The 50,914-nt window shown below is 38.0% G+C and overlaps 2 protein-coding genes across 4 annotated transcripts; one reads left to right on the forward strand and one right to left on the reverse strand.

Moving 5' to 3' along the window:
* Positions 1 to 236: 236 nt before the first annotated feature.
* LOC129281657 (zinc finger protein 271-like) lies at positions 237 to 18,436 on the reverse strand. Of its 2 annotated transcripts, none has more exons than XM_064112882.1 (4): positions 18,257 to 18,419; positions 8,304 to 8,573; positions 5,410 to 5,631; positions 237 to 1,142 (listed from the first exon to the last, which is right to left on the reverse strand). In XM_064112882.1, exons 2-4 carry the CDS (start codon positions 8,392 to 8,394, stop codon positions 352 to 354), a joined length of 1,104 nt encoding a protein of 367 aa, XP_063968952.1. In that variant the 5' UTR covers positions 8,395 to 8,573; positions 18,257 to 18,419; the 3' UTR covers positions 237 to 351. The 2 variants fall into 2 exon arrangements, with proteins under 2 accessions (XP_063968952.1, XP_063968951.1); XM_064112881.1 differs by having other exon boundaries at positions 240 to 1,142; positions 5,371 to 5,631; positions 18,257 to 18,436.
* A 38-nt stretch (positions 18,437 to 18,474) lies between these two features.
* LOC129281654 (UBX domain-containing protein 8-like) lies at positions 18,475 to 32,291 on the forward strand. Of its 2 annotated transcripts, XM_064113348.1 has the most exons (8): positions 18,475 to 18,587; positions 20,175 to 20,324; positions 22,877 to 22,950; positions 24,644 to 24,763; positions 25,705 to 25,869; positions 26,924 to 26,965; positions 27,386 to 27,460; positions 28,662 to 32,291. In XM_064113348.1, the coding sequence occupies exons 1-8, from the start codon at positions 18,572 to 18,574 to the stop codon at positions 28,833 to 28,835; spliced, it is 816 nt and encodes a 271-aa protein (XP_063969418.1). In that variant the 5' UTR covers positions 18,475 to 18,571; the 3' UTR covers positions 28,836 to 32,291. The 2 variants fall into 2 exon arrangements, with proteins under 2 accessions (XP_063969418.1, XP_063969419.1); XM_064113349.1 differs by lacking the exon at positions 20,175 to 20,324 and having other exon boundaries at positions 18,501 to 18,587; positions 28,662 to 30,510.
* Positions 32,292 to 50,914: the final 18,623 nt, after the last annotated feature.

Raw genomic sequence — 50,914 nt, forward strand, 5'->3', positions numbered from 1 at the left:
ATTTACCGGTTCGAAGTTAACCATGGCATTAGTCGGCTATTACTATTAGTATTAGGCATTCGACAGGTCCAGATTTGAGGTAAAGTTAATGCGCTAGCCTAAGCCAGCCCTAGCCTAGCACATGTCTTGCCATTTATGGCAGCTAGTTTGATAAGTGTTTAAGAAATGGATATATATATATATATATATATATATATATATATATCTAAGCCTATAAGGCCTATGTAACTATATGTAAGGGTACCGGTAATTTGACGATGCTAATTCATTCTTAGCAATGTGAATGCTTACGACCGGCTCGCGTCGAGGCGAAGTCCACGCGCATGCGTACTCTTAATCCGAAGACGCAAGTCATGAATATTCATATGTTGGTCCAGAACTCGGTGGGAAAAATAATTTCGCGCCCGGGAACAATAGAAGTGCCAGAACGCGACTGCACGGGCTCGTTATGTCACTCCGCGATGATCGCAAGGGTGCTCTATTGATATGCAAATTCAACCTCATTAACTTCGTGGCGTGCAAGCCCGTGCATGAAAAGTAATGAGGGCGTGCAAACGCGTTTGCACACCCCTCCCGGATATTGACGTCCCGCCTTACAAGGTCAGAATTAGACAAAAATGACTCCTTACAAGACGAACATTGAAATGTGTCTGAATTCAATATACCAACATGATTTTGGAGATGTTTCGTAAGCTGCTTTTCTTCAGAAAAAGAGCAATCACAAAAGAAACATTGAAGCATTTTGGCATTTGTGTTGGTTATTTCATGCATTTTCTTACAGTGGGAGCACACAGTTCCTGTAGATTCTGTCATCTCACATTCACATGATCCGCTGTTTGCATCAAGGATACTATCTCCTCCATCTATTCTCTCCTCTTTAATGCTTGTCCCAACTATTTTCTTACAGTGTGAACACACAGTTAATGCAGATTCTGTCATCTCACATCCACATGATCCACTGTTTCCACCACGGGCAGTATCTCCTCCATCTATTTTCTCCTCTTTAATGCTTGTCCCATCTATTTTCTTACAGTGTGAACACACAGTTAATGCAGATTCTGTCATCTCACATCCATGTGATCCACTGTTTCCACCAAGGGCCCTATCTCCTCTTTCTTCCTTATTTTGCCAAGATCCACATGCTGTAAATTGAACAAAGAGAAAAGCAGACACAATCTTAAATGTCACCCAACTAACAGTTCAATATGAAGACTCTATATCTATATGTACCAACATTGAAGACTATAACTTTTGCCACATGGATAGGATGCAAATATGCTGTGAGGATTACTTGTTAAATCGTGTGCATTATTATAACCATACGGCTGGATTTCTTATTTTCATCAGATATAACAAAAACTATTTCATATTGAACAGTGCTGAGGGTCTCGAGGCCGCAAAATCATCCTCGGGCTCAGACATCAGCCTCGAATCAAGGCCGGGTCGAGGCCAGGAAAATTTTAGGGTGTGCATTCCAAGTGTTGCTCAACACAACGCACACGGTCTCTACTGGCATTGTACAGTCACACAGAGAAATACACACTACACAGAATTCATACGATGCATCTCCATACCACATGCACACAATATAATAGCACACTGCAGGCTCCAAGCAGAGAAACGTTCGTCCTTGGCTCGAAGTACATGATTCTGTCATTTATTCTATCTCAGTGCTTGGATTCGGCCCTGGGGCCAATACTCGTACATGAATGAGAGAGTATGGCAAAGACTCGAGCCCCTTTATCTCAGAATTGCCGCTGCTTGGTAGTCTAGTCTCCAGAGATAAGGGTCAACTCTCCGACTCTGGCATTGAGAATCGGGTAGACTCGATTACTCGGCACTGGATTCCAAGCCTAGTGAGCAAAGGCCGAATGTTATTAGTTTCTCTATCTAAAACACTATTGAAACTGACAAAGGTTGCCCCAATTCTTGCTGTGATATACCAATCATCAATTGACACTGTTAAACTACCATCTCACAGGAAAGACGCTTAATGTATTACTAGTCTTCAACAAGGGAGAATAGCAGGATCCTGCCAAAGTATCTCTGACCAGAATATGTTGCAACATGCTTGAAAATGTCCTAACTAACACCATTATGTGCCATCTGGAAACTCACATCTTGTGTCCACATGCAACATGGCATCAGAAGGGGAACAGATCTTGTGAGACCCAATTGTTAAGATTCTTGGATGAGCTGTGTTTTACAACCACATATCACAGGGAAAGCAGTCAGATTATCTCAGTATGGATTTCACCAAAGCTTTTGACCACGTTAAGTACTCACTCTTTGTCCAGAAGCTTAGCAACTATGGTGCCAAAGGGGTCCCCAATGGGAGATCTGTGATTTCTTAAAGGAGAATGAAACCCTTGAAACCAGCTGAATCCATATCAAAAAAAAAAATCAAAGAAACATATTGTTGAAAGTTTGAGGAAGATTGAATGAATAATAAGAAAGTTATGAGCATTCGAATATTGAGATCACTAGTGCCATGTAGATCCTCCCAACGGCAATGCGACCAAGATCTGTGATATCACACACGTACAACTCCCTCATTACTTTAGTACTTATTTCACTTATATTCTCACTTTTATAGAGTCTATCACAATGTGAGGTGTCCTCTTTATGAGATGACAAGTACAGAGGTTTCACAACATTATATCATTGATGAATCGTTTGTCATATGATTAGAATGAGCAAAAAGAGATGTTTTGGGGTATATTTTCAGTGTCCAAATGGGAGAGTTGTACGTGTGTGACATCACAGATCTTGGTCGCATTGCCAATTGGAGGATCTCCATAGCATTAGTGATCTCGACATTCAAATGCTCATAACTCTTTTATTGCTAGTCCTATTTTAATCAAAGTTTTGTTGATCTTATTCTTTGATTTTTCTGCTTTCACAAAAGCTAACTTGCTCCAAGAGTTTCATTCTCCTTTAAGTTATTGATGACAGCTGAAATAAGGATCAAATATAATTTTATTGATGGCCTGTCATGAGACCCACAGGGTAGTGTCCTGGGCCCTTGCTTGTTCTTCATCTAGCTCCAAAATTATCGAGCAGGTACCTCTTGCATTATGGATTAATCATGAAAATGCCAAAGGACTGAATAGCTTAGATCACAATTTTTTTATTGATTTCTTCCCACAGTATTAACATTGATATGATGTACCTTTACATGTATGGGAATTCTAATATACCGGTAATTTAGATGACTGTTTGTGCTGAATTTCTTGCCACAATGATAACATTCAAAATGCTTCTACTTTGTGTGAATTCTTATGTGTTTAATAGTTTATAGAAAAATAATTTTGACTGATTTTCTTGCCACAATACTTACATATATGAGGTTTCTCTTTTGTGTGAACTATTGTGGTGTGTTCATTTAGCTTAAAACTTTGGATAATTTTCATTTTGCTACAATGCTGGCACACATTGGTTTCTCTCGCATTTGAATTTTAACATATTCATTTAGATTAGGTTTTGGGTTGAATTCTTGTTATGACCTTTTTAAATATCTTTTCGTCTGAATTTTTTGCAACAATGTTGGCATTGGTGGGGTTTCTCACTTAAATGTGAATTCTTATGTGTTCTCTTTTAACAGATTACTTCTTTGACTGAATTTCCTCCTTTGATACTGACATTCAAGAGGCTTTGGGCCTCCATGCCCTCTTTCATGCCTCTCTCTTTTGTAGATGTAAGACATTTGCTACAGTAAGAACATTCATAAGATCTGTTTTTCATGTTTTCTGTTATGATTAGCTAGATCACATTCATAAGGCTTCTCTTCTGTGTGAAACCTAATATGTTCATTTAGATATCATTTTGTATTGAATTTCTTGCCACAATATTCTCATTTATAAGACTTCTCCTGTGTGTGAATTATTATGTGTGTATTTAGACCACTTTTTCTGTTGAACTTTTTGCCACAATATGTGCATTTAAAAGGCTTTTCTTTGGTGTGTATTCTAATGTGTTCATTTAGATGACCTCTTCGGTTGAATTTCTTCCCACAATGTTTGCATTCATAAGGCCTCTCCTGTGTGTGAATTATTATGTGGTTATATAGATTACTTCTTTTGTTGAATTTCTTGCCACAATACTCACACAAAAAAGGGTTCTCTTTTTTGTGAACTGTTGTGATGTGTTGACTCAGCACAGTACTTGTGATAAACTTCTGGTCACAATATTGGCATTGATAAGGCCTTTCATTCGTGTGAATTCTAATATGAATTTTTAGATAATCTTTTGTGCTGAAAGCGCTGCCACAATACTTGCATTGATAAGGTTTTTCTTTTGTGTGTTTTCTTATGTGTACATTGAGATGATTATTAAATAAGAATTTCTTTCCACAATACTGGCATTGATAGAGTTTCTCTTTTGTGTGATTTCTAATGTGCCAACTGAGATCACTTTTTTTGCTAAATTTCTTGCTACAGTATGCACATTCATAATTCTTTTCTCCTGTATGAATTACAATGTGTCTACTAAGATCATTATTGGTACTGAATTTCTCGGCACAGTGTTTGCATTCATAAGGCTTCGCTTTTGTGTGAATTTTTATGTGTCTACTTAGATAACTTTTTGTGTTGAATTTCTTACCACAATATGTACATTCATGATGCTTCTCCTGAGTGTGAATTCTGATGTGAACATTTAAATCACCTTTTTGGTTGAATTTTTTGCCACAAAGTTGGCATTCATGGGGCCTTTCATTTGTGTGAGTTTTTATGTGTTTTCTTAGATTACCTCTATTGGTGAAAGTTCTTCTGCAATACTGACATTCAAAAGGATTTGGGTTTCCATGCTCTTTTTCATGCCTTTTTCTCTCTTTTGTAGATATAAAAGATTTCCTACAGTGAGAACAATCATATGATCTACATTCATGTTTTCTTTTATGATTAGCAAGACCACATTCGGATAGAAATCGTCTATCACATTTAGAGCACTGGAATGATTTGTGTGAAAACTCTGCTGCACCATCTTGAAGTTTTTCTCCATCTAAATGCCTGTTTAAGTGCCGCTTGAAAAAAAATATCTCATTACAATAAGAACAGGGAAATCAAAGCTCTAAATCTCCTGCACGGTCACTAGGTATCTTATTACCATTCATTGAAACAAATGAAATTGTACTTTGAATGCAATTATCAGGCTTCCTCTCAGTACAAATTCTTTCATGTTTCACAAGGTCAGAATTAGACAAAAATGACTCCTTACAAGACAAACATTTAAATGTGTCTGAATTCAATATACCAACATGATTCAGGAAATGTTTCGTAAGCTGGTTTTGTTCAGAAAAAGAACAATCACAAAAGAAACATTGAAGAAGCATTTTGGCATTTGTGTTGGTTATTTCATGCATTTTCTTACATTGTGAACACACAGTTCCTGTAGATTCTGTCTTCTTACATTCACACGATCCACTGTTTTCATCAAGGGCACTATCTCCTTCATCTATTCTCTCCTCTTTAATGCTTGTCCCATCTATTTTCTTACAGTGTGAACGAACAGTTCCTGTAGATTCTGTCATCTCACATGATCCACTGTTTCCACCAAGGGCACTATCTCCTCCATCTATTGTCTCCTCTTTAATGCTTGTCCCATCTATTTTGCTCTGCTGAGATCCAGATGCTGTAGAAATTAGGGGGAAAAACCCGAAATGATCAAGGGTGCTCTTGTTTTGTCATACAAGTGAAATCATTGTCCAGGAGCCCGTCTTACAAAGAGTTATGATTGACGCAATCAATCATAACTATGGAAAGCCAGCAAAGTGAACATATAAAATGCATGTGTATTCAAAAAAATGTATAGATATACACGTATATCTATAAATTCATTGATTCCTTGACAATTTGGTGTGTTTTTCTTAGTTTATAAAAGAGATTTTGCAAATTTTCTGTAGAAAAAAAAATGATGATATCATGGATCGATTTTAATAGAGTTACGATGGATTGGATCAGTCATAAACCTTTGCAGGATGGAGCCCAGAACCTGTTATTACAGAACTGCAAACAGGCCTTCATTGCATGCACATGTATCTCAATCACATGAAAAAGTGATATCATAATTAGCAACTACATGTACATGCATATGCACAAGGGCTGGATCAACCTGTTAAAAACCCTTTTTAAACAACTGTTATTTTGTTTGCAATTTTGAAAATTTCACATTTGATGGATTTATGGATAGCATCACGACCTTATAAATCGCTCCAATACATTATTTGATGCATGTTTTGGATTCCTCTCTGAATTTCCTCATAAATGGTACTAGTTTCATGAAAATTGGTCAACACATTATGACGCAGTGGCCATTGAAAGTTGAAGGTCACGCCCATTTTTGTCAAAACAAGGAGAAAAGGGCGGGCCATAGCGCGAGAACCGACGGACCAATTGGACTTATTTTTTTTGTTTTGTACGTGAGCCATGGTGAATTTTATGTGTACTAAATTACAACGAATTCTGAGACGGTCGGGTGCAACCACTTGGTGAATCCAGATGGAATGACCCTATTACATACCCTCCTATAGAAACACATGATCTACTGATAGATGTGATAAAAGAGGCAATTTAAGTGAAATATAAAAGTAATGAGGAGAGTTGTTCACAACTGACAAGTGACATCACACATCTCTGTCACATTGCCAATTTGAGGATCTCCATAGCATCAGTGATTGCAATATTCAAATGCTCATAATTTTCTCATTATTTGTCTGATTTTTCTTAAACTTTCAGTGATCTATTTCTTTGATATTTCTGTTTTCACACAAGCTATCTTGTTCAAAGGTTTAATTCTCCTTTAATGATCTCTATGCAAATGCAAGGACTGTATGGCACAGGCCTAGTATGGCAATGACGTCACAGGGGTCATCAAGTCATCTGATTGCTCATACCCTTTATATGAGGGGTGGAGCCTAGCAGGAGTGAGAACTGAAAAAATTCTAATCTAATCTAAAAAAAAAAATCAAGGCTAGAATATTGATAAAAAGGTGTTTTGAGGTTTCTAAAGCCCATTCAAATTAAATTCAAATTTTAAACAAGTGTAATGCCTCTGGCGGTCTCACCTGCTTCACGCGATTCAATATAGCTGCAGTGCTGATTTGGAAAACTACTATAACTCGCACAAGATGTTCAGTGATACTTGGTTACTCTTATTTCCACGTTTTATGAACTAGACCCATACACTTTCAAAGTTATGATGGTAATTCAACAAATACCCCAATTTAGCCAAAGTTCATTTACCCTAAATGACCTTTGACCTTGACCATGTGACCTGAAACTTGCACAGAATGTTCAGTAATACTTGATTACTATTATGTCCAAGTTTCATGAATCAGAGCCATAAACTTTCAAAGTTATGATGGTAATTCAACAGATACCCCCCAATTTGGCCAAAGTTCATTGACCCTAAATGACCTTTGACATTTGTCATGTGATGTGAAACTTATGCAGGATGTTCAGTGATACTTGATTACCCTTATGTATAAGTTTCATGAACTAGGTCCATATATTTTCTAAGTTATGATGACATTTCAAAAACTTAACCTTAGGTTAAGATTTTGATGTTGATTCCCCAACATGATCTAAGTTCATTGACCCTAAATGACCTTTGACCTTGGTCATGTGACATGAAACTCAGGCAGGATGTTCAGTGATACTTGATTAACCTTATGGCCAAGTTTCATGAACTAGGTCCATATACTTTCTAAGTTATGCTGTCATTTCAAAAACTTAACCTCAGGTTAAGATTTGGTGTTGACGCCGCTGCCGCCGTCGGAAAAGTGGCGCCTATAGTCTCACTCTGCTATGCAGGTGAGACAAAAAACTGGTTTAATCAGTAAATAAACTGAAATACATGATATACAACCAAAATGCTGAAATAATTCATGTTCACAATGAAAAAAAAGTTCATCAATGAGCAACAAAGAAACAAACCCATCATACAGGTACATGGAAGAAGTTATGGTTTTAAAAAGCTTAACATTATAAGTAAATAAATACAATTATTACAAGTATTTATATTTATAAAGCTATTCAAAATAGAATAAGATTGAATGTACGGAATTACAATATATGTAAATAAATACAATTTTAAAAAGTGATAAATACTCAAATCAGATTTAAATAAGATGAAATGGAGTCTAAAAAATTGTAATTTTTACAAAATATTAAGACTGTGAATACTGATTTGAATTCGGTAAATCTATGAATATGGTAATGCACTTTTCCTGTAACGATCTGTTTTGCATCTGTAGGAAAATGGCAAGGGGCCAGTGTTTTATCGACTGTAGCAAAGTTGTTTACCTTCCAGAGTCTCATTCTCACGTTTGATCCCATTCTCTGAACATTGTGGGCCTTGCAGTACCGTCTGACAAGATAGCTCAAGACTTGACATTTCAACAGTCTCTTTGCCTTTAGTTGAATGTTTCCTCAGATCCTTGTTAAGAACTCTCCTATGACCAAGATGCGATGCATTAAAATGGGTTGGATGCAACCTACTGTTCCTCTTAGAATTGCCAATGTGACAGCAAATTACCTTCAAAAAGGCAAAAGATGCAAAACGACTCCAGAGATCTGTCAAAAAATGTGAAAGCAATGTCCAGTATAAAAACTAATGGGTAATGGCAATGGACCATGCAACTGATTTATGACCAATGCTTGCGATTGATGACATACACATTGATTTCTATACAAACACAAAAGTCATCATTTACGGTAGTGGATCGTACTATTAGTAAATTTATCAAGCACTTTTCATGAATAAATGCCCTCTGATATATCAAACACAATCTCATAAAATTCATCAAACTTTCACCATAATAAAACATGCAAATCTTTACAAAATGATTTTTTTGCAGAAATCACTTCCCTTTTTTATGATATCAGCTTCCAATTGCACCCCTATTCACATGTGGAATTTGGTAACTTATCATTTTTTTTCTCCATTTCTTTAATTTTTAATACAGTGGTTAAACTATTGATACCCCTTCCCATTGACTTTGCCTGATTCAATAATATGTTGCTACTGACAAAAAAATAATACAAACTAAAGGATATAACAAGTGGAATGCCTCTGGCCGTCTCACCTGCATCACGCGATTCAATATAGCAGCAGTGCTGATTTTGAAAACTACTATAACTCGCACAAGATGTTCAGTGATACTTGGTTACTCTTATTTCCACGTTTTATGAACTAGACCCATACACTTATAGAGATATGATGGTAATTCAACAAATACCCCCAATGTGGCCAAAGTTCATTGACCTTACATGACCTTTGACCTTGATCATGTGACCTGAAACTCGCACAGGATGTTCAGTGATACTTGATTACTCTTATGTCCAAGTTTCAAGAGAAAGATCCATCAACTTTCCAAGTTATGATGGTAATTCAACAGATACCCCCATTATGGCCAAAGTTCATTGACCTTTGACCTTGGTCATGTGACCTAAAATGCGCAAAGGATGTTCAGTGATACTTCATTACTCTTATGTCCAAGTTTTATGAACTAGACCAACACACTTTCAAAGTTATGGCGGTAATTCAACAAATACCCCAATTTGACCAAAGTTCATTGACCCTAAATGACCTTTGACCTTGATCATGTGACCTGAAACTTGCACAGGATGTTCAGTAATACTTGATTACTATTATGTCCAAGTTTCATGAATCAGATCCATAAACTTTTAAAGTTATGATGGTAAATCTACAGATACCCCCAATTCGGCCAAAGTTCATTGACCCTAAATGACCATTGACCTTGGTCATGTGACGTGAAACTCATGCAGGATGTTCAGTGATACTTGATTAACCTTTATGTATAAGTTTCATGAACTAGGTCCATATATTTTCTAAGTTATGATGACATTTCAAAAACTTAACCTCAGGTTAAGATTTGGTGTTGACGCCGCCGCCGTCGGAAAAGCGGCGCCTATAGTCTCACTCTGCTATGCAGGTGAGACAAAAATAGAAATGCCCACTCCCAAAAGGCAAGTGAAAATTATTTGCTGGGCATTTAATCATATTCCAGAATAGACTTTCGCCACAGCTGTTAGAAAAATATTTGATTTTAATCTTAATTTTCCCTCTTTTCCTCATTTATATTTTCATTTTGCTTCATTTTTCTTTTATGATCTTTTGTTTCTTTTCTTTACTCTGATTTTTTTCTTTAATTTTTTCCTTCAATTTTTTTTCCTTTTCTTCGTTTTTTTCTTTCATTTCTTTTTTTCTTTGTTTTATTTCTCTTCTTTCTCTATTTTTGTTTTCTTTTTGTATATTTTTTGAAAATTATTTTTGTTTGTTTCCCCCTTTCAAGCAATCTTCTAATTTTGCAGCATACATGTATTTTCTGTGATATTCTCCTGCTGTTATATGCTGCAACAGAGAAAACAAAAAATAAACTGGATTTTGGGCCTGCATACTCTAGGTTTTTGGGATGCAAAGAGGAAGAAAGGAAAAATTGTTTTGAGTTTGTTATGCATAATTTATTTACTTTACAATTATGAGTGTATAGATCAAAGAAAAAAGTCCACACAACCTGGGAACAATACAGTTCATTAATATTTCTCTTTCAATAATTTCATATTTACAATGATAGAACAATTTATATTTTACCATGAATCAATTTTCAAAATATAGTAACAGCAAACAAAATGTACAAAGTGAAAGTAACTTAGTGGTCATGGCTGTAGAATTAATATTTTAGAAGTTTGTGTTATTAATTTTGAATGTTTTTCTTTATAAAATATTGTAATTTATATGTAGGTTTTGGTTGCCTAAACAGGCCATCACCAAACAAAGTTCATGTGGAGCCTTGGGTTTAGTATTACCGAATCAGCGAATGTGTGTTGTCTGTGACTGTGTAGCCTGTGTGGGAAAAGTTGAGAAAACAACAAAATCACTGATGAGCTATTTTTATTAGGCTACTTTGAGCAGTGGCAAATTGTATAGAACGGATAGCGGAGCGTTCAACGCTAGCGGGTGTGTACATTTTGCTTATTACATGACGTCATCCAGCCACTGCCGAGAGCCAATTTATGAATGAAAATATAGCAAGCATGCGCAGTGCAAGCCTTCCATTGCCCCACACAGTATTCCACCAAAACCAGTGTGCAATTCTCTTAACCTCGTACCAAAATCGACCTAGAATTTCACTTTCCTATATTTTATATGAATTATGAAAGGTATTCTCGGAGGATTTATTTTCTCACCGATACCGCACAGGTAAGCGGATTTCGATTACTTCTTGCTTTTCCGTCAAAATCTTACGAATTAGCGTCGATATGGCATCGTGTTTGTTGGAGTTTGTAGAGATATCATAACGTGCACAAAGTCAAATTATTTCCAGTTTTCAGAGCGTCTCGTCACTCGAGTGAATATGCATGAAGTTGCCAAGTCTCAATGATGTTTAATCGATACTGGAGAGATCTGATCATGAACCAAGAGCATTTCCCGCGTATAAAATGTGACCAGATATTGTTATCCTTATCGATACTTCCGCACACAGTCCGAAGGAATTATTTTTGCGACCACGTAGTCATGATGTGATCGCTGTGCCGAGATGGTCTAACTGTTGTACACAGTCTATGGACAATTTAATATGAAGACTTTGAAAATGAATTTTTGACCATTAAAAAAAATCTTTCTACTTTCTAGATCTAGAGTCTTGTCATCATGGTCATCTTTCAACTTTAACAATAAACAGTTAACATTATCTGATCTAACGCTAACTGACTTGAATAAGACAAGGCTTGATCTTCTCGCCTTGGATGTTGCAAACAGCAAAGTTTTAACCTTTAAAGTTTGACGTGAGGTCTATTTATAGCCGCGTATACTATAATCCATATTGAAATCATTTTTTGACTTCTGATGTGTAAATCAATGCGTGCATTCAGTAATACAACAAGGCTGGTAATACAATCACTCACTAGCATGACTAGATTCTTTGTGTATAAGTAGAGGCGCACTGCCAATATGGGAGACTCTAGCTCTCTCCAATCAGTCAGTCGGCAAGCCCCCAAAAAGTGGCTTCTTTTATCCAAGTGATATTCATGACTAGAGTGGTTTTGCATTGTTAATGAGCTTAGTGCGGACCAAAACACCTCTTTTTATTCGGCCATTGCTGCTCTAAATATTAACCAAATTCCATGTTTCTGGTATCTTTATAAAGAAGAAAAATCATTCTTTCAGGTCATGTGTTTGGATTTTTAAAAAGATGTAATATACGGGAAACTTTTGATCTAAAACATGAAACAAAACATTTTCATGCAACAAAAGTTGTTGTTTTTACCCTTAATTTCTGTTTGAGCACAAATGATTTTTAGGTTATATGATAAAGCTGAAGATCTAAGCTTTAATATGATATAATTTTTATAAGAGGTATTTTAGATGGGTCAGCAGACAGCTTTTCATAGGCCAAGTACATTTAGCAGCTCAAAAACAAGAATACTGCTCTCTGATTGGTCATAGAGACCACACACCCACGCAAATTCCAATGTTCTCACACTGGGCCTCTGAAGGTCACACTCACCATGTGGTAATCTCTTCAAATTACCCGTGCCTGTTGTTTTGAAAACATTATTCAGCCAATCAGAACTCTAGATTATGCTACCCAGAAATTTCAGTAATCTCGTCTTGCATCTTGATGGAAAAGGCTGGCTGCTGACCCATCTAAAACTTCAAAGAGGTGTCACATATCAAGAGTGACATTGTATGAAAGTAGAGTTTGTGCCCAAACACAAAATTTTGCACAATTTGTAGGAGAAAACAGAGGAAAAAAACTCTGTTTGAGGCCTCTTTTCAGGCCTGAAATTCACCTATTTATCAAAATATTTTATTCAAAAGAAATAACCCACTCATTCAATGAACAAGGTTATGATATAGAACCTTGTTCTCAGTTACATCTCTATATGCGTGGCAAAATAAGGTTGACAATGTTTGGATTATTTTCTCTTTTTCTTTTGCACAAATGCTTGATTTTTTTACAGTCAGTTTCCATTACAGCTTTTCATTATATAACTTGGCTCTTAAAGGCCAAGTCCACCCCAGAAAATTGTTGATTTTAATCGATAGAGAAAAATAAAACGAACATAACGCTGCAAATTTCATCAAAATCGGATGTAAAATAAGAAAGTTATGACGTTTTTAAGTTTCGCTTATTTTTCACAAAACAGTTAAACGCACAACTCAGCGATATGCAAATGAGAGAGTCGATGATGTCCATCACTCACTATTTCTTTTGTTTTTTATTGTTTGAATTATACAATATTTCAATTTTTACAGATTTGACAATAAGGACAAACTTGACTTAACCATAAACTGTTCAAATAATGGTAATTCCACATGTTCAGGGAGTAATAAAATTTTGTTTCACATGACAATGGGGAGAAAATTAGAATTTTTCATATTTCATATAATAAAATACAAAAGAAATAGTGAGTGGGTGACGTCATCAGTCTGCCAATTTGCATACCGTTCAGGATGTGTATATAACTGTTTTTGTGAAATTAAGCAAAAGTTTAAAATGTCATAACTTTCTTATTTTACATCCGATTTTGATGAAATTTTCAGTGTTTTGCTTGTTGGATTTTTCTCCTTTTATTCAAATCAACTTTTTGGTGGGGTGGACTTGTCCTTTAAGTAAATTTGATTCTTTAAATTATTTTTTCTTTATTAAAAATACAGCTTGAAAAATGATTTTTTTTTTTTGGCCATATTACTTTCCACCAAAAATATATAAGTTTCTAATGAAAATTGAATTGCAACTGTATGGAAATTGATAATATTGGTCACAAAAAATGATATTTTAATGACTTTTTAAAGTGTGTGCTCAATACAGCATTGGCATACCATGCATAGTCCTACCTGTATTCTCCACAGGCAGGATGGTAGCAGTGAACCAGTGAAATAACCAATATAATTTTATAAAAGAGTAATGTTTACTCTTTCCTATGCCATTTGGTACAAAAATAATCAATTTTACTCAGTCAAGGAAAAAATGGTTAAATTCTTTGAGAAAAAGTCTCACAATTCACGAGATTTTGTAGGGATGAACAAAAGAAACAACACCAACAAAAGCGTAATTTTTTCCACCCAAAATTTTGTCTCACTGAGGTCAGCTCAGAAGCCCAGTGTGTGAGTGTATGGATGACAACAAAATCCTTATCAACATGATCAAAACAAAAGTACCCCAGTAGATGGTGAATTTTTTAAGTAGACGATGAATTTAGCTAACCTCGCCTCGCATGTACCGTATGTGTGATGCGAGTGGCTTGATCCAAGGTTCCATGACAATTGCTACGCAAATTACGACAATTGCTCCGCCGACAGTTGCTCCGTCGACACTTGCTCCGCCGATATTTGCTCCGTCGACATCTGCTCCGCCGATATTTGCTCCGCCCACAATTGCTCCGCCGTCAATTGCTCCGCCGTCATGTGCTCAGATAACAAAATTGCACGAACATCATACAAATTGTTGTTCTTATTATTCATTAATGTTTTATTTATTTATTTATTTCATTCTCCCCCCATCATCACAGCTTTCTGCTTAAAAAAAAAAATTGTTCTCCCTGCCACTGACACTTGACAAATTGTAACGCAGGTTGTGAATCTGGATTTTTGTTCGTATATTATTATCATTGGTTTCACTGGCGGTCTTGAGCGGGGAGAGAATGTGGGGGGGGGGTGCTGGACACAATATCTCTTCTGCTTTCCAGCAACTTATACACCATACATTCGCGCGGGCTCCCCTCTCCTCTCTCTTTCTCGTTTTGTTCTTTCACGCCATTTATTTTCATTATCAGCATTATAATTTTTATCAATATTTTGTATTACGTCTTGGGCCTTATCTACCCTTGCACCTTTTTTCTTTCAATTTGTTTCAATGATCATGACTGGCGTACAGATGGGGGAGGGGTGTTCTAGGGGTCACGGATCCCCCCATTCTCCCTATCAATGGAAAAAAAAAGACTAAAGGAAAGGAAAAAATAAATGTCATCCTTGTCTGGCCTCCTCCATTTTTGTTGTTGGCTCATTACGCTACTGGTGAGTCACTATAAAATCAGACTTCGGTTGTATTTTGTTCTATTCTGTGCAATAGCGACAATATAAATATATTTTGATAAATGAATATATGTATCTCATAACGTCTAAACAAATAAAGTTGTTTTTAAAAGACAATAATATATATAACAGTAATATATATAATTGTCTTTTAAAGACAACATTTGTTTAGACATTATGAGAGAGATACATACATATATTCATTTATTAAAATATATTCATATTGTCGCTATTGTCCCTTTTCTGGTAAATATATCCAAAATATTCAATTAGCGCATCACGCTCTTATTTCTTTTACGAGATATCTCCCCCCCCCCCCCAGGTATGCTTCATGTTTACAATTTAAAAAATGCATATATAGAAAGGGGACATTCATACGCATTTTTTTTTATTGTAAACATGAAGCATACCTCGGGGGGGGGGGGGGGGGGGGAGATAGATCGTAAAAGAAATGAGAGTGCGATGCGCTAATTGAATATTTTAATTATCCTTTTTCTATAAGTGAAGAATACAATCATGATCAACATAAAACACAAAAGCAACTCACTATTATATATACTATCATATTTATCTAAAAACATATGGTGTATATGACATGATGTGGATGTGGAGACCAGAGCACTGTGTATAAGAGAAGATATGGAAACCAGAGTGGAGGGGTGTGTCGAGAAGGTGACACGACATGTAGCCTTTGTACAAGTTGGTATTTTCGTGAATATTAATTTTTACTTACTGAATGTCTTGGTCATGTTTGTGAGGGACAAAATTTGCCGACAGTAAACATTTTGCATGACTACAGACTACAGTACAGGTTTTCGACAAATAAGTTGGGGAACCGTTGAACTTCACCTGGAGCAAATATCTCCATTTCGGAGCATATTTAGCCTGAGTGATTTTGATGCTAAGAATTGGGTATATCTAAGTTTTTTTGTACTGTCATAATTATTACATGAGCACGCGTATTATTTTTTTTCATTTTAATCACCAGTCACGTAATAACACTTATATACACAAAATGCCACCCCCATGAATAAGAATTAAGAATATCTATCCCTCTTCTTATTCTATTTCTTTCTATGTTATGTATCAGGGGCCGCTGAACCAGGGACTCGGGGGCTTCAGCCCCTAGTCTTGAGGACGCAATGATGATGTTTTTTTATATACTGTCATATACTTCTTCATCATTGATTCATTCGTCAATGATGAAGAAGTATATGACAGTATATAAAAAAACATCATCATTGCGTCCTCAAGACTATTCAGCCCCCCACTTTTTTTTCCAAAACCGTGTACAAAAACGTAAAAATGATCATATGATTGTGATTTTTAGCATGGCCTGGTCAGCCCCCCATTTTGAAAACCGTTCCGCGTCCCCTGTGTACAACATGGTGTATGTCATGCAAGCATAGTTTAAATTTACTTTGCAATATTAATATACAAATTTGTAAATTGACGTCTTCAGCCTGTGCTACAGTATGGCAAGTTCCCCCAAGTCTGCGCAGTCCCCCTTGTCTGCGCACACGCGTATCTGCGCAATTCTAGTAAAAGAAGATACGCAATGAGCACAAACTTTACACATGCAACACATAGACAGATATTCATTAAAAAATCCGACTCAAAATGGTGGAAAATTAATGAATTTTGGGCATTTCATGTGACGACCTGAAAATGCAGCCTTTCTCATCAAAATACCTGAATCGTGTGCAAAGTAAATGGGTGCGCAGACATGGGATACCATTTTTTTTTTCAATCTGAAAATGACTGCCCAAGGTTTTTTCCTACATTTTTTTCAAATTTTTATGAGATATTTGGTACACTTACTCATGATGATATGAGGAACATTTTTAACTGAAAGATTTTGTGAAATAAAAAGAAATTCATGTTAAATCTTAACTCAAATCGTTAGGTACGCAGACTTAGGGACCACCATCATACAATTGTCAGTAGAGGCGTACGGCCAATATAGGAGACCACCTCCAATGTGGGAGATTATCTCCAATATCAGAGACTTTTGTAAAGAATTTGGGTATCCAATTTCAGAGACATTTTTGGAGACCAATTTCCTTTGTTTACATTTGCTGCAAAAGGATTACCTTGGCGGCAGATAAAAATGTGATAAGCAGATTCCTCATGAAAAATTACCCCTTTTCACCGTCTACTTTAAAAATGTTGTCAATCACACACAAAACAAATGGGCTTCTGACCTCAGTGAGACAAAATTTTGGGTGTAAAAAATCATGCTTTTGTTGGTGTTGTTTCTTTTGTCCTTTTGCAAAGCAAGTCTCCAATGTGTCTCCCCTATTGGAGAGAGTCTCCCATATTGGCCGTGCGCCTCTACTGATTGTTATGCGCATGAAAGTACGAATAAATAAAATAGTCGCCGCATTATCGGAGCAATTTACGGCGGAGCAGATGTCGGCGGAGAAATATCGATGGAGCAGATTTTGGCGGAGCAGATATCAGCGGAGCAAATATCGACGGAGCAGATTTTGGCGGAGCAGATATCGGCGGAGCAATTTTGGCGGAGCAGATATCGGCGGAGCAGATGTCGGCGGAGCAAATATCGACGGAGCAGATTTTGGCGGAGCAGATGTCGGCGGAGCAATTGTGGCGGAGCAGATGTCAGCGGAGCAATTGTCGTATAATCGGAGCAGGTGTCGGCGAAGCAATTGTCGTATTTTGCGTAGTAATTGTCGGCGGAGCAATTGTCGGGTCACCAGATCCAATGGCAATGCTACATGTATACCCAGTTGTTGTGTGTCCAGACAGGTTGTGTGTCCAGACGATCAATTTTAGAAATTAAGTCATTTGAAAAAATTTGAAAGCGAAGTTTCATAAATTTTTAGTACAAAATGTTAGGAAATATTATAAAGAACAAAATAGAACTTAGATTAGAAGATGATTACAAGTATTGAATTCATATTTTTAGTGTAATCCAAAGACAAAAAAGAAGGCTTTAACAATATAAAGTGTCCGGACACCCGACCCCCCATCCTATATCCATTATCCGCGCACGCAATCGTTATGCACTCAAATGCTATGCGGCTATCAACATTCTGTGTTAGAGTGATAAATATAGCACACGAGTTAAATCCCAGCCCGGGATATCCCACGCGTTGGCTACCGAAAACCGGTAGATCTTGAGCCAGGGCCCCAGGCCTTGATGAGCAATTAATCGCATTTCATTTGTTCATACCGTATTTGCTGCGTGATTTGGGCCTTTCACAGTGTGCATATTCATCTGATCGACAGGTGGTTTTCCGTTTCTTTATGGCCGATATATTTCAACGTAAATTTTGATGTATCGAAACCTTTCCCTCAACTGAGGCACCGTCTGAGCTGTTCGTCCGCTTGCTTTGCATTTGGACTCGTACTTATACTATCTACTCCGGCGCGGCGCGCGCGGCAGCTTATGATTTGGCGTGCAATACACAGAAGCGGTAGGAGATCGAGAGTAAGGAAAAGTCCGATTTGATATTTGGAACTTGGAACCTAATGAAATTTGAAAATCATGCTTGAAAACCTTGGTATGTATGACTTTCTTGTAAAATACTTGTCGAAAATTCAACAATGATACGTGTATTTTTTATAATTGTTGACTTGAGATTGTTTGGGTCAAATATCTTGCTCTCAGTGCAAGTGCAACCATCCTGCCTAACACTAACAATGTAGGATGGGGGGTCGGGTGTCCGGACACTTTATATTTTTGAAGCCTTCTTTTTTGTCTTTGGATTACACTAAAAAATATGAATTCAATAGTTGTAATCATCTTCCATTTTGTTCTCCATAATATTTCCTTACATTTTGTACGAAAAATTGATGAAACTTCGCTTGTAAATTTTTCCAAATGACTTTCTAAAATTGATCGTTCGGACACACAACCTGTCCGGACACACAACAACTGGGTACAGTTAGCCAGCGTGGGGAATCGAAATCTAGTAAGTAGTATGCATGCATGCAGGTATGCCATATGGTATGCCAATGCTGCAGAGCACAAACTTAAGTTAAAAAAATCATTGAAATATCACTTTTGTGACCAAAATTACCAATTTACAATCACTAATCAGATCACTAATTTTTTTTATTGAATAAAGAGGGCGCAACTGGCCTTCCAAAATCCATAAAAGATTCTCTGTTGTGCATTTATTTTTTATGTGACACGACTTTGAAGTCACTAAATATCCCGTACGTCACAAGTCAAATAGCTTGGACCTGCCCACCTACAGCACACATACATGTAATCACAGGTGCACCCATGCGCACACACACACATTCACCCTGGCAATCATTATCCCATCCTTTTGACATGCACTTTATAGGTGACACTGACAAGTTTATTGTTCTTTCTTTTCTTTAAATAAAAATCTTTCCTTGCCTTTTTCCATCTTACTAAAAATTAGTTTTTTTTATGGTCACGAGAGACAATCTCAACAAAGTTCTAGGTACAGTTCTGTGTAAAAATCTGATACACAAAAGACTTTCGTGTACCGGTATTCTATTCTTGTATAGATCTCTCTCTTTCTGCCTATCTACGCATAGGCGCGTCGTGGTCTAGTGGTTCTGACTCTCGCCTTTCACACAGAGGGTCGCTGGTTCGAATCATAGCCATGGCGTGTTTTCCTTCAGCAAGAAATTTATCCACACTGCTGCACTCGACCCAGGTGAGGTGAATGAGTACCCAGTAGGAAGAAATTCCTCGAATGCTCGAGCGCCCGATCAAGGTAGACGTGCTAAGCCTAAAGCCGGGGTAATAATAACATTATCATGTTAAGCAGGGCCCGCTGCTAGAACAGTTTTCAGAACTGAAGTGGCTACCCTGGGTAAAATATGACATCCTCATCATCATTATCATTATTTATTATTATCTACATGTACATCAAGTACCAATCATACCTGTCTATAGAGGTAAAGTCAGTTCAGATTAATCACTTGAACAAACACATTTCTCAGTAAGACTTAGTTACAGATGTGTAGTAGTTTGGAAGATTTCTGTTGTGTAAAGTTTCCACAAAGATAATGAGAGTTTTGACTTTCCTCTGAAGCTCTACATTGTTTTTATACTTGCTTAATAATTTAAAATTGAACTCATTGTTATTTGTCATTTGTCTTTTCAGTGTTTCGTGAGGTAGTGAGAGCAGCAGCGATAGGATTCTTCTATCTGCTTCTCCTGATGCTTTTCCTCCTCTATTTTGGAGATGGCCTCCAAAAGATATTCTACAGTTGGTTCCCAAAATCTCATCCTTTCCATGATAAAGCCAAAGAAAGTGAGTGTCATTGAAATAATGTATAAAAGGTCATTGATGTTCAATAGTTGGGTTTGCATGTTGCTAAACTTATTTAAACTTCAATATAAGCTAATAATTAGCTTGTAGTTTAGCTTCTACTTTAAACCTAGTGTAGCCAGGCTCGAAAGTAAGTAATCTTAAAATTTAGACGAAGATTAAAGCTGGAAGATTTCTTATGCCTTATGCCCTGAATCCACAGGAAATTTTTGGTCAGTTTGTCAAAATCTTATTCACCCAAGTCAATTGTTAGTTTCCTATTATGTCCTACATACTTTTTGACAAAATGATAATCAAAGTCAGTAGTTTCCCATGGTGAGCACTGATTACTTTGTACTGCTGTGGTCACATTGATCCCTTGTGAATAAATGATCTTGAGGTTTAAGAATTATGAATTGTTTCACTGCGATATTTGATACATTGTGTGGAGCGTTGTGGCCCATTGGATTAGTCTTCTGACTTTGAAACAGAGGGTCGTGGGTTCGAATCCCAGCCATGGCGTAGTTTCCTTTGGCAAGAAATTTATCCACATTGTGCTGCACTCGACCCATGTGAGGTAAATGGGTACCTGGCAGGAATTTATTCCTTGAAATGCCACCGCGCTGTAAAAGGCTGCGAGGCTAAAGCCAGGGTAATAATAAAATAGGAGTGGGCTATACATGGGTCAAAAATACTTTTTTTGTAATTTCAATATGACAACAGTTTTTTTTTTTTCTTTGTCATGTATCTCAACATGAAATGACAATATTTTTTGTCTCGGGTCCGAGAAAAAAGTGTGCCGGGCCAAAATCCAAAATGGTCACCAAAACCCCCCAAAATCACAGTTTGGGCCACAAATTTTTATTTGGTGGTCAATTTCTCTGGTTTTGGTGTCTATTCATATGTTTTTGGGGGCAGGCAATTTGTTTTTCATATAATTAGTACTTTTAAACCATTATTTGTAGAGTTAAAAGGTAATTATACCTAAATTTTCCTACTTTTTTCAGCCAAAAAGTAGGTTTTATCATCCTGGGGTTCTGGGATATTAGATGGTACGAGGTCAACAATAGCAAGCAGCTTCATATAGCTATATTGCTTTTATTCCTCCACTTTGGGTTTTACGGATATTTGTGAAATATATCTTATTAAATAAAAAAATGTCAATTATCCATTGGGGCTATACAGTATACAATGTACTGTACATACATACTGCCCTGCATAAATGCATTGGCCACTATGACAGATAACAAGGCTTGTATAAACTATAGTGTCATAGAAATGAGCTCTCAGGTTTAGAATTAGATGCCTCAGAAATTGAAGATATGTTTTGTCTCAGAAATTGAGGACATGTTTTGTCAAATATGCTAATTCAGGGGGCGGAGAGAGGTCATTTATACTGTAGCTATTCTGGGCCCCGTTGCATAAAAATTTACCATTATGTTAACTTAACTTAATGGTAACTTGCATGCAATCCTTTATTCTGATTGGCTGTTGATCAGCATTACCATGATACTAGTAGTTACCTGACCCCATAAACATAGGCCAGTTAGACACCAGAACCAGGTTAAAAAAAAGCCTCCAAATGAAGAAGATATGGCTAAAAATGTGATGTACGTATATGATATATACATGTATGTGATATTTAAGTGCAATTTACGTTGCTGGTTTCATCATGTACATCAGCTGACAAGGAATCAAATTCACAATCTAATTCTAAACCTTTGAAGCTCATTTCTATGACACTATAGTTTATATACAGAGCTTGTCATATGCCATGGTGGTCAATGCATAGATATATGCAGTGTAGTATGTACAGTGCTTTGTACACCGTATAGCCCCTATGGATAAATGACATTTTCTTTTATTTGATAAGATACTGTATATTTCACAAATATCCGTAAAACCCAAAGTGGAGGAATAAAAGCAATATAGCTATATGAAGCTGCTTGCTATTGTTGACCTCGTACCATCTAATATCCCAGAACCCCAGGATGATAAAACCTACTTTTTGGCTGAAAAAAAGGCTACAAAAATTGGAAAATTTAGGTATAATTACCTTTTAACTCTTCAAATAATGGTTTAAAAGTACTAATTATAGGAAAAACAAATTGCCTGCCCCCCAAAACATATGAATTGACACCAAAACCAGAGAAATTGACCACCAAATAAAAAAGTTGTGGCCAAAACTGTGATTTTTGGGGGTTTTGGCGGCCATTTTGGATTTTGGCCCGGCACACTTTTTTCTCGGACCCGAGACAAAAAATATCGTCATTTCATGTTGAGATAAGGTAAAAGGAACACAAAAAAACTGTTGCCACAGTAAAACCAAAAATCACCCATTTATAGCCCACTCCTAAATTAATATCCAATTAAGCGCATAGGGACGCATTTGGCAGTGATATGTGCTATATAAACATGTTGGTAGAAACGTATCCCCCCCAATGATTTTTTTTGGGGGGGGCCTGACATATATATATTTGTGTTCATTATTATGTTGTTCATAATCCTATCAGAAGCTCCATACAGTTCTTTTTGTTGTTCTCTTGGAAACACAGGACTTCCTCCTGAGGAACTTGTAAATCAACAGAGAGCTGTGAGAGAGAAGATACAGGATGATCATACATCAAAGGTACAATAAATACATACTTCTCAGGGCTTACATTAATTTTAAATGTTATTCAATGGCTGTGGATGCCTTTTTGATTGGCTTCTACATAGATGTATACCCAGTTGTGTGTTCGGACAGGTTGTGTGTCTCGACAATCAACTTTAAACAGCCATTTGTAAAAGTTATCAAGCAAATCCTCATCATTTTTGGTACAAAATTTTAGGCAATACTATACTAGAGAACACAGTTGAAGAAGATGACAATTATTGAATTCATATTTTTTGTGAAATCCAGAGATAAAAAAGAAGGCTTCAAGATTTAAAGTGTCCGGACACCCAATCCCCCATCATATGCCCCTGTTCTTGCCATTATTTACCCATGGATGGTATTCTCTTCAGTATAAAACTGGTTTACAAACGAGCCCAGCACAGCTAAATACAATCATAATACAATATAAAACATGAGAATTCAAAAACATTACAAGACAAAGTAATCTATAGCATTGTGATACAATGAAATACAAGACCAGAAAACGGTACAGTAAATAGTAATACTTGGTCAATTTACTCAGCTTTTTTCCCCCATGGGTGCTGTATATAGGAAGTGATAGTGACTGCCCTAAAACACTACTGTACATATTATAGGCCTGATTTCTGACACACACTGTAAGGTTGATGTTAAGAAGATGTGCTATTTTAAAATATCAGGGCAAAGATTTTGTGCTAATTTTGTATATGAAACATCATAAATGCTGTTTATTCCACCCTTATACTGATGGAAATCTGCAGTTTATTTAAAGAAGTACTGAAGGAAAAGCTTGCAGACGAAATCTATGGATCTGATATTACAGAGCAGGGCCCATTGCATAAATTGCTCTGCAGTGGTAACTGTCATGAAACCTGCCGGATTTTGATTGGCTGTTGATCATCATTACCAATGTAGTCACCATTGGATGGTGAAGTTAAAATAACGATAGACAGTAGTATCTTTTATGCAAAGTGGCTGTTTTTTTTTTTTTTTTGATACATGGGAAACATTTCATCAACATTTGTTGTCTGACAAAATGTCAGATCCGACAACTTTCTTTGATGATGGTTTTCTGAGAAAGACTGCTACTGTGTTTAATACCTTGGTCACATTTGCTCTATGGCAGCCGTACGGCGAGTCAATAACAGTCGTTTTAATCATTTTATTAAAACCCCACTAATATGGAGCTGGTACAAAACATTTTAAAACGGCTGTTTTCGACTTGCCCTACGGCTGCCGTAGAGCAAATGTGACCGAGGTATTACTGTTGAATTAAACAGGACTTGTCTGATAAAACATCTAAACTTTCCTTTCATGAAACTTTCCCCAGGATGGCCCTGCTTCCGTCAGCTTTCATTTATTGCTCAAAAAATTGTTTTATATTTAGAGTCTATTCATCATCATCTGGTATACAGGAGTGAGGTAATCGTGTAGATCTCCCGGTCGTCGACGAAGTCATAATGGTTAACAAATTGTAAACTGATACATGATGCATGTGTACGTGGATGTCGTCATGGTACATAGAATTTTGCCAGAGTTTATCCAAGCCAGTTTTGAAAGCGACAAGATTACGAGCAGATATAAGTGATCCCGGCAAGGCATTCCATGAAGTAATAATATGTATGCTGAAGTAACTGCCTCTATTACCATTTTTTAACCATTATCACTATTTTTTTTATTCAACCAGGCTGAGGGATTTAGTGAGAGGATATTGAAGCCTAGGGAGGAAGCTAAAAAAGCCGAATTAGAAAAGGAATTCTACCAGTTTGCAGGACCAGCATGGAAGGGACGAGGAGAACGCACAGGGGTAAAGAATATTGACAAAGTTTCTTCATGTAATTATGCAGGGGCGGATCCAGGATTTTCCAAAAGGGGGGGGGGGCAAATTTTCGTAGGAAAATTTTGACAAACCCCCAAAAAGAAAGGTTTTTGACCACAAATTAAGGATATTTCTTACCCAAAAAAATTTTACAAGCAAAAAAAACAAGAAAAAAAAGGTCTTCAATTTCAAAAGAGGGGGCATTTTTACATTACAAATTTTAATTTTGCTTCTCAAAGAGGGGGGGGGGGCACGTGCCCCCTGTGCCCCCCCCCCCACCCTGGATCCGCGCCTGTTATTACGGTCTTGCTTTTCTTCCCCTGTTTCTCTTCCTCCTCCTGCTCATCCTTTTCTCTTCTTTTCATTCTTCTTCATCATCATATCACTTTTCTTGGTTATTGTTGATCATTTTCTTCTTCCTCTTCAACGTCTTTTTTCCTCATCATTCACCTTTTCTTTCCCTCTCCCTCCTCAAAAATATTCCCCTTGAAAATCCAACCCAACTCTTTATGAAACACCCCCTCAGTTGCTTGGATAGACAATGATGAATGTCAAGTCATTTTAAGAGTATACTCCAGAAGGAGCCGAATCCACCCCTTTCCTTCACAGAAAACACTTCCTGACCAGATTGTTTACTGATGTCTATTGAATACATGTTTTGGAAGGTACAGGTATTGATAATCCCTCAAACTCTGAATTGATAACTTGTCAATAGACAGATTGATAGACAAGTAAAAACTGTACATGTACTTCTAAAAAGTTTATTAAAAGTTGAATTAAAGAATAAGGACTTAAAGATTTATTTTTTTACAATCCTTGCAAACCTCAATCACCAAACTTTGATGCACTATTGCAAATATATATTAAAAGGATCCTCCATTCCTAGCAGTCAAGAGTGAAATGATATTTTTCTGGATTAATCTTTGAAGTTTGGAGAGGAGGATCCTTCATCTGCTCACCAAGAAACTGGACGGGCTCTTCGAAGGAGAGACCTTGAGGGGACTGGCCGGAATGCAGCTGCAGCCAGGAAGCTCCCCGAGTCGGCGACCAATCCACCAAAAAGAGTCCCAGCTGAACCCCCCAAACCTAAAATTGTAAGTCAATCATTATCAAATTAACAAGTTAAAACAACACATTCAGGCCTGCAAACTACTAGTACTCCTTTTTTCCAGGAGTTTTTAGGATTTTTTATCAACCAAAAAGAGGGACACTGTTTTTCCATTTATTTAAGATAAAAAAAATGAATCATACATGGATTTGTGTGGTTGGGTATGGGTTAAAGAGGAATATAGTTTTTTAACACTTGTAATTACTCAAATGTTTATTAAAGTATAAGAATGTCAAACATGTCTTAATTTTGAAAAAAAGTGAGGGAGACACACCTGACATCGAGCAGAAAATTTTGTGCTGCGCAAAGAGGGATCCTTTTTCTCTCGCCTGCATAGCAGAGCGAGACTATAGGCACCGCTTTTCTGATGGCGGCATAAAGGTAATCAAGTATTACTGAATGTCCTGTCCCAGTTTCAGGTCACATGACCAAGGTCAAAATTCACTTAGGGTCAATGAACGTAGACCATGTTGGGGGAATCAATATTGAAATCTCAACCAAGCTTAAGTTATTGAAATGACATCATAACTTAGAAAGTATATGGACCTAGTTCATGAAACTTTAATGGGTAATAGTGTATCACTGAAAATCCTGCCCGAGTTTCAGGTCACATGACCAAGGTCAAACGTCAATAGAGTCAACAAACTTTGACCATGTTTGGGGTATTTGTTGTATTGTCATCATAACTTTGACATTTTATGGATCTAGTTCATGAAACTTAGACACAAGAGCAAATAAGTATTCCTGAACATCCTGTGCGAGTTTCAGGTCACATGACCAAGGTCAAAGGTCATTTAGGGTCAATGAACTTTGATAATGTTAGGGGTATTTGTGGCATTGTCATAACTTTAAAAGTTGAAAACAAAGAGAAACTTACTGAATTGTCAAGAAAACAGTGACTGTACGAATAAACATAGATAATATTTGAACAAACATGCATTTTAGATGTTGACGTATCTTGTTTTATATAGAGATGTGGAAATAAATGAATTTGAATTTGAAAATGTTTAATTTTATGTCATTTATATTTTTTATTGTAGGTCATAACATTACCAGATGAACCAGAAATCGAAACACCAGAGGTAATAATGATAATGATTACTATTATCAACCACGGGTAGCCACTTATAGAGTTTGTGTGTATCATAATACATGTGTCGTGCCACCAACGTTCATTATCTTGAGAGGCCTACTGATTGGACAACCTCGCAGGATGAACTCAAAAGTGATGTCACAATAAGGATACAACTTTGTTGCTTGCCAAATCGGAATAGCATTTTTGGTCATAAAAGAAAAACTCTCAACTAGGTTCTGTACATGTCCTCTGTAAAAAATCTGCCACACAAAAATCTTTGTGTGTAGCAGTCTAGCAGATTGTTCAGCAAATTCAGATTTCCTAACTTTATTTTTGAAATGTTTCTCCTTCCTATTCCCTCAGAAGTTCAGTTATATAGTACACAATTTTTTTTTAATTTCATTTTTTTTGTTTTTTTTGTTGACAGTGCATAACTATTGCATTGAGGGGTACAACTAGTATGGTGAAAAGAAGACGGTTTTTATTCACAGAAAAAGTTCAGGTCAGTACAAGATATATATTGTCGAACTTGTAAAGAATATTTTTGTTTATTTGTTTAATAAGGTTTTATTTTCTAATGATGCTTTTTTAATGCCACATAATGCCGCTCATGATAGCCCTCTGACATAAGTTTGTTACATACTAGTTTGGTATGATTGAGCTTTTGTTACCCCAAGTGTTTCCTGTCACCTTGATGCCTCTGTGTATGTGACATCTGGGGCCCGTCTTACAAAGAGTTATGATTGATTCAATCAATCGTAACTCTCTGGAAATCCATCAGTGTCATAAATTTTTATACAGGAAATTTGCACAATGTCGTTTGTAAACAAAGAGAAGCACAGTGAATTTATAAGAAAACAATTAATGCATGAATATACATCATAGCTTGAAAATATTTTGAACAAGCATGCATTTTAGATGTTGAATTTGCTGGCCGTCCATAGTTGCGATTGATCAGATCAATTGCAACTCTTTACAAGACGGGGCCCTAGGCTCAGTTAGTTACGAAAAACCAAATTGACCAGTTTTCATCATCAAACATAAGTGCCAGTTGTGGAAATGATCTCAAAATGAGTATATGTCCCAACTTATTCCGGTTAATGTATCATTGGTGAAAATTCTTTTAGCAAAATGAGCATGGTATTCCAGCCAGGGCCCCGTCTTACCAAGAGTTACAATTGATCCATTCAATCTCGACTGTAAGGAAAGCCAACAATACCATCATTTTTTTCTAACCCCAATCTCCTTAGTAAGCTAAGAGAATCACACTGAATTTTCAAGAGAATGATAATTATCGAGTAAATATTTTGAACAAACTGGCATTTTACATGTTGATGTTGCTGGCCGTCCATAGTTGTGGTTGATCGGATCAATCTCAACTCTTTGTAAGATGAGGCCTAGGTATTCATGTAGGTTAATATTTTTAAGTAATGATATCCCACGTGTTTTCGTTTTTTTAATCTTCGGGGTGATAATTTTACAGCTCACAAGTAGATTTCATGATTTCATAAGCTATTTATATATATATATATATATATATATTCATGTATATGTAAATGTACCTTATCTAGAGCTACAATGACATGGTGGCAATTAATTATGATTTTGAAGATATTCTCATGAAACTTGGAATACATTATTTTAGCATTAAGATCACACTGTAATTAATCCAGTATTATTTTCTGTACTTCCCATTATTTCAGGTTTTACTAAACTGGATGACCAAGCTTGGATACCACCAGAAGCTTTACACACTGGTCATGACCTATCCTCGACAGGATCTATCCCATCATGCAACAGAAACACTGCAGGAAGTTGGGATCGATCACGACGTCTCATTGGTAGTCGAGGAGATTGAGCCTGATGAAGATTCGTAGGAAGTACTTTACATCGATTCACATTCCATTTATATGTATTTTGCATTACTCTTTATAATTCTTTGTTATAATTATTGAAGAGAGATATTTTGTTCTTTTTCGAACATTTATTTTAGGTTTTAGGGAGAGTTTTATTATATAGTATACATGTACATAGGAATTATTTATGTAATATTTGATGGTTCAGAATGGAATACCAGAGGAAATCCACATGTTAGGACCAATATTGCACAAATTGTGCAATATTGAATCATAGGTGAGTGCAAAATCGGCTCTAGCAAATGGACTGCTTCAGGGAAATCCTCATGGACCCCCCCATCCCCAATGCATCTCAAATAGCCCAGTCCTTTTAGGGTTAAGGCACAGGCTGTAAAATATTAATGCGTGAGTGAGGACATTGTTATGTCATAATCACTTGATAATGATGCAACCACAATCATGAATATGCATGAAAAGAATAAGATTATTGATAAGGCCCAATTACATATAACAAAGTAATACTGATGATAATGCTCTGATTTTTGATTGCCAATGAAGTTTTTACTATTCACTTGAATTTTCAATGGTCCTCCGTTTTCTTCAAGAGTTTACATTACTGAAGCCAATTATAATTATCTGAAATGATCATTGTGGTGTTTGTCTCCACATCATTCCCAGGGGCACGCGACAAAGTCAATTATGGAGACTGATTCAACGAAGTACCATTTCACTTCAACTTTGCCTCATTCGTCTTTGTAGCCTTGTAAGTCCACTTCAATCTTTCCGGAACCGGGAAGACGTGAGAGAAAATCTGCATTGGCATTTTGCTTTGAAGTACGATATTTGATTTCGTACACTGAAAGCAAAATAGCCCAGGCAACGTTGCAACCGTGATGCTGCAAGCACAGGAATCCCTTTCTTTGGTCCCAAGAGAAAGGTCAATGTTTTGTGGTCAGTCAGAAGTGTAAACTTCCTACCACACAGATACTGATGGAAAAATCTCACACCGTACACAATGGCAAGTGCTTCCTTTTCTAGTTGAGAATAATTTGTCTTGGCCTTTGTCAGCTTTCTGGAGGCACAAGCAATGGGTTTGTCACCCTCTTCCGTCACATGGGAAATAACAGCCCCTATCCCGTATGGTGACGCATCCACTGCCAGAGTTACCTCTTTGCTTTTATCAAAGTAACACAGTACTTGATTAGAGCTTAGGATCTTCTTAACCAAGTCAAAGGCCTCTTGGCATTTGTCTGTCCTGTCCAACAACTGCTTATTCTTCTTCAGCTCATCTATAGGTTCCAAAATAAACTCCTCAAAAAAAAGTTTGGAAATGTGAGTTTGATCGATAACCCTCCTCGGTTTTAGTAAATATCAATGTGTAAGTAATATCAATGAATAGATCATTTAATTCTCTTTAAAATGATACCCTTCATGATATGATTATGGTTCACATGGAGGTGCAGTGCCTTGAAATGTGGGGCAAGGTCAAAATTCAAAGGTTGTAAAATGACACAATATTGAAAGTCACTGTTCTTTTTTCCGTTGTGATGAGTGAGTTTCTCAGCGGTTTCTTTTGTTTTCATGCACCTTAACATTAACATGGAATCAAACACACCTCTGCACAAGCAAACATATAACAAACAAACAAACATGCATGGGTATTTCAAACTACGACTCAAACCATACATAAATCACAACAAAACATAAAAAATGAAGAAGCAGGGGCTTGATTTGAATGGATTTGCATCTCTATTGATACAGACAAAAGTATCATGCTCTGTATTAACCCTTCATGACTATTTCGGCTCGTTTTTTCAGCTTTTCAATTCAGACCTAATCCAACACTTTGGAATCCTGCTCTTTTCATGATGGCATGATCATAACAAGCATGGTATCACTTTAAAGAGAATTAAATGATCTTTTGAATGATGTCAAATATGCATTGTGTAAAATTGGGAGTTGGGGGAGAAATTAATGGCCAAACTCAGATTTCCAAACTTTTTTTGCTCATTTTGCAGCTTTTCGATTCAGACCTCATCCAACACTTCTGAATCCTGCTCTTTTCATGATGGCATGATCATAACAAGCATGGTATCACTTTAAAGAGAATTAAATGATCTTTTGAATGACGTCAAATATGCATTGTGTAAAATTGGGAGTTGGGAGAAATTAATGTCCAAACTCAGATTTCCAAACTTTTTGAGGGGTTTAGATACCAAAATTTGGAGTGAACTGCCAATAATGTTTAAAGCCCTTTGAAGGACTGTACTTCTGAGATATCTCTAAGTGGGCATGCTAATGCAATGGCTTCAACACTAGACGGTGAAGGGTGCAACCCCTCAGCGTCTACAACGTGACCTAGGTACTCCACTGACTTCTGAAGAAATATACACTTAGACTGCTTCAATTTTAGTCCAAACTGGCTAAGCCTCTTTAAAACCCTTTCCAGGTAGCAGGCATGTTCCTGGTCACGTGACTCAGTGACGATGATGTCATCCAGGTAGCAACCAACTCCTTGTAGACCATGGAGTATCTTGTCCATGCATTCCTGGAATATTGCCGGGGCCGAACTCGCCCCAAACGGTAACCTTGTATACCTAAATAAACAGAGATGTGTGTTAATTGTATTATCTTGATTTTTCCTCTAAGTCAACTTGTTTTTTGGATGTCACGCCTACGACTTCTACTACGACTTTGGCGTCGCTGCATGTTTCCAACAATGGTCACGAGTTCCCTAACTAACCGAGTAGATCACTGACTTGATTTTCCAGATCATTGCGCGGTTTGGCTTCTCCGGATTTCTGTGCGACAGCCGATATTGCGCCATAACTTTCGGGCTGTGCTTCGATTATTTTGTTTGCTAGTTCCGAAAAATCGCTCAGCGACAACGCTTCGCTAGTTGATGCCAATATTAATCTGTCATTGACCGGGAGCCTTTGTAGAAAAAGCTGTTTGAAAATGCCCTTTTCTAGCTTTTGGTCGCCTAATAGCTGCTTCATTCGACGGAAAAGTTGCGAGGGTTTCCTGTCCCCAAGCTCTTCCTCCATCAAAAGCATCTGTACGCGCCGTTGCTCTGATGCACTCACGCGTGCGATCAACTTGTCTTTTTTTAGTGACTGATATAATTGTCAGTCGCGGGTGGATTTATCAAAATGTCTCGTATTTCTTGAGCCACTTCTTGAGGGAGCGCCGCAATTACGTGCGCGTATTTTGTCGCATCAGCATCAATTTCGCGCGTTGTAAACTGTGCTTCAACCTGAGCATACCACACCAGGGGATCTGTTTTCCAAAAAGGTGGCAGTTTGATTGCCAACGCGCTCAATGGCTGCGGTCCATCTTCCGCGTTACTAGTACTTTGATCTGTCATTATGATTACGTGATCTTAGATTATCAGTATAAATTCCATTGTAAATACTCGTTAACTTCAATTATTTTAAAAATCAAGATCAATAAATTACAAATGCATGTAGCGAATTCAATATCATTGATAAGGATTTACACTGTTCACGGCAAAGTTATACCATAATAATCTCGTTGAATCTTCTATCAAATCGATCCGGCCTTCAATCGCATCAGTTCTTCAATCAAGCCGGATATTCAAAACTCTGGTCTGATAAGATCAGCCAGCCACATCGGCTAAAAGTCAGGTCAGCTCAGTCCATGTATGTCGCTCGATCTTGGCGTACCACGTCGGCTGTTCGTCGAACCATGGACCTTACGTCGGATTTTTCCAGATTACGTCACCTTCTCCCGGATCAGGTCGGCTTCCTCCGCAATCACGTCGGCTTCTTCCGGATCACGTCGGGGTCACCACTTTGGATATCGGGATCCGACACCCCTTTTGAGCCAACAAATCTGAGTCGGGAGACAGTGACTAGCGTTGAATGTATTTCTTTATTCGTATACAACAGATCCCCTAGGTGGTGTATATAAGCTTAGACATCTCCACTATATCAGCCACGCCCTAAACATGGCGTCGTTTACAAAGCCATGTCAGCATGCCCATATCTAAGCCGTCTAAAACATGGCTGTGCCAACGCCAACACTTACAATGTATAGCGCCCACCGGCAAACGGCCTTGTCGGCTGCTATTTCAAGTGTGTCAATGGACGTATAAAGTGGGTGTTGCCCAACGCATCACTAAAAATAACTAACACCGGAATTCGTGCATTCCTCTAACAATATAGTTCCACTTTCAAATCAAAAACATAATAATTAACAATTCTGTGGAACTGATCAAGTATAACAATTGCGAATGAAGGACTCTACAATTTCATTAATACTGGTCCTAATGCAATTATTTCCATTATTATATTTAAGTTGAAATCATAACTCATTACGGTTTGATTCCATTGACAATTTACTCGAATATTCAATTTAATTAATCCGCATTTAGAGCCCGGATCTAGAGTATCCTAAAAAATGGTAGTTTGACACTACACATTCTTTAAATCAAGCTTTGTAAACTTCTTCCACCTTGCAGGCTAGCAAGAAGCTCTTCGGGTCGAGGCATAGGTTATTCTTTCACTTCTAACTGTGGGTTAAACGGTAACTTTGTAATCGCCACAAAGCCTTATTCTACCATCTGGCATTTGGACCGGTAACACAAGCAGCCCACTCTGAAAACTCCTCTGGTTCTAGTATCCCTTCTCACTAACCTATCAATATTCTCGCCTATCTTTTCTTTGATTGCAAAAGGAATAGGCCTGGGTTTGAAGAACTTTGGTTCTACATCATTTCTCACTTTCAACTTGGCTTGTACCCCTTTAACTATCCCAACATTAGTGTCAAGGACATCACTGTTTGCTACTGTCTCTATTCTATCTTGTGGTGAGCTACACTGTGACACATGGTGGACAGAAAATATTTCCTTCCACTGGAGACGAATTGTCCACAACCAATCTCTACCGAGTAAAGTTGGACCATTATTGTGGGTGCGTCCTGGTCTAGTGGTTCTGACTCTCGCCTTTGACACAGGGTCCCGGGTTCGAATCCTAGCCATGGCGTGTTTTCCTTCAGCAAGAAATTTATCCACACTGTGCTGCACTCGACCCAGGTGAGGTAAATGGGAACCCAGCAGGAGTAATTCCTTGCATGCACTGAGCGCCGGTGATGGTAGCTCGAGCTAAAGTTGGGGTAATAATAGCAGAGCTTTGTATCTTCAGGCAAAAAGCGCTTTATAAATCCAGCTATTATTATAATTATTCTTTACAACATTTAATGGTAATCTCTCTCTCTCTCTGTTCATGGTAGTTGACATCTACCATACATTTACCCAATACAGGCATTTTCTCATCTGGAAATGTTTTGAGTTTTACTCCACATTTCTGTACCTTAACTTGAAATGCTTTTCAAAAACAGCTTGACTTATGATGGAAACACCACAGCCTGAATCAACTTCCATCGGTACTTTTGTACCTTCTATTTCAACATTAACCATGATAGATTGAACACATTTATCTACCTTATGAACCCCAATGTGATATACATCTTCATCATCTCTTGTGTTTGACTCTGAATTTCCAACACTACTTGTTTCCAGTGGCGTAGACAGGTTCGTACACCTGGGGGGGATGACTGGGCTGCCAACGCTAGTGAGGGCGCGAAGCGCCCGAGCGAGGGAGCGAAGCGCCCGAGCGAGGGAGCGAAGCGACCGAGCGGGGGGAGGGTGTGGGAGGGGGGTGTCCCCCCTCCCACGGTAGGGAGCTTTTGCAATTTTGAACTTGAAATCGTGCAATCTGATGCATACTTAATGAGGTAAAATAACACACACAAGCACGCACGCACACACACACATACTCACCCCCCCCCACACACACACACACACGGGTGCGCGCACCACACACATACTACGCCTTGAATGGACAGACATACATCGACAAGATCTACACACCGTGGCATACGAATACAGAATGGACTGACACATAGTATTGCATATTGAACCACACTACGTATTTATCTATCTCTGTGAATTTTGCTGTTACACCTCTTCAGAAAAAAAAACCAATGTCAATTGTGTACACGCAGGTATAGTCTTTGTTGTCTTGATATGGGTATGTGGTTATGAATGAAAACAGCCTCTGTGGCCATTTGTGAATAGAACACATAAACAACAAACAAATAACAATATGTCTGTTCATTATAAAGCATAATGAATACGTACATACTATGCTTTTTTTTACCTCAAAGAAACAGGCATAGTATCCATAGATGGATATTGGCTGGCGGCTCATTAACATACAGATACAAAAAACATAAACAGTATCACTATGATCCATGGAGTAACAATACTGCTCTGTAAGTTTGTGAAGAAATCGGAACCATAACGGCATTGCATCGTTTCAAATTAGGGCATTATTTACTTCTATTTGATCTCAGTCTTATAATAGTAATAATAATAATAATAATAATAATAATAATAATAATAATAATAATAATAATAATAATAATAATAATAATAATAATAATACAAATAAAAAATAATACTAATACAAATAATAATGCTAATACTAATAGGTTCCTTTTATCTCGCATTTCAAGACAGGGTAAATTCACACTGCGCTTTACATGAAACAATCTTCTTTAAACATTTCAAACTTATGTCTTCATGCATCAATCAACATACTTTAAATGAATACAAAACAAAGTGCATCTTAAATAAAACAAAAATAAATAAATAGTTAACAATACAGAAAAGATGTAGCTGCTGCAAGCTTAACAACAAACTAATGTATACCAGTCAGTCCTGATATCAGTATTAGTGTAACAATAGTCATATAGTGGGAGCATGAAGTTGAACAATTCATGATTATACATAATTATATATGTTTGTTTGAATAATACTTGTTATAAAGATAGTAGTATGGTACTCTCTGTCACGAATTATTATGTATACTGTTGTATCACATTCATTTTCTATTCTGTTTTAGATTGCGCTGATGCATTTTGCACACAATGTATAATGCCTATAACACGAGTGGGCCAGACCACACATGTATTTCAATAAAAACCGACTTGAGAAAATAACGTGTATATTAATATATAAATAAATAAATAAATAAATGCATATAATGTATATATATATGTATAAATATCATATACCTGTAATATGATCTGATATAAACTAATAAATAAATAAATAAATATAATACATATCATATATGAGAAGGTATTGCTAGTACTCGGTTCGTGCCTGAAAAGTAGTCTCGATGAAAAGAAAAAAGTCGTTGCTTCATTCCCATACCAAAAACAGCTTGATTAACAGTTGCTAATCAGATAATAGAGACATGCGGTAAGTTGGTAAACTTACTTAAGGAGCATTCATGGCTCAACAAACAAACATATCGGTCTCTTAGTCAGTTTTACTTTTGTAGTCTTGCAAATTTGTGTCTTAGAAACCAAATATCTTGCGCCTCTTTTCGTTCCTGCCCAGTAAATACTTGTAAGATTTTCTTTTTTTACCGTCTGAATTGGCTTTCACCGTGTGAATGCGGCTAATAACAATAAACACAATTACAATAATGATGAGGATTATTATTATCATCATCATAATTATTATTATTATTAATATTATAATTGTTATCATTATTATTATTACTATTATTATCATCATTATGACTTATTAAGTAACCAAATATCATTCCCCAAAACCTGGGGGGGGGATGATTGTACATGCCATCCCCCTCATCCCCCCCGTTGTCTACGCCCCTGCTTGTTTCTATCTGATCACCCTCTACATGGGTTACCCCCTACTCTTGACTTTCGTCTTCTCTTATACTGTACTTAGGTTTATGAATCTTTTCTTTCTTCTGGTCTTCTCTCTACCTGACTTTGACTTAAAGACTACTGCTCTTATCCTTACAGACTTGTTTCAAGTGTCCTTTACGATGACAAATTTCACAAGTGTAGTCTTTGTACCTGCACTGTTTCTTTGCATGTCCTTTTCTTCCACAACAGTAGCAATCATTGGTAGACTTCCTGTAGTTCACATAGCTGGATCTACTTTTCTGATCACCTGGTTGCAACACTTCAGCGTTCTTACTAGCTGCCTCTATACTAAGAGCCAATTTGACAGCCTTGTCGATGGTCGAGTTATCTTCAGACAGTAGACGCTTCTGAATGTTCTGATCCGCTAAACCACAAACGAATCTGTCTCTCAAAGCCTCGCTACAAAACGCTCTGAAATCACATGTCTCAGCCATCTTTTTCAGCTTAGCCAGATACACTGTAATTGTGTCATCATGTCCGTGGTTTCTTTTTTAGAATCTCTATCTCTCAAGCATAACTGAGGTGTGGGGTTATAGTGCTCTTTCAGTACGGCATCAATGTCATTAAGTGAAAGTTTTGGAACTTTCCTTGGTGCTACAAGACTTTTGAGTAACCCATATTCCTTGGCACCCATGACCGATAGCAAGACAGCAACCTTCTTCCTTACATCGTTAATGTCACTTGCTATGAAATATTGGTCAATACGCTCCCTATACATCACATAAGGTCCCACACTGGGTTAAAACTCTTTTCTTTACCTGCTGGAGCAGACGCCATTTTCACAGTCAATGCACTCTTCTTCTTACGAACAGTAACACTGGTAATCATGCATGGGACTAACTAAGTTTCATGTCGCACTCAAGCACTTTCAAAGACGATGCCCACTTTTACAGTTATATTTCTCTGTTTTACCTGCCTGGGAGCTTTTCACACTTTGGATTCTGACGGCACAAAAATCCTGATCATCTTTCGCCATTTGTGGTGTTTGTCTCCACATCATTCCCAGGGGCACACAACAAAGTTAATAACAGAGACTGATTCAACGAAGTGCCATTTTTCTTCAATCATTATGTATAAGACCTTGCAATATACCACAATATTGGCTATTAAAGGTCTTGGGATGATAGATAGACTGGTATGAAAAGCACCTTGGGCTTATCCTTATGAGCAGTCAATACTTGTATACTGGCAAATTCATCCTCGTCGTCTGAAGGTGTATAGCCTTCAAATTAAGAAGATTTACCGTGACTGGTAATTTTCGCTTTATATAGTCCAGGTCCTGATTGGGATCTTTCAGCTATTTCAACTTTCATTTCATTGGCAATTAACTTTGACCATACAACCTTCCATCTTTCTTCAATTTACATTTTTTTATTTGCACAATCTAATTTTCTCCTTGCATATGAATTTGTTAAATAGGTCACACTTTAAAAAATGTCAGCCACATTTTCCTCATAATCCCTATTTATCTCTACAATAGGGAGGTTATTCTCATTGTCAAATTCTATAACATAGCCATATGAAGCCATATCAGGGAATTTGACATGAAAAATGGTACAAAATAGTCAATGACTGCACTTGAAATGTAAGTCTGTCTACTTGCTGTTGAAGTTGTGACAACTCTGAACTAGAAGTAGAAGACGAGGGCGAACTAACAGCAGAAACAGTACTCGTTGAACCAACATCAATGATTCTATCAGCCAAGTCTGCCAACTGTGTCACCTTCATGTCGTCGCGGCTTGACGCTAGAATTGTCTGGACATGATGTGGAAGTCGCTGCAAAAATAATTGTTTGAAGATTGTTTCATCAAGATGATCACTTCCAAGCAGTTGCTCCATTCTACGTAATAACTGGGAGGGTTTTCGATCCCCTAGTTCCTCTTGGGTAAGTAGCTGGTGGAGTCTTTTCTGCTCTGAGACTGATGTCCTGCGAATCAATTCTGCTTTGAGGTGCGAGTACGGTGTGTCCTTAGGAGGGTTCATTAAAATATCCCTGACTTCCTGCGCAATCTCAGGTTGAAGTGCAGACACAATGTACGCAAACTGAGTCTCCTCTGAAGTAATTCCCCTCGTCATGAACTGGGCTTGTACTTGAGCGAACCATACAGCGGGATCGTTCGGCCAGTATGGGGGAAGCTTTAAGGCGACTGCAGCGACATGCGATACCGCAGCAGCTGGATTAGCTGATTGTTGATTCATGATGAAAATTGTTGCATCTCGAAAATCACGTCGGGGTCACCAATTGTAGGAAATGAGAACTTTCTTAACATAAAAATATCTGATTGACTCACCAGCACTGAGGTCCTCTATGCGAAGGCAAAAATGTAGAAAATCAAGTGGCGATTAATTCATCGGGATCCTTTAATGCGATGTCCATAAACAAGATAAATGCGAATGAAGAACGATGTCGCGATGAAGAACGACCGCGCACGTGAGGCCTCAGCGAAACGCGTCGCGAATAGGGTGATCGTGACACGAGATGTTCTCCTAGAAATATTACACGCTGTCCACTTGGATAACACAAGCGATGAATATATATTTACATATGTCCAAAATCAAAAGGATGGAAAATGAAGAACTTGAAATCCTGATGATGAAAAATAAATCCAAAGTAAGAGCTATTTGTTGTGTTGCAAAGAAAAATGACTAGCAGAAATTGTACATGTCCTTACTAGGTGAAGACTTTCTACCGCGTGTCTTGGAGTGTAAAAATTAACCATGAGGTTGCTCTCAGCTTAAATCTGATTGGCTAGTCGTTGCTAAGTGAGAAAAACATCCGCTTAGAGATAGACAGGAGAATCAAGTTGAATAGGCTAACTGAGAGGTGCTCCATGAAAAGAATTAATTAAGTTGTAAATCAGCTGTCTTTGCATGATCAATGTAAAATAAAGTGATCAAGCTCTGATCATGTTGAAATCAGTGTTTGATGAAAAGAAAACCACTACAATACTCCCCTCCTAGATCAACGAACAAGAGTTAAGTTGATCGATACAAAGCATTGGTCCCATGATAATGTAAGATGTCCTTTCATCCATTGGAAAACTGGGCAAAACGAGCTGGAAAATGGACGCGGCGACCTGATCTGGTTGTCCGCACCGGTGGAGTAGAGGCAGTAGGAGTAGGTAGCGATGAAAATGATGCATGATGTTGAATTGAATTGTCCATGCTTGTAGTAGATGGCAGATGAGCAACCTTGAGACGATCAACGCTGACGGAATCATTCTTCCCTTTCACATCCAAAATGAAAAACTTTGGCGTCCTACTAACAACTCTGTAAGGTCCATCATATTGCGGCTGAAGTGATGGCCGGACAGCATCACACCTGATAAATACATGCGAGCAATCTTGCAAATCAGGTGGAACATGCGATGTAGTAGTTTGAGAACGTGTTCGTGCAGGGTTGATGTCAATCATATAGTTGCGAAGGCGATGAACATAGTCGCCTGGGTTGGAGAAAGAGTCCGGAGTCGTTGGTGCCACCAGCTGACCTGGAACCTTCAGTGTAGTTCTATACACCAGTTCTGCTGGTGTACATCCAAGATCCTCTTTTACCGTTGTGCGTATGCCCAAAAGTGCGATAGGCAAAAACTCTTGCCATTTGCTGGGATCAGATTGCGCTCGAAGTGCTGCTTTGAGCTGACGATGGAATCTCTCCACAATACCATTGGCCGCAGGGTGATACGCAGTGGTGCGTGTACGAGAGCTCCCAAGAAGTGAAGTGAGTGCTTGGAAGAGTTGCGATTCAAACTGCCTACCTCTGTCCGTGGTGATGGTTGAGGGTGCGCCAAATCGGGAAATCCACCCATGCACAAGTGTCTTGGCGACAGTCTCTGCTGTAATGTCTGATATTGGGAAAGCATCGGCCCATCTTGTAAACCGATCAATACAGGTTAACATGTAACAATATCCATTTGACGAAGGCAATGGACCGACTAAGTCTACATGAATATGACTGAATCTGGCGTCTGGCGCAGTGTAGGTTCCAAGTGGTGCCTTGATATGTCGATGGACCTTAGAGCGCTGGCAAGATAAGCATGAACGAGCCCACGTACGTATGTCCTTGTTCATACTTGGCCAAACAAAACGTGAAGTAATCATTGTTTGGGTAGAGTGTACACCAGGATGTGACATATTATGCAATGCTTCAAATACCATGCGGCGGTGTTTCTTCGGGACGTAAGGTCTCTCGTGGTCTGTAGAGACATCGCACCAAATCATTCCGTCGCTTGAAGGCCGTGGTACTTGCTTAAATGTCAGTGAAGTTGATTTCTGTATCTCTTCCCATTCATCATCAATTTGGTCGGCTGCAATCTGATCAAAATCAACAGTAAATGATGTGTGAAGAGCATCCACATGCAGTCGAGACAAGGCATCAGCTACTGTGTTGTCTACACCGTGTACATGCTGTATGTCTGATGTAAACTGCGAGATATAGTCTAGCTGGCGGATTTCTCTTGGAGAGTGACGGTCAGGCTTCGATCGCAAAGCGTAGGTCAATGGCTTATGATCTGTGTAGACTGTGAACTCGCGTCCCTCTAAGAAATAGCGAAAATGGCGAATCGTGAGGTAAACAGCTAATAATTCCCTACCAAAAGTGCTGTATCTTATTTCGGTAGGTTTGAGTCGCTGTGAAAAGAACGCAATTGGCTTCCAAATACCATCAGCGTACTGTTGAAGGACGCCACCGACTGCTACATCTGATGCATCAACCATCAAGTTAGTTTGGAGATCTGTCGAAGGATGTACAAGCAAAGCAGCATTTGCAAGTTCCTCCTTCGCACGCTCAAATGCACTGATGCGCTCTTCCGTCCACTCAACTGCCTTGGTTGATCTCTTCGGCTGACCACGGAGCATGTCGGTAAGTGGTGCGAGGATAGCTGCTGCCTTGGGGATAAATCGTCGATAAAAATTGACAAGTCCTAGAAAACGACGGAGCTGTCGAATAGAAGAAGGACGAGCAAATTCGCGGATCTCCTCCACGCGCTTCTCGAGGGGTCGAATGCCATCTGCGCTGATGTGATGTCCCAAGAAGATGAGAGAGCTCACACCAAACACACACTTGGCAGGGTTGATCACAATACCATACTCGTGAAGGCGAGCAAAAAGAAGTCGGAGATGTTCCTTATGCTCTTCCTCTGTTGCACTAGCAACTAGCATGTCGTCGATGTACACAAAGACAAAAGGCAAGCCCCTGACCACTTCGTCCATCAAACGCTGGAAGGATTGGGCTGCATTTCGAAGTCCGAAAGGCATTCGCGTAAACTCGAAGAGTCCGAAGGGTGTGGTAATTGCCGTCTTCGGTATATCAGATGGTTCAACGGGTATCTGATGGTATGCCTTGACGAGATCTATCTTCGAAAAGATCTTCTTGCCATTCAATGATGCTGTAAAGTCCTGGATATGTGGGACTGGGTAGCGATCTGGTACAGTTCGAGCGTTAAGAGCACGGTAATCCCCACATGGGCGCCAATCACCTGGTGTAGATTTGGGAACCATGTGGAGCGGGGATGCCCAATTGCTGCTCGACAGTCTAACGATCCCCAGTTCCTGCATATGTTCGAACTCAGAACGTGCTATTGTCAGGCGATCAGCAGCTAAACGACGTGGACGTGCGGAACATGGAGGTCCTGTCGTTACAATGTGGTGCGTAACAGAATGTTTGACAGCTTTGGGGCGATAGTCAGGACGAGTGATGTCTGGGTACTCCTTTAAGATGGCGTTATACTCATCGCTGCCTGTAGTCGATGAACGTGAAAACATAGGACTGACAGACTGCGTGTGAAGTGGAGCACGGATGCCGTCGATTGTGAGCTTTGTAGTGGAGTCAATAAGTTTTCGATGCTTAACATCTACAACCAGTCCAAATTCATCCAGGAAATCGGCTCCAATAATGGGTGTAGGAAGATCGGCAATCACGAAAACAAAACGAAAAGTCCTTCGAAGGCCTAAATCCAAAGTGATGGAGCGTTCACCATACGTACGAATGCGAGACTCGTTAACCGCTTCCAATGTGAACTCTGAATGTGTATGCCGTTGTCTGTCAACTGCAGATGGCGTGATTATGCTGACTTCCGCTCCAGTATCTACCAAAAATTGAGTACCACTGATCCGATCATGAATGTAGAACAAGCGACCATTCTTATTCTTAGCACCAGCACGAGTCGTCGCTCTCAATCCCGGCTGGCTCTGTCGTTTCCCTGAGCATGGGTGTTGGAAGAAGGCTGTTGAGAATCACTCGAAAACAAAGAAGCGTGATTAAAGTTACATGGCGGTGTACACTTGCGAGCTTCTGCACCATGTTTCCAGTGATACCAACAGAGAGGACGCTTTTGACTGCTACTCCTGCTACGTTGTCTATTTGAATGAGTATTTGGACGTTGAGGGCGCCTATTTGGAGATCGACCACGTTCATGTTGAAGTTGCGTAGTCAATGACTGCACTTGAAATGTAAGTCTGTCTACTTGCTGTTGAAGTTGTGACAACTCTGAACTAGAAGTAGAAGACGAGGGCGAACTAACAGCAGAAACAGTACTTGTTGAACCAACATCAATGATTCTATCAGCCAAGTCTGCCAACTGTGTCACCTTCATGTCGTCGCGGCTTGACGCTAGAATTGTCTGGACATGATGTGGAAGTCGCTGCAAAAATAATTGTTTGAAGATTGTTTCATCAAGATGATCACTTCCAAGCAGTTGCTCCATTCTACGTAATAACTGGGAGGGTTTTCGATCCCCTAGTTCCTCTTGGGTAAGTAGCTGGTGGAGTCTTTTCTGCTCTGAGACTGATGTCCTGCGAATCAATTCTGCTTTGAGGTGCGAGTACGGTGTGTCCTTAGGAGGGTTCATTAAAATATCCCTGACTTCCTGCGCAATCTCAGGTTGAAGTGCAGACACAATGTACGCAAACTGAGTCTCCTCTGAAGTAATTCCCCTCGTCATGAACTGGGCTTGTACTTGAGCGAACCATACAGCGGGATCGTTCGGCCAGTATGGGGGAAGCTTTAAGGCGACTGCAGCGACATGCGATACCGCAGCAGCTGGATTAGCTGATTGTTGATTCATGATGAAAATTGTTGCATCTCGAAAATCACGTCGGGGTCACCAATTGTAGGAAATGAGAACTTTCTTAACATAAAAATATCTGATTGACTCACCAGCACTGAGGTCCTCTATGCGAAGGCAAAAATGTAGAAAATCAAGTGGCGATTAATTCATCGGGATCCTTTAATGCGATGTCCATAAACAAGATAAATGCGAATGAAGAACGATGTCGCGATGAAGAACGACCGCGCACGTGAGGCCTCAGCGAAACGCGTCGCGAATAGGGTGATCGTGACACGAGATGTTCTCCTAGAAATATTACACGCTGTCCACTTGGATAACACAAGCGATGAATATATATTTACATATGTCCAAAATCAAAAGGATGGAAAATGAAGAACTTGAAATCCTGATGATGAAAAATAAATCCAAAGTAAGAGCTATTTGTTGTGTTGCAAAGAAAAATGACTAGCAGAAATTGTACATGTCCTTACTAGGTGAAGACTTTCTACCGCGTGTCTTGGAGTGTAAAAATTAACCATGAGGTTGCTCTCAGCTTAAATCTGATTGGCTAGTCGTTGCTAAGTGAGAAAAACATCCGCTTAGAGATAGACAGGAGAATCAAGTTGAATAGGCTAACTGAGAGGTGCTCCATGAAAAGAATTAATTAAGTTGTAAATCAGCTGTCTTTGCATGATCAATGTAAAATAAAGTGATCAAGCTCTGATCATGTTGAAATCAGTGTTTGATGAAAAGAAAACCACTACACATGTAAAGATACATGCAAGTCAGTTTACAGGAAATGAGAAAGGATGCACAAACTTCACACAAAATTTCATTTCAGAATTTCAACCATATTTTCTTCAGCATCCCAATTTCTCTCTCATGATTAGGAAGTAACATACCCATGTGAAGCTAAATCAGTGTATCGGACATGAGAAAAAGTACGCAAACTCCACTTAAATTTGGAAAGTGAAATATATCTTCCTCAGAATCCCAATTTACACTGCAATTGGTATGTACATGTATTTCTCATATATTCTAATTTTCCAACATAGCCATGTGAAGCTAAGTCAGGGTGTTCGAAATGAGAAATGGTGCCCAAAAGACACACAATTTCAGCTTTATTTTCCTAAGGATCACAATTTATGAGCTACACAAGGGAGGTTATTATCATTGCCTAATTCCACAACATGGCCATGTGAAGATACATGTAAATCAGCTTGGCACACAAATTTGAACTGCAGCTGTATTTTCCTCAGAATCCCAATTTATTATCTGATAGAGTGGCAACATATACTCATGTGAAGCTAAATCAGGGTATTGCAAGCGAGAAATGTTACATGTACACAAATCATTATTTGTTTTATTCAGCCGTTGAGTTAAACATTTCTGTATAGCAGATTCTGACTTCAATAAGTCAATACTGCTGCTTTATATAATGAATTGCATAATGCAGGTTAGACTTATTTATGAATATGTAATCAAGAAGAAAGGATGTCAAAAATATTCATAAAGTTTGTTGACTTCCAGTAAGTTTCAAAGAAACGTGATGAGGCGATTGATTGTTGGTAATTGTGATTGTTAGAGTTTTGTTTTTTTAATTTTGGGTGGATCTGACTGGTCTTGGGTAGTATACAATTACATTGTAATGGGTAGCATTATTTGATATCATATTACCATTGGTGGTTCGGTTATGTCACATCATAAATCATAATCATAAAATTAAATTATGCACATGTAGAGGATCATTATTGTTACCCTATCAATTATCTTATTCTTTCACAACTCAGACATATTTCTATGACAGAGTATTGAAATAATTGTCTAAATTTGGTATTAAATGCCTTTTTTCAATTTACATTGCACACTGTAATTTGTGGTTTTTTCTTTCCGGCTCTCTTTCTTTTTGATTGATGAGAAGAGAGAGGTCTGTAGATGACAAAGAGAGGAGTGGTAGATAGAGAGAGAGAGGGGGGAGAGAGAGGAAGATAGAGAGAGAGAAAATGAAAGAGAATGGAGAGAAAGGGGGAGAGAGGAAAAGTTTTAGTGTGTGCTCATACACGAGAGAGAGATGAAACAGAAAGTAGGAGGGAGAGAGTTTGTGCATGAAGGTAAATGTGTGAGAAGAGAGAGAAGGAAGGGGAGATACCTGCATTTGTGGAATGGCAAGTTTGGTTGATTGTTCATGTCCAAAATCTTTTGTTCAGGGGCACGGGGGGGGGGGGGGCATTTTCCAGATTAAAAAAAATATTATTAAGCCAATATGATCTGAAAATCTACCTGTTCATGAAAATCCCTGCAAAGTTGACGATTGGTCTTTGCGATCATGATCTTTTGATCGTTTGTTTCTACCCCCCCCCCCCTCCCCGGGAAAGACAATAGGGATATACCATCACCAGCTTTATAGGAAATTCTTGTTGCATTGTGTTGAGGGTTTTATTGATAATTTGACTCCATTTGTACTGTATCGTATATGGTTTTTGTGTGTGGGAAAAGAATAGCTGAATCTCGAGGCGAGAAATGAAGTCATGTATGATGCACTTGAATTGGTTAGGGAGTTGGGTAATGGTTTAATTATCAAGTGATGCTCAAATGTTTGAATGTTACATGGGGATGTATTATTCATACCTACTCCTAAGATATCCTATGCACCCCTCTTGCATGCATGAAACCAATGTTGCACTTTTTTGGAGAACTTCTTCAGAGGTTAGATTACAATTCCCATCTGAACATTGCATTTCAGGTTTATCTACATGTATGTGCCTCGTTTTTCCACTCTCTGTCCTGTGCATCAATTAGGGGGCCCATCTCTTGAAGAGATTCATGGTATTTATGCCATACAATCATCAACGTTTAAGATCTGATTCAAAATTGCTTGCAGTTCCTAAATCCAAGAAATCATGGGGGGATCGGTCATTTGCACATGCGGGACCATCCTTGTGGAATCAGTTGCCATATTCCATTCGTAGTATTTCAAATATCGATAATTTCAAAATTGCTCTAAAACCCATTTGTTTAAAATTGCCTTCCAGTAGTTTCCTTTCATTGTCATGACTGTGCTTCTTTTATCCTTGTCCCTTCCTGCTCCATGTAATTTTTCTCTTATTTCCTTTTCGCAGCGCCTTGAGCACATAATGTGGATTTGGCGCTTTAGAAATACTCTATATTATTATTATTATCTTCGTTGTTATAGTAGTAAATGTAGCTAAGGAAATGTTGATTTTGATTGGCTGCTTGTCCTATTACCACCATGCTAATAACCATGATAATGGCAAAGTTTCCAAAATCATAATTTCTCTATGAAATGGGTCCTAGGTACAGTACACCAACAATTAATGAGCCCATTCTTGCTCCAACAACAAAAAATCCTTTAAATCTTGGACCCTCTAGTGAAGCAAATGAGACTTGTCCAAAGTTCCGTTTTACAAACCTCACCACATTAATTTGCGTAACATTTTAATGAGTTTTGACTGATCCAGGGCCTTTGTTTAGACAGGCGGACCCCCAAAAGCTGTTTGTCCTCTGACTTGTATGAAAAGAAATCCCTCTCTGTGCAGATCAGTGCTTTTGCCTGGGTTACAGCCATATATACACTAAAATGTCTCTTGCAGATCAGTGCTTTCGCCCGACTTACAGCCATACATGTATGTACACTAAAATGTCTGTTGGGTTCAAAATCGCAATGGAGAGCCTACAGGCTTTTGTCGAAAGTTGGTAGACTGGGACAGCAGGTCTTCCGAAGATTTGCACCGGACGAACAATTGCAAAGTTGTCTTTGTCCAGAGTTGAGAGACCCCGAAGCAGTCCTGTTCCAACTTTCGACAAAAGCCTCTCAGCTCTCCATTGTGATTTGACTTGCATTTTCAAAGAAATTGGTGCGTTGTAGAGTGTCTCCGTAGTAAATGCGAAAAGTCCGGACTGTTTCTTATGCTCTATTTCTCTGTCATGTGTTTTCCCCTTCATTTGCTTCTTTTCTGTCCCTCACTTATCTCTTTTCCCTTATGTCTCTCTTTTCTCTATATCCCAATTTCTGTCTCCCCCCTCTCTCTCCCTCATTTCCAGAAACTTATTTCCTTTTCAATTTCTTTTATAGCTCTGCCTAGGGCATGACAGCATCAAACAGCGCATCAGTGGCGTACGCAGGATTTTTTAAAGGGGGGGTTCAAGCTGAATGAAATGTTGAAAGCAAAAAAAAAGGTCTTCAACAAAATTTTAGGGGGGGTGGGTATAAAAAAATTTAAGGGGGGGTTAAACCCCTGTAACCCCCCATGCGTTCTCCACTGCAGCGCATCATCGAAATATAACCACCATTTTTAAAGTCAAGACTATCAAACACCGGCATGCGTTCTTTAAATTCCATTTTAATCAAATTTCATGTACAAGTAAATAGCCTCCATAAATTTCTTAGTACAGAAATACTCTCTATATGTCCTGCACATACACTGACATCTTTTAAATAACAACTGAACGAATAGTAGTGATAATAATCATAATAATAATGATAACAATCCACCTAATATTTGACTCACATCAACAGGAACAATATCCCTAAAAATAATATCACTTTTCTTCATCGGCTATCGGGAGTCTAAATAATTCTGATTTCTCTAAAAACATTTACACATCAGCATGTAATACACATTACACCTGGACAACATGTGACTCACAGCTCTACAAAATAAAATTACATAAAAAAACCAGCATTGTTAAAAATGAAAGTGCTTCTGGCATATCGACTCTTCACTATACATAGCACTATATGTGTTCAATATTTTATACCTTTTTATTCTATAAGAAACCGGTAAGCGAGTCAATAAATATAAGGCAACACAAAAGGTAAAATTCAAAAAGGAAAAAAACAAAATGAAAAGAAATATTGGTAACACTGCTGTATAATGTGTACCATGCCTTAAATTTCAAAACATATATTTACATGGATAAAGACAGTGAAAATATCATGGATGAATAGAGTATTCCTGATCTGACTGAGTGCATTATCCATGGTATATAAAAAGTTTGGTAAATTTGAATTAAAGCAACCTTACATTGCCAAATCATGGGGAAATTGAATCAATCCGAAATTTGCAAAAGGCCAATTGACTTGCATGATATAATCCGTCCGTCATGAGAGCCCGTCGGACTAATGCGATAAAAGTTCGGACAGCACGACTTTGACCGAACTCGTGATCGTTATTTACTTCAGGTTGTCGCAGTTCTAGTTTCAAACAATCCCAATTCCTAGACTCTTAGCAGGTCTCTTGAATTGCTAAATCAAAATAAATATCCTCTTTGAAGTTACAATGTTTCAAAGTGAAAACACACAGTTTACTTCTGGTTGGTTAGTCTACTAAGTCTACTAGTCTACTAACTATTGCTCTCCTATAGCCCTCCCAGACATGCCGGAGTCTATTAACACCCCCAGGCATACACCTGAGTGAAAGACTTTAATCCCTTCTCTGTTCTGAGATTGGCCTTGTTTTCCCCATGAATGGTCAATGAAAGGTCGCTTAACTTGTAGTACTTGTTTTCATTTTGTGATGAAATACAAAATGTGCAGAATTAACATAAATTACACAACATGAAAACTAAAAAATCAATAAATGTTGTAACACTATGTATATACTTAAAGAATACACCGGTAGCAAACTCGAATGCATCTGAAAACATTTTTTGATGAAATGTGATGTTTGTATTGATAATATATAGTGAGAATATGACAAAGTAGCGTGATTCAAATGCAGGACTATCATCACATCAACGTTCTCAAGAAATAGAATGATTGTACACATAAACTCTGCTATAAAACCAAAGTTCTTTGGAGTAAAGTCAGCAAACACTGCACAAAATGTCAGCATTTCTAGCAGCAGTACATGAAATAAATCTACACTTAAGTTGCATATATATCTCAATAACAAAGAAAATTTCTTGTTTTCAAAATCATGTAAAGCCTCGGGTCATTCATGAACATAGTAAACTTTGAAAACGAGAGAAAATGTGATCTCTTGATTATGCCATTCACACTTTAGAAACAAACCTTCAATGTTATGTATGCATTTGTAGAATAAACCAAATAGAACACAATTAAAACTATTACCCTATCTTAAGGTTCACAAAACATCACAAGTACTAAGTAATGTATTGACTATTGAAAGTGAATTCCCGGTACATTTTCAGTAATGGGTTAATGTACTAAGTCGATTCAAGGCTCCAAGAAAAAAAAGTATCCTCTCATTTGAATACTAATGATTCTGCTCTATGTCATTTATGTGTGGTTTTTTGGTGCAAATTTGTGCCTCAATTAGCCATGTTAACAATCAAATTAATAACCTGTTCAGAGTAATTAGAGAGGTAATGGACCACTCATATCACTTGATATTAATACATAACACTGGTGATATTCATTGTGGTTCCATAGTATTTATCTTAAAGGGGCTGGTTTCACGAAAACAATATGTCCTATCTACTTAGAAAACCCATAAAGCTTCAATGTATATTTCTATAGGATGTCCCGGTTTTCTGCCTAAATCGCAGTAAAAATCAGTCTCTTGTCTATCACAAGTACCAGTATAATATCTACAGAGCCCCAAAACATAGATCTTAGCAATAATCGTAGAACACATTGTAATGTCGATTGCACCAACTACAATCAAAGATACCTGTACTACAAGGGAGGGACTGGACAGTCAATAGAGTGCATAATGAAACGCTTGGGAAGAGCGCCCTTACAGGGTTGAGTAAGTATACCTCGTATCACGATTTTAGGTTGTGTAAAAAACATATAAGGGAAATGATGAAGGAATAGATGATTTGTACATTTAAAAAAAAAATTCTTCAATTTTTTTTTTCAAAAATGAGAAATGAATATATTTTAGAGGTTTCTGGGAAATAAAAGGTGGAATAATCCCATGTGCCTTCTCCCAAACCCCCTCTCTCATTTTCCCCATATGTTTTAGACACAGTCGCGTGCCGACGTGCGAAGGTTTACTTACTGTACGCTGTTGGGCGTCCTTCCCCATGAGTGAAATCGAGCGTTTAAAAAAAATCAATGTGTCCGGTGTTCCCCTTGTCGTGTCTTTGCTATAATGTTCAATCAATCATGCAAATCAAGTGTCTGATTGATCACTACACTTTGTGTTGAAGGGCCCCATGTATAATATTTCACAACCTCACTCTATTTTTCATTTAATTCCCAAAGATCTTCACTGATCCGTGCATTGTAATTTTGCTACAATTTTATCCTGTGCAAGACTCAGCTACTTGATATTAATAGTATATCGCATTTTACAGAAA

This window comes from Lytechinus pictus, chromosome 18, assembly GCF_037042905.1.
Source record: "Lytechinus pictus isolate F3 Inbred chromosome 18, Lp3.0, whole genome shotgun sequence".
In the NCBI taxonomy this organism is placed as follows: domain Eukaryota; kingdom Metazoa; phylum Echinodermata; class Echinoidea; order Temnopleuroida; family Toxopneustidae; genus Lytechinus; species Lytechinus pictus.

Bases quoted from the DNA above. Each gene is read 5' to 3' on its own strand.
- LOC129281657 (XM_064112881.1), bottom strand. From the start codon at position 8,394: ATGTCAAGTCTTGAGCTATCTTGTCAGACGGTACTGCAAGGCCCACAA. The intron at 5,632-8,303 runs GTAAACAACTTT...TAATTTCTACAG, and splicing joins TGAGAATGAGACTCTGGAAG to CATCTGGATCTCAGCAGAGC. The intron at 1,143-5,370 runs GTAAGAAAATGC...TTCAATTTACAG, and splicing joins AGGAACTGTGTGTTCACAAT to CATGTGGATCTTGGCAAAAT.
- LOC129281654 (XM_064113348.1), top strand. The intron at 22,951-24,643 runs GTACAATAAATA...TTATTCAACCAG, and splicing joins AGGATGATCATACATCAAAG to GCTGAGGGATTTAGTGAGAG. The intron at 26,966-27,385 runs GTAATAATGATA...TTTTGTTGACAG, and splicing joins CAGAAATCGAAACACCAGAG to TGCATAACTATTGCATTGAG.